The sequence below is a fragment of the Podarcis muralis genome, chromosome 3 (assembly GCF_964188315.1).
Source record: "Podarcis muralis chromosome 3, rPodMur119.hap1.1, whole genome shotgun sequence".
NCBI lineage: Eukaryota > Metazoa > Chordata > Lepidosauria > Squamata > Lacertidae > Podarcis > Podarcis muralis.
Genome location: NC_135657.1, coordinates 40,357,770 through 40,411,560, shown reverse-complemented (window position 1 = coordinate 40,411,560; position 53,791 = coordinate 40,357,770). Strand labels below are relative to the sequence as shown.

Here is a 53,791-nt window from a genome sequence, read left to right as displayed (position 1 = left end):
AAGGAGTTGGGTAATGCTGCAACTGAATAGGTGAGTGTGAGCACTGCCGGAAGAAGAAGAGTGCGGGGAGAGTGCACCACCCCTGGCAGGGTGCCATCGCCCAGCCTGCGCTGGGCACCAAGGACCCGCAGGCGGCGTGCCCCGCCCCCAGGATGCTTGCCAGCCCCGCCCTGCCTGCTCTCCGTCGCCTGGTGCCAAAGCATGAAGCTCCGCCACTGACTGTGAGCACTGCGAATATGAAAAGGGCCAAAGCAGTTTCAACTAATTCAGCAGAATTGTACATCAAAATGGGTCAGTGGGTTTTGGCTCCACAATAGGAGTGAGAAGAATAGGATATGAAATAGGACATAGTCATTAAAGAATAGAAGAGATCACTGCCGCAAAATTATTTCATAGCACATCTTCATGTTCTTCCCATTTAGTATGTTATAATTTGAGTACATGACCTGAAAGCAAAAAAGACTGAGAACATTTTTTCCCCGTGCATAAATGTATCTAGCACTTAAACATTATTTTATTCTTAACCGAAAGGCTTCAGATAATAACCTCCAAATCCAAGGTTTTAAAATTTACAATATTGGTCATATTTTAGCTTTGCGCCCAGTTTAGTTCCTGCTAAGCACTCTTCAAATTTTGCATCCATTTCCTGGCTCTGAGCTTCAGTGAACAAAGTCTTCCAGTCACCCACAGCACCTATTAAGAAACAATTAAAAATGAATCTCACTCTTTATGCCTTCCTTGTATAGAGATTCAGATATCAGATTTATGGTTTCTGAATGTTGAAACAAGTGAATGTATTGTCATCTGTCTCATCCTGCAACCCCAGGCACACTTGCTTGGGTGTAACGAAGGAAAGACATTACTAACATGCATCAGATTGGGGCTATCTGGAGATGTTAACAGCGAGTGACAGAAACAACTGAGGGGTATATAAGCAGATGCGACCAACAGTAGGTCCAATGGTCAAGGTGGCGGTTTCTGCATGCGCTGTAGAAGGAAGTGAGAGGCAGATTGGGTTTGTTGACCTGGGAAGGAAGCCCATCTAGGAGAAGGAATACTCTGATCCTAAACCTCAGCTGCCTTGTGGAATATCTTTGAGAGAAGCAAAGGCTAGGGGTGTATTAGATTGGGTGTTGGCAGTTTAATATTTCACTTTTAGGTTAGTTGCTGGCAAAGAAAGTTGGAAAGACCAGTTTCCTCACCTTGGTTAACTTTGTTACTCTTAGATAATGGACAGTTTTGTAACCATCTCCCTGCCTGGAGCTGCCGCAAGCCATCCAGCCTCTAGATTCTCTGAAAACTATTTGGTTCTGAGCTCCAACCAATGGCGTAGTGTGGATTGCTAGCACCTGGGACAAGGCAACAGCATACCCCACACATCCCTCAATATGTGGGCGGGTTTATTAAGTGAACTAGGCTCTCTTAAGCGGGCACACAAAGTTCTGGAGTTGTGGTGCTTCACTGGCAAAAGCTCAGAGGGGCTTTTTTTAGCTGCGGTGCAGAGGGATGGCCAGAGAGTGTGGGGGGGAGAGGTGTTGGGGGGGAGTGGTGACCTGCCTCTACAAGGGGTGTGAGAAGAGAAGAGAAAATTTTTAAAAAGGGGTTCCTTCCATGCCACCTTAAACACCATGCAGGTGCTGCCGCCGCCACACAGCTTCAATTCTGAGGCAGAATCAGGTTCCTGTGGCTGTAGGGGAATGGCGGAGGCGGGGGGCACACCAGGGAAGGAGGATGCTGAGTGGCTTCTCTCTCTGAGGTGCAGCTGCGGTTCAGCAGCTTCAAGAGCTCAGATGAGTGAAAAGTGGAAATGGTGGCGCTGTGGGTTAAACCACAGAGCCTAGGGCTTGCCGATCAGAAGGTCGGCGGTTCGAATCCCCATGACGGGGTGAGCTCCCATTGCTCAGTCCCTGCTCCTGCCAACCTAGCAGTTCAAAATAATAAAGTGAGATGAGCGCCGCAACCGCAGAGTCGTCCGCAACTGGACCTAATGGTCAGGAGTCCCTTTACCTTTAAGAATTTTGCACCCAGGGCAACTGCCTCTGTGGGCCCCCCCATGCTATGCCACTGGCTCCAGTTCCATCCCTGGATCTGCTTTGTTCTGTGTTCCTTGACCCAAATATTGTAATTTCCAAGCCTCACCCAAGTGCTAACATTTTTAATACTAGCAAACTTCACACTAATATTCCTGAACCGGATGCAGATTGTGGAGTGCAGTCCACTGTGCTTAGAATTTTTTTTTAACTGTTTTCAGAAGTTGTTTTAAACTGCTTTCTAATTTCTTAAGTGTACTGTTTCATTATTTGCTGCCCTTGGCTCATGGCTTTTATGCTTCTTAATCTACATAACTGGCACTTATTGGCAGGAGACAATGCAGAAAACTATGATGTCATGGCACCGGTAACTCCCACTTTTGCAGAAGCTGCTTTGTTATAAACAGCTGATTTGGCCTATTTAAAACATGGCATGTGCAAACTCTACTGTGGCGAATCTGTTTACAGTCATAATACTTAGGCATTATTTCTATCCCAGCCTACTTGGAAATAAGCCCCACTGAATTGCATCTATCCCACTGTGCAGTCCTATGCTTGTCCACCTATGCTTGTCCACCTTTCAAGTTCAATAGGATGCCCAACTCCCAGATCACTTAGACCACTATTCACAGTTTTAACTGTCTTGTTTGATTATTGACATAATAAAACATGAGCTGCCCTGGGCTCATGGTTTTTATGCTTCTTACGCTACATAGTTGGAAGCTTTTAATGTTTAATAGGTTATTGTATTTTAGTGTTTTGTGGGAAGCTGCCCAGAGTGGCTGGGGAAACCCAGCCAGATGGGCGGGGTATAAATAAATTATTATTATTATTATTATTATTATTATTATTATTATTATTATTATCATTGATAGGAGAGAATGCAGAAAACTGTGATGTCACAGCACAAGTAACTTCTACTTTTGCAGACTATTTAAAATATGACAAGTGCAAACTCTTCTGGATTAGAAGACTTCCTTGTTCTAATTATAGCAAAATGGTCTTACAGAGGCTTTATAGGGGTTCTCAATGTTTTTGAACTTTGGTTCTATATGTAGGATGGGAGTGAGGAAGAGGGAAATGGATCAAAACTATTTTCAAGATATTGACAAAATATAATGTTTAGTTGTCCCGCCCCCCCATAAACGGCACCCCTAGAGGGCGCTTGTGTTACTGGAAGAAATAGAATTCAGTGTAAAGGAGTGGCATAAAATCAATACAGCACTGCAGTACCTTTCCTGAAAAGGACAGGAGCAAACCGACCATGTGTTTCTTCAGATTTACTGCTCATTGCTTGGAAGGTAGAGTTCTCTGCCACAGACTTAATCATTTCATCAGACAGAGGTAGCTCATAAAATTCAGCTATTCGCTTCACTCCTTCGTGAAGATTCTGGAAAATAACAGTAAAGTTAGTTATGATTTCATAAATATATTTGGTACAAAGGTAGATTTCTAAGTTAGAATCTGCCCTAAGACTCAATAATTGGGCAGGCTAAACACCTAAATAAATATATTCATAAATGTATGTGCTTTAGCTATTCTAAAAAGGTGCATCTGATATTAGCAAAATAAGTGTGAAAGGAAACACTGAAACATTGTCACAGCAAAGGTACCATCATTTAATTTTCTATTTGCTTCTGTAACTTAGATTCTTGAAAAGCATTTCCCCCCCCCCCCAAATATCTGCTACGGATCTTTTCCATTTCCAATGTGTCATATATTCAATCAGCCATATTCCTTTTAATTAAAAAATAAACTTAGTTATTCAAAGTCCCAAATAAACTATAAAAAACCACAAATAAATTAAGTGCAAACCTATGAATATGTACACTTGAAAGAGTTTACACCACAAAACTTAATCACACTGGCATAGTGGTGTGCTTAGTATTTAATGAACTGCAGGACCATATTTTTAAAAAAAATTATTTTAAGACATTTAAATATCCAAACCTGCTAACAAAAGAGAAATATACACATGGAATAAAATACTCATACTTAATAGTAGCCATAACAGAAGAAAAGTGAAATCATTATCTCAGTTTCTAAGAATGCTCACTTCTTTCAGCTCTTCATATGTGATGATCATGACATTTTCTTCATCCACATGTTTGTCCCAAGCAAGGATATAGTCAAAGTAGGATTTCCAGCAAACTGAAATAAAATGCAAACAGCATATTTCAAAGCATGGGGGGGGGGTATGACATCAGTTTCTGGCAAAAGCTCCACATATCATTACAATGAGAATACAGTTGTACCTTGGTTCTCGAATGCCTTGTGACTCAAACATTTTGACTCCCGAACGCCGCAAACCCGGAAGTGAGTGTTCTGGTTTGCGAATGTTTTTTGTAAGTTGAACGTCCAACAAGGCTTCCGATTGAGTGAAAGAAGCTCCTGCAGCCAATCGGAAGCCGTGCTTTGGTTTGCGAACGTTTTCAGAAGTCGAACAGACTTCTGGAACGGATTCTGTTCGAGAACAAAGGTACAGCGCTTCATTCATTCGCTTTAACCCAACACTGGAGCTATTTTCATGACATGTAAAATCTGTACACAAATCATCAGAAATTGAAAGGAGGCCTAAATTCACTTTGGCATTTATGACTGGCCGTGAATTGGCAGGGTTTTGGACGGGCTCTTCCACAAGCGAACCTGGAGGTGCCGAGGATTAAACCTGGAACCTTCTGCATAGGAAAGAGATGCTGCCACAGAACTTCTGTAGGTGCCTGGGCCACTAAGGGAATAGAAAGAAGGGCGAGGGGAATGTCTTTTACCATATGTGGCCTGTCTGCAAGGCTTTTTAAAACTGTTGCTGCTCATATAAATGAACATAATATTCATTCTTATGATTGAACCATGCAATTGTAGAATTGGAAAGGGACACGAGGGTCATCTATACCTATTATACTAAAGGGTTGGTATAAAATATCTCAAGAAAAGGGATATTATACATGCAGAAGAGGGCAAGTGCAGCCAGAGTTTTGCTTGCTGAGGTTGTTGACTATTTTTAAGTTGTCCAGTTATTGAGACCAATGTGTGTGTATCTCTTGAAATGGACAGGTCACAAAACAAAGGTGGTTGTGACTATTTAGAATTTGCCATTTGTTAAGCTCTTAAAACAAATGATATGATTGCTGCAGAAGTCCTGATGTCATGGGGCAAATCCTGCATAAGTATGTTCAGCATTGACTAATCTGAAATTAGAAACATGGGGGGGGGGATCAGTCTGACCTCTAAAACTCCTTCAAATTAATTGGGTTCCTCCTTCGTGGTAGGCAATAGCCCTCTGTGCCACTGTAAGTTTTTTTATATAATATGAACCGCCCTAAAACCTTGTGACGAAGGGCAATATATAATCTAATAAATAATAATAACAACAACAACACAATCTCATTATCAACTGATGATGCAAGTCTGAGTAAAAGAAACATCGACTGTTTCCCTTTCATCTGAAAAGACATTGTACACAAATACTTTGTGGGAAGTTTCAGAAATACAGAAAGTGAGAACTTCTAATAAGATATACCTTCACCATTCATGAACTTTGGAAAAAAATCATCCCAAGAACCAACATCTGGAAGAATAGGGTTTTTGTTGTAAAAATGGTAATAGGATACAGCAGCATCTTTGGGATTTCGGAATAAGACCAGCATCTATTTAAAAAGAAAGAAAGAGATATTAGATTTTGTTGCTTAAAGCAAGTTATGTCATCCGGTGATATGAACTACAGTTGACTAGCAACTTGCGCAGGGGTTAGGTTCCGAGAATTGCATTTGAAGCTGAAATCTTGTGTAGCCACAACAACCCCAGAACCTCAGAACCCCAGAAATGTGTAAACACCCCAAACCTTCCAGGGCTGGAGCATCAAGCAGGCCATTGGCCCCCATGCAAGGCAGAGAGCTGTTATGCTCTCATTCTTGCTTGCTGGGCTCTGGGAGAGAGCCTCTCACACAGGTTTTAGGAGACTCCTTCAATATCTCATAGGAGCCTAATCACTTACCTTCACCTTTTTCTCAATAAAAGATTTGGGAATGTTATCATAATGGAGATGTGTAGAAATAATGCGCGGAGAAGGCTGCTTTCCCAGCTCCTGGAATGAGAATTAAAGGAATGTTGATCTGTTGTTGTCATTTCAGGATCGAGGGAAGTTGTTATTTCCTCCTTTTTATTGATTCATATAATGGGGGGGGGATTAGTACTTTGAGTTACATGATTAAAATAGAAAACAACGAAGTAAACAATGGGTTTGGAGTAGTAGTAGTAGTACTACTACAATTATACAAATCTATGATTCTAAATACTCACTCCTACCCCCAATTTACCTCATAAACTTATTAAAGTCATCTCCCCCCATCATGGAAGCACAGGAATATTAGTAGCAAGGATTCCCAGTGGAATAGCCGGGTTAGCCTTTTGCAGCAAAAATGATGACTCATCATCATCATTTATTTATACCCGGCCCATCTAGCTGGGTTTCCCCAGCCACACTGGGTGGCTCCCAACAGAATATTAAAAACACAATAAAACACCAAACATTAAAAACTTCCCTAAAAAAGTAAAGGGACACTTGACCATTAGGTCCAGTTGTGACCAACTCTGGGGTTGCAGCACTCATCTCACTTTAGTGGCCGAGGGAGCCGGCGTACAGCTTCCGGGTTATGTGGTCAGCATGACTAAGCCGCTTCTGGCGAACCAGAGCAGCGCATGGAAACGCCGTTTACCTTCCCGCCAGAGGGGTACCTATTTATCTACTTGCACTTTGACATGCTTTTGAACTGCTAGGTTGGCAGGAGCAGGGACCAAGCAACGGGAGCTCACCCCGTTGTGGGGATTTGAACCGCCAACCTTCTGATCGGCAAGTCCTAGGCTCTGTGGTTTAGACCACAGCGCCACCCACGTCCCCCCCCAAAAAAAATCTTCCCCATCACACCTTAAAAACTAACAGATTTTAGCATGAGATTCAGATACATTGTTATCCTGAGTTGCAATTATATTTACAGTATACAGGCTTGAGTGGCGTGGCTGTAAATAGCGGTGTCAGGGGGAAATGAAATGCAGAAAGTACAGATATTAGGGATAATTCACTGTTTTTGAGAAGCACCTCCATCAAGTAAATGGTTATGTCCTCTGAGGAACATAGGATGACATGCATATTCTATTTTGCTTTCCATTTGTAAATTGATTTTTAATGAAAAGAGGTATATTAAAATTTGATATAAATGAAGTGTTCAACAAATCTAACTCTATCTCTTATGTATGCTACACAATCACATGTAATAGCTGTAAAGTGTCCACCTTCTGTGTGGCACATGTAAGCACTGATCATTTGCTAGAGTAACTTGGAAATCATGCCAACCTGAAGTTTTGTGGGCGGTCCAAATTCAAGTATTGGGCAGTTTTCTAGTGGTGGTAAGTCCTTGTAACTTGGAATCACAGCTATCATGTCATTTACTATTTTGAGCATCCAGTTAGTACCTACAACATAAAAGCAATTAAGACATATATGGTTTGCTGGAGCGTAAGTTACGCAACCAAATGCAAAGTTATGATCATGTATGCCAGTCAGCTTAAATCACAGATTTTCAACCAGTGGGTTGGGACCCGCAGGTGGGTCACAAGACCACACCAAGTGTCACAACAAAGCCATAGACACCATGCAAGGTTTGTTTGTCAAATTGCAACAGAAGGTACTTCCAAATGACAGCTTATTCATTGAGGATAAAGGTGCTCACGCATGTAGGTTTTCAACGGCATCCAAAATCCCCATTTACCATTTTTGATAAGCACAATAAAACATGGACATGATAAATCCAGATTAAATGGCTGTTGCCACCATGCAAGCCCCTTGGCTGACCCTGGAGACTGCAGTCTTTTATTCCCTCTTCTTATGTGAGAGAGCTTCCTTCCCACTTGACCCCAGCCCAGCCTTCCCACAGCCTCCTCCCCACCTGCTGTTGGTAACATGCTGCCTGGCTTTGGAAGAGACTATCCTTTCCAATTCAGAGGCCTCACTGAGCCACATGGAGGTGTTGGGATTTTAGTTCCCACCAGCTGCGAAGAGGCAGCTGAATTTTTTACATCATGTGATGTGTCTGATATGCCTGAGCATGAGACAGGAAGTCTCAACCAGTTCTCTGGCAGTTCTCAGTGTAACGGGGTGGAGTTACTGAGAGTGCCTTCCGCTTCTGGACTGAAGCAGTGTCGAGTCGCAGACTCTCATGCTGTACTGCTTGGGTGAGCAGCCATGTTTTGTACAGTCAAATAAAGTAGCTGTGAGACTACGGACTGTTATCTTTCTTCTGTGATGGATTGCCAGAAGATTGTTAGTGTGTTCCTCTCAGAAAGGAGGGATTGCTTATCACCGGTCTCTCTGGACTGAAGATGGATTTTAGCCAGAGAGTGACCTCTGGAGAAAAGGCCCTGGTGTGCCTGGGAAGCTGGCAACCCTCCCGGGCGGGCATTTTTTCCAACAGGAGGATGGATCCAAGGACTTATGTGGCACACATCTCCTCTCCACATAAAAGAGGGCCTTGAGTCGCTGCTCATGGCTGTTGTGGGGTGCTCAGCCACTGAGGAAAGAGGGAATCCAGGCACCCCAAAATATATTCATCTGGGACCCATTTCAGTTCATTTTGGGTATCAAAAAAACACTGGTTTCCTTGTTCAAACTTTAATAGACGGCACTTCCACACGACAGCTTATTGTTCATTGTGGAGTCAGCTGCTCAGGTTTGTAGGTTTTGCATTCAAAATCCCCGTTTATGAAAAGCACAACAAAACATGGAAACTGTAAATCCAGGTTACATGGGGGAAATAAACATATGAATCGCATGTGATCAGATAGCAATTGGTAACCCAATCCATTCCTCTTTAATTCCATTAAAAGCTGGATACTCACCGCATTTTGGATAAGCAACAATCAGCCTATCGTCCTTTCTCGCTTCCATGGCTGCCACTGCTTCAAAGGTCTCAAGACTACAAAGGCGTTTTGGATACAGCACTCCTCTGAATGTAAACAGCAGCTCATCATTCTCCTTTGTTTGAGTTGTAGCTAAAATATTGTCTATATTTTCCACAAAACGCGGCTTTTTCTTGGCCATGCTTTACTCTTGTAGGCTGCCTCGGTCTTGTCACATTCCCTTTCAAGAGACAGACTTGGTTCTGCATAACCAGTAGTTGCACTATAAAGATATATTGGAGGACCTAGCAATTCTGAATCACAGGAACTTGTACACTATGTACCCAATTAAGCCTCTGACTTGAAACAGTCCCATTTTATGAAAATATGAATTACACAATATTGGCTGAGCTGGGTGCTTTCTCAGGGGAAAAATCACTTGGAAATGACATTGCAACACCCGAGACCCTGTAGGGAGAGAAAAGCAGCCTGAAACCATTCCATTAAGTAGCTCCTTGTCTCTTTATGTAATTATAGCAGAGTGCATCCTTTCTTCTTTTGGTATTATTTGGGAACTCTGAAACAAGCATTATAGAGCTTAAGAATGTGCTCTAGAATTTGAAAGTGTATCAAGTAAGATATGAAACAGGTTTCTGGCATTCATATATCCACTTATTGGATTCCCACAGAAAGGTTCATTTCTGATTATATGGGATGGGATGAGAATGCAGGCTCTTATTTTGTTGCCAATGGCATCCTTTGGTTCCTGAAAGAAACTTGCATGCACAAGGAGAACCCTAGCCATCCATCTGGAAGCACCCTTTGTTAACCACTCTGTGAAGTATATTGCAGGGGTGGAAAGCTATATATCCTACTAAAGAAATAACTGTTAAGTGTGCTTAGGATTACAGCCATAGTGTGCCAGTAATGCCACCCATAATTTTGTGTTAACTGTTGTTGCCTTATTGTCAGAAATGATCCATATGGAACAGGACCAATGCTTTAAGCAGCAGCAGAGCTACTTACATTAATGCAAGAGTTTTGCTCACTGTTTTGGGTTGTGCTATGCACATTGATTGTGCTGGAAAGTCAGTTTTGGAGGACAAGATCTGCACAAACACACCGGAGGGGCAGGGAGATTGTTCTGTCTGCCACGCAGAACTACTTGCATTGATGGAACAATCACCTTAGTGCAATGTTGAATTCCACCCATAGGCTCCTGTTTGTAAAAAAATTAAAATTAAAATTAATAAATAAATAACTTCTTTTTATGGATGGGGCATGGAAGATTTGGAGAAGTTAAATTAGTCTTTAATAGCTATTATTCCTTCTTAAAATGTGTTTGCCAATCCTGCAGCACTTTACTCACGTTCATAACTGATAGAATTAAAAAGGCCCAGATTTGAGGGGCATTTTACTGAACAGGGTAAATTAGACATGGCTGCTTTATTTTACTTTCTAGATAGGATAAAACTAAATGTTTGTTCAGACATTTAGGATTTCTTAATACAAAATATCTAAACCCCTTTCTCTCAGAACTTTGGTAAGTACACATAAAAAAATTCTACACTGCTTCCTACATACAGTATATATGACTCCCAGAAATATACTTGTGCTCAATGTGATTTACTCCCAGGTAAAGGAATGCCTCAGAGTAAACTCATTATTACTTACTTCTAAGTAGACACGGGATTGTAATGTATGTTCACAAACTTTTATGATGGTAACAAGTCTGCATACTTTGCAGTGTTAAAAAGCTTTTGCAAAAGGAGAAGTCTGAAGGTATATGTATCAAACTGGCGAGGCCATAACAGCATCCAGTCACTTAAAAAAACATGTTTGCTTTACAGCTAAAGTTCTCAGCGTATCAACAAGCTTTAATGTAACAGAGGATTAACAAATAGCAGGTCACTAAGATTTTCCCAATGAAACCAAACCGCCTCTGAAACTGGCCAGTTCTGCATTTTCATTGTCAGGTTAATTTTTTAAAGGTTTTGTTACCCCACCCCCACCCCTTTTAGGACAAACATTCTAATCTGCAAGTAAGTTCAGATGGAGATCTTGTATTTTAATTTGATAGCCATGTCCAAATTCACACATCTTCTTTTTTATCCTGGGTGAACAAATGTGAATTAACTACAATATCCACAATTGCTGACAATTAGACTTGCCCAGAGCTTTCCAAGCTGTGTGTTGTGATACATTAGTGTGACGTGATACATTAGTGTGTCGGTTGCAGTCTGCAGATGTGTCACACAAACGCTCCCAGGGCTGGAAAGGGATTAGTTTAACTTCTGGTTTGCTAGTAAAACTGAATTACTGTGTCACGAAATGATGCATGTCTAAAAAGTGTGCCACCAACATTAAAAGTTTGGAAAGCTTAACAGGTCCACTCAAAAATGAAGGTTCTAATAATGAGCTGTGAAGTACCGTAAATTTTAAAAAATGCATCCCAGCAAATAATTGGGTGGGGGTAGGCAAAGATGACAATAGAGCCAATTCCAGCTATAACCCTTTTCCACAGGGCAGCTGGTGGTCAAAGCCCTTATAAGAAGGATCCTGATGAATTGCTATATTTTAATGTGGTTTCATTCATGTATCTTTCTTACCTCTAAGCCGCCTTGTAAGGACTTGTAGCCTGAAAGGTGAGGTCTGAATGAGCTCTACTTTTAAGCTGCACCTTCTAGAGCCTGGCCAGACACATCCAGTTTAATGGAGGTTTTCTGCTTTGTTTCTCCACTTTTACCAGGGGTGCAAGCAAAACAGGAGCTAACAAGCATCAGCATACTGTTCAAGCCGGATCAACGAACCAGCAAGCCTGACTTAGTATGATGTGTGAACCTACCTTCTGATTATTAAAATAAATGATGATGGGCAGTCATCTAGGACTGCAATGCTAATGTTCACTTACATAGGACTAAGACCCAATGAATTCAGTACAACTGATTGGGGTGCAGGAAGCAAGAATGACTCACTTCTCTCTATTCCAGTGAGGGGTGAGTTACTGGAGCTGCTTTGCCATGGTGGTGGAGAGAGGTGAAGGGTCTGGCAAAGGAGGAGAGGACACTCCTTCACTTGCCTGCTCTCCCTCCTCTCAAGGAAATGTTAATAATATTTCCAGCCTACTTAGCAAGTCTTCTTGAGGAACTTTAACCTGTGATGAAGAGCAAGGTCTCACAAATGGAATAAAGCGCTTCACAGTAGCAAAATATTGTAGTTTTGTTTTCTCCGAAAGAATAGCACAATAAAAAGCAATGACAAAAAAATTAACGTTTTAATCAAGCCAGATACTGTACAGTGGTATGAATCTTTATATATATTTTTATATACATTTTAAAATATTCAGCGGATGAGTTCTCTGTTGAACGGCGTTTGCAGGTGTAATGAATGTCCCGGAAGACTAGTGGAACCTATAAAAGGAGAGATTTAAAACTAGAATAAATTTCATTACCCAAAATTAAATGCATTATTCATACATATTAATTATCACAATAGCAAATAAATAAACTGAAAATGGAAGAAATCATATTGAGCCACAAATTCTTAAAAACTCGCTTTCAACCTAAAAATAAGGAAGGTTCACATTTTTGTAGCATCAATTCTGCATGTGGCCAATGCCAGATATAATTTTGACATCATAAAATGTCATTTAATATATATTTCTCCAAATATACCTGAAGCGTATGTAACCCGAGGTACCACTGTATATAAATTGTTGAACTAAATTGATTGATTGATTGATTGATTGATTGGAATAAAAATAAGTACTCTGTCTCCAAAGCTATTGTGTTTCCCTTCCCTATTCAGGGTCTATCTGTGTGTCAGGGGATCTAGAAAAGCCTCCTCCTAATCCAGCCATGGTATCCCCCTTTTTTGCTGTTGCACTTGACACAAGGAGGTTTGCCAGGATGGACCTTCTCCTCTGCCCATGGGCCTCTCCTGATGATATACAGAGGGAGCAGTGTTCTATCCTTTGGGCTCTAGGTTGCCCCCACTCCAGGGACCACAGGATGATAGCCTAGCTTGTATTATTTTCAGAAGGCAATTGCTTGCCAGGCTCACGCAGTGGTATTACTGCCCCAACAAATCAATACAGTGGTACCTCGGGTTACAGACACTTCAGGTTACAGATGCTTCATGTCACAGACTCCGTTAACCCAGAAATAGTACCTCGGGTTAAGAACTTTGCTTCAGGATGAGAACAGAAATTGCACACTGGCAGCGCAGCGGCAGCGGGAGGCCCCATTAGCTAAAGTGGTACCTCAGGTTAAGAACAGTTTCAGGTTAAGAATGGACCTCCGGAATGAATTAAGTTCTTAACCCAAGGTACCACTGTACAGTGCACTTTACACTAAATATAAATTTAATTTTTGATATGGTCATTTCTGTCACTCACTAACCTTGCTTACCTAAATTCTGCCTTTGTAAAAGATTGGGAAGGCTGATCGGATGTCTTGTCACTGATGAGAGTGAAGGTGTTGGTGTGCATCGATAATGCTGCATAGTTCTTTGTCCAAATCCATCTGGCGTTTGATCTCTATTATTTTGTGTTGATACGAATGGTGACATATAAGAAGTCTCCCTATTTGGCATTCGTAAGGACAATGACCTAAAAAGTAGAAGAACAAGACAGTGTCTATATCTCATATTGAGAAAGGTAGGCCTATTGTATAATCAATTCTAGCAGGATGTACATTTTTGTTTAGCAAGAGGCATGACTTTTATTATTTATTTGCTACATTTATAGACTGTTAAACATTTAGTAAACTTTGTGTATTATGGAAACGACAAAACGAAAAAGTAATAAATTACATCTGCCTCGCAGATGTTCTAAGCTGCGACTGCGGCAAACCCAGAAGTAAACACTGGGTTTGCCGCGATTCGTGCATGTGCGGAAGCGGCTTCTGCCATCTGAGTGTGCGCACAAGTGGCTGCCACCTCTACACATGCACAAAAGCGTGCTGCCGCCGAATGCGCATGCGCACAACGGCACCTCTACTAGTGTCTGGTTTCGCCCAGCCGACGGGCCTCCGGAATGGATTATGATTGTAAGCAGAGGTTGCACTGTACTGTTAGGAGATACCCCACAAGAGAAAAAAATTACCAAGGTACATTCCGCATATTTGGTGAATGTATTCTTGGAAGTTTTATTCCGTCAGAATAAAAAAGAATGGAGATATAAAGATTAGGACTTTGTTTTCAACCAAGTAAACATTTTATTAATATTTAACACAATAAATAAAAAATTCACAAATAAAAATTTCAAGCAGGATATATTTGAAAACGGAGGCCAATTTGAATGATAACTTTTTTCTTTGGAGAAACAAAATTCCTAGATGTGAACCGCCCTGAGATCTTATGAGGAAAGGTGTTAAATAAATAAATAAATCTTCAATCCAAGTTGTTCACCGCTGCTTTGCACAGCTATTGATGCACCCACAGCCTGGCCACTCACAGATGAGTGAGTGGCGGACAGATTGGGTCTGATCCCTGGGCCAGCTTCAGGCTGGTGAAGCAACAGGGCCAATATCAGGCCCTATGCCTGCCAAGATTGACTTTGAGAGTAGTTTGGGGTCCTGGGCAGGTGACACCCTGCCCCCACCCTGCCCTTGGAACATCCCATTTTTGGGCCAACCACCAGGGTCTCTTGATGTGGATACTGTGGGCAGGCAGAAGGGAGAGGCTTGCGCTACTGGCTGGCAAAATTGAGTAGAGGAATGCCTCCACTCAATCCAACACAGTCACAGTCCTGCATAAAGGGTATGGGTTGCAGCCCAAGGTGGAAAAACACGCCCCTTGCGTTTCAAAAGTTGACTCTTACTGCTAAGTTGGTTTTAGTTACCTTACAGAGCCTGATGAACTGTTTTGAGAAGAAGTCATTCCAGACAATTGAGAACCTCTCCATGTAACACTACCTGTAAATACATTCCTGAATATATTAGAACATGAAAGAATTTAGATGGCATACTACATTATTTTGAAAGCACATATCCAGAAACGCATAAATATAATATACCTCTTGAAAAAGTGAAATGTCAATGTATCCTTTGGATTACTCGAAATTATCTATTACGTTTGAAGCCAGCAAGATGATTGACAGTCAAACTTTCAGCAACAATGTTTTTACCATTACAAATGGGCCATGGTTTTGTATAAAGTTACAAATCCAATGATAACATTAAAAAACAAACAAACATGATCTACTCCTATATTATTTTTCTATAATTTGTTTTTTTATTATCTTCCTAAATATCTATATGTTCCTCTGGACCTCGCTTATATACTGATGAATCAAATTTGTTAAAATACTTCTACATATGATGAAAATGAGAACAGTGCTTCTTCCACAACAATTAGAAATTGAAATTTACGTAGTCCAAAGCACTATATTTATTAGAAAAGTCTGAAAACTTTTCACCTGTATGAATCTTAGGTAAACTTTATACCATATATGTCAGCCTTAAGATACTAAGTATTGGGCAGACTAGCCAAGCTACCCTTTGAACAGAATGTAGGGTTGTTAGACATTTATTCTAGAGCTGGATGAACAAATTTTTGCTTGATTCTCTAAAAGGAATTGGCTCCTTCAAGTATTGAGTCTGAATTCCTGAAAACCCTCAAGGAATTTTTGAGTGTTTAAAATCTCATCTCAGCTATCTTCTACCTTGTCCCATCCTCAAGGGTACCAAGTGGTGGTAGGTGTGCATGAACAAAACCATTATCAGGGTGCAAGCTAAATTATACCTATTCCTACTCAGCTTTTAAAAATTGGTCATGATATCTTCTTACCCATATGCCCATTCTGAGGTGGGCTTATCAATGATATCCTGGTTGGTCCAGCAGCTGTTTCGGTCTAGATGTATTCAAAAAAATTGACAGTATAATATGTAAAAACATAGAAAATAAATAATTTCAGTTTTTTAAACAAACTGTTGCTGTATCATGGATATTTTTGCTTGCCAGTAATTTGATTGTTTCTTGACAAGGAGAGATAGTATTAACTTGTACTACTTAAATTCAATAAAGTGCTTTATTAACCTATTCTGTATTTACTAAAATAATCTGTTAACCACCTTCCAAGAGGCTCAAGCTATCATGCAAAAAGTAAAACAAATAAAATAAAAAATTGCAATAAAATTTTGCAAAAACAATAAACGGAATAAACAGCACTAAGCAAAACAATTAGCCAGCAGAACGGAAGACAGAATGGAATGCAAGGTTTTAAACTCTCCTGAAGAAGAGCAATTACAAAGCTCATTTCACAGTCTCAGTGTAACTCTTGTTTCTCAATGCTACTAAGGTGACAAGCCCCTTCCTGAATGTTCACAATCCAAGTGCAAATGGGATCAGGAAAAGAAGATTGGAATATGTAAGGTAATGTAAAGAGACCCACATGGAGAAAACCTATTCCACAGTGTCACCCCTAAGCACAAACCCATACGTTGCTATTGCCTAAATTGAGTATCCCCTCATATTGAAGCCACTCTCCCTGCTGACACATCACTTTATCTATCTGGGAATTAGAGTGGAAGATTCCTAATTACACCTAATTTGACAGAGAAAAGAGAAGGGCACTTACTTTCCTCACTGAAGACGGCACATAATCTGTTTCCATTGGTGAAGACCTACTGATTTGAGATTGAAAGCTGCTAAATGTTAAAATAAAACACCATTAAAGATTTTTTTAAACCACTAAGCTTGCCATGATAATGATAAGCAAACAATTCCATCAGATCACACACATATATATATTATCTGGATCCCAATGAAGCAATTTTGCAGTTGATTTTGAAAACTGCACACAAAAAATAAAACTCTCATGAGACTGTACTTGAATGTTGATGGGATTTAATACATTTCTTTTCCATTTAAGAATACATTATTTATGTTGTATCATACCAAAGTTCAATCCAATCCAATGTAATATTTTCTATAACGAATTATTTCCCAAGAAGTACACAAAACGGCTTTACCCCATACTATCAACAATTAAGTGGTCAGGCTAATAATTAAAATATTGCTTACTGTTGCACTTGCTGTTTATGTTGCATTTGTTGTGTTGCTTTCTTAAGATATCCTTCCAATTTTGTAATCTGTATAGAATAATGTATTTCAGTAATTTAACCTTCATGATTTATGTTGTCATCCACAACCCACTGCAAATGTCCGATGGTCTTTAACGAGATTGAGAGTAAGTGGCTTGCTGCTCATAGTCATAACATTCTGACTAGTAGATGAAACAAAGGGCTGGACCGGGCAATCATCTCTCTAAAACAAGAACCCACTGCACCTATCCCACCTCTTGACATGTACTGTACTGGCCCAAATATAAGCCGCACCCGCAAATAAGCCTCGCCTTTAAAATTGAAGAGGGGGGGGGGAGACAATATCTGGGCTGCTTCCAGGGGGGAGCTGTGCCACTTTGCCAGCAGCATATGGTTGCGAATATAAGCCGTGCAGGCATGATTTGGAGGGGGGGAAGTGCAGCTTATATTCAGGCCAATACGGTAATGTAATATTTATAATACAAATGTGTAAGTCAATCTGTTGCATTTTAGTAGTACAATAGAAAACTATAAATATAACTTCCCCTAACCTCCCTCCAGTATTTCAAATCAACTAGAGTTCAAGGTACCTTTGAGGAAGGCCCTTCTCTTAGTCCCGCCACCCTCACAGGCACACTTGGTGGGGATGTGGGAGAGGGCCTTCTCGGTGGCTGCTCCCAAACTTTGGAACTCCCTTCCCCAGGGAAGCTAGACTGGCTCCCTCCTTGCTGTCCTTCCGCTAGCAAGTGAAGACTATCTTGATACAACAGGCTTTGGAGAACTGTCTGCTTTTAATGAAAGGGCTGGGACCGTGCTGTTTTTATTGTAATTGTGGACACGTTTTACACAGATTTTATATATGTATATTGTTTAATCAGTGTTCAATTGCATTTTAATTATTTATTTTTCTATTTTTTTAGTAGTTCTTGTTTTTATCTGTAAGTTGTTTTGAGTCCCGTCAGGGGGGGAAAGGGGGTATAAATATATATATAAAACAATACCTTTCCTTTGTAGTTTGCTAATAACCGTCTTCTGTGTTTTTCTTGGAAATGGGCAATCTAGAAAAGAAGAAAAACAGGATTACATGTCATTCAATTACCGGTATGTTGCCATGATGAACAACTAGATGAAGAACAATAAAAAACAAGAGAAATTATATACCTAATGCTAATTATCATATCCTTTCTTTTAAAACAGGAGCACGTAGTCATACTTTTCATACTTTTCCAGAGCCAGTTCACTCTAAGGCCACTATTCTGTTCTTTCCAAGCAAGAAACTTGTTGCAGAATGACTCTTCAATGGCATCCAGCATGACGTTCCCGTGCCATTTTGCCATTGGGCCTGGTCTGGCTGTTCAAAATGCTAAAGGACAGGACCTCTCATACTTCACAATGGATCACCCAGTGAACTGCTCGCCTCAAGGCCTCCACTTGTGACAGCACTCAAGTGTCTGCTGAGAATATTGTGTGTGTGCATGCACAGCACATTAAGAACTGAGAAGAAAGTGAGCTGATTAAAAAATATTGTTTGTATTTCTTTGGAGATTATGGGTTTAAGTTGTTGGCTGTCTCACAGCTTTGCCCATCTGATAAAACAAGTTGATAGATGTCACTTTTTAATTAGAAAAGTTTGTCATAATTAAACCCTGTCTATCAAGGACAGTGGCCATTGTTTCTTTGAAGCCTTTGTACTGCAATACAAATCAAAGGCATCTGCAGGCTATAATTAGTCAGGAACTTCTTTGAGATTCAGATTCAAGGAGGAGCAAGACAAAGAGACACACCGCCATGCAGGAGGGAAATGAATCAACACAAGTCTCTATGCAGGAAAGTTACAGCATAGAACTGTAAATTTAATCAAAATACTGGATGCAGTTAAACCTAGTTTTCTTTTCTGTGCCTTTGCTCCTATTTGGGGAAGTGCCTTGTGTGTATGAAACCTTCTGTTCACTCCTTTATCCTAAGAACCATTTAAAAAATCCTTTTAGGAAACTTTTTCATGATATCTGATAATATACCACCCATGTCTAAAGGTCAAGTTCCAAACTAGTTTGAATTGTTCTTGAGGGGACACCAGAGAAATTTTAATTGCTGGATCAAATTATGAAGGCCACTTCATAATTACTGGATTATATATAATTTCAAGTTCTTATTTTAACTACATTTAATATTTTGCAACCAACCATTAATGTAAGAAATGAAATAAACTCTAAAATTATTCGGATGAGAATAACTGTGTTAATTTACAGGTAGGTAGCCATGTTGGTCTGCCGTAGTTGAAAAAAATTAAAAAAATTCATTCCAGTAGCACCTTAGAGACCAACTAAGTTGTTATTGGTATGAGCTTTCGTGTGCATGCACACTTCTTCAGATACCTTCAGATCCTAATTTTTCACTTAAAGCTAAATTAAAGTTCTCACACCTATGCTCTATACCAAAATGCAATTTTATTGCACAAAATATTACATTATAAGTAATTTCTAATAACTATATGATGTATTCTATATTCATTGGCAATACCAAATCCATTAAAGAATTTCTTCTTCTGGGTTGGTGACAATTTGATGGTGAAAATCATCTCTAGCATATTCCTGATGAAAAATCACTCCAACAGATAACAAACAACTCACTTGTGTGATTTCTTTGGAATATGTTTTGCATAATCCATCTATTTCCATAAACAGCAACTGGATATTTGAATTCACCTGCAGAGAAACATATTACACATGACCAAAAAAAATTCAAAGCATATCAATGTTTTTGAAATACAGTGGTACCTCGGGTTAAGAACTTAATTCGTTCTGGAGGTCTCTTCTTAACCTGAAACTGTTCTTAACCTGAGGCACCACTTTAGCTAATAGGGCCTGCCGCCGCGCCACAATTTCTGTTCTCATCCTGAAGCAAAGTTCTTAACCCGAGGTACTATTTCTGGGTTAGCGGAGTCTGTAACCTGAAGCGTCTGTAACCCGAGGTACCACTGTATACAAAAATAAGCTACTTTGCAAATCAAAAACAAAAACACTCAGTCTTGCATACAGCACAGAACATAAAGGGCAACCTTAAAGTGCTACCACGATACTAATACTGAATCTAGGCTCTAGGTCCCAGTGCCAGCACAACTTTGGAATTACACTAGCAAAGGTTTTACAACCAACCCTGGGTACTCCACTGTACATTTATTTTTATTTTTTGCATGTTTCTTTTGTGAACCACTAAGAGATTATTTACAGTAACTGGTATGTAAGTCATATAAATAATAAAAAATAGTTACAGAATAGTTACAGAACTAGGTAGTTGGTCTGGGATCAAAATCAAAATACACTTTTTAAAAGATTATGTTCCAGTGGAATCAACAGGACAAAATAACTAAGTTTTAAAATAACAACAAAAATATTTACGTTACTAAGCATTTGTAAATCCTCAAACATTGTAGTTGCAAGCAACTGTTTTTCTGTACCTTTTTGGAAAGGACTATTGTACGACAGGGAGCTCTGCAAATCACACACTCATCTTTTTTACCTATAAAATAAAGATCAATGCATAGTAAATGTTATTTTGATTAGCAAATGTGTGTTGTAACCTTTGATGAATTAAAAATATAAATACATTAGAGACTCCTGTTGCACCTTAAAGATAAACAAATCTATTAAGGCATAACATATATTAGTCTTTAAGGTGCTACCAGACTCTTGTTGGTTTTGCTGCTGAAAGTCACCTCACTTGCCAGCAAGACATCCTATGAGCAGAATTCTGCAGATGGGATGCTTTTGCATCACAAGTGGAGAATTCAGGATTCAAGCCAGGATGTTAAGACTGCAGTTTATAACTATTTAGCTGGGAGTAAGCACCATTGGAAGTTACTTTTGAGTAGACATGTACAGGATTGTATTTTAAGTCTAGATATTGCAATACTCCCACTGAAGTCTGCCTGACTTAAAATACGGAGAATGCTGGTGTTACACTTAAAATGTGACAGATGCACATAAATTACAAATAAAATGGTTTTAATTTATTTTGTATGTGCTAATGCTAATGCTAAAAATTGAGTGGGATAAGTAAATAATGGTTATTGATGCCCCTAAGCAAGATCTTCATGACTTTTCAGCCACAGGAAAGAAACAACAGTATGTTTCTCAGAGTACAGAGATGAGATGGAGGTTGTTAAGGCCATGCAACTCTACCCACTTATCAGATATATTTACAGTATAAAATTATTTATAGATTAACCCCTCATGCAAAATCTGAAGGTGGTATACAACAAGATTCACGATGAGATAAAATACTATTAAAAACAATACAGAACAATAATTAAAAGGACCGACTCATCTTAAAAGCTTAATACTATTGGACACAACGGACTAGCTTGTTGACACAAAACGGAGACATTTTAAGGTTAGAAGTGAGGATGCCTGAGATTGAGAGTGCCATATACCATAGTTTGCATTGCTGCAGCTACTTCAGGGCGAGTTTGTAGGACCAATTTTTATGAAGGCACCCCCCCCCCCCCCGCCAATAACTGCCAGTACCCTGTGTGCCATGAACTGCCTTGAGGATTAAAAGGTAGACTTGGATTCATACTGAGGTTCTGCCTTTAACCTATGACTTAAGGTTCCTTAACATTATATTCCTCTAGCAGCTGGGGGGGGGGGGCCTTCCATGTTTTGTTGAACTACAACTCCCATCATCCCTAGCTGTTGGCTACGCTTGCTGAGGCTGATGGGTGCTGTAGTCCAGCAACACCTGGAGGGCCAAAGGCTCAGCACACCTGTTCTGTGAGGCAAGACTCCGCCAATTCGTGTATGTTCTTGCAAAAGTAGCTATTTGTAGAATAGGGAGGCTGTAGGGAGGCTACCTTTCCGGAGGCACTGCTCACAGACAACATGGCCGCAGTTGGTCAGGCAGAACTTTTGGGCGGCTCTTTGGGGCTTCTGGAAGCAAGCATTGCAGAACACCAGGGCAGCCATGAAGGGAAGGGAGGCGAGCAGGTTTTATCTACAACCCGTCGACGGAGCCATAGCCAGGAGGACACCTGCGCTGCCCCTTAGGTCATTCAAATGAAAAAGTTTTTCCCAGCCCCTCCCGAGGCGCCCAGGAGACCCGCCTCCTCCTCCTCCTCGCGGACGAGACAGCTCGCCTGAGGTAGAAAGGAAGAGCCGCCTTCGTCCCCCGCCCCCTCCCCGCAAGAACGAGCAGCGCCGCGGCGCCCCTCCCCCACCACACCAGGTGGAGCGCTGAGTCAGGAAGGGGGCGGGGAAGAGGCAACGGTGACGCGGAAGGTTTGGCTCCTCCCTCCACTGCCGACGACGTTCGTTTGTGAAGAGAGGCCGCAGAGATACGGAGTAAAAATAATAGAGTTGCTCTGTCACTGCTGCGATAGGTCGTTTCTGGGTCCAGATAGGAGGGAACAAAGCATTTTTTTCAATGCCCACCATTACGGAACCGAGAGCTGCTACGTGTTATCCATGGAGAAATGTGATGTGGCATCCGCGCCTGAAGCAACAGGGAGGAGTAAATAAAGTTCCCCGCCCCTTCTCTTTTAACACAAGGTCACGCCGTGTGGAAAATAATCGTCGTTTATTTTATTTTATTATTGTCGTATTTTTTTATTTTTGAGTCTGCCTGTCCAAATCCGATCCCAACAGTTCTGGTCCCGGTATCGCCCTGGAGTGCAGTGTGAAAGCTGAGAGAAGCTTACAAAGTAGTCATAGCTGTCAACTTTTCCCTTTTCTTGCGAGGAATCCTATCCGGAATAAGGGAATTTCCCTTAAAAAAAGGAAAACGTTGACAGCTATGAAATTAGTAGCCTTGCTAATAATCCATTGATCCATTTGATCCATTGCCCATATTGCAGGAGGAGGGGGGAGGTCAGGCTGAGATTAAGCAACCTATGATGGACCACATTAAGGGGCTTGAGGCTGGCTTACATTTCCAGCTCAAAACGGATCCCATGCCAACACGCCCCCAAAACGCAACCCGGAAGGACCCGGAAATTGGCTGTGTGGGTTGCTCTAAACTTACAAGTCTATACGCCTGGGTCTATCTGAGAATCCCACAGGGACGGGAGTTCCGACGGGCACGTCCCGCATCCCTTTCAGAGCGGTCTCGCTTTTTCTCGGGAGTTGCCAGTTCTCGCGAGATACAAGCAAATGAATCGGTCCGCTGAGTTTGCATAGCTGGCAGGGCGGACGCGGCTGTTTCCTCCACCTGCGACTCCAGTGGGGTTGCTGCTGCTGCTGCTGCTGCTGCTATTGCTATGGGGCTGCAAGGGGTCAAGGCTGTTTTCTTCGACTTGGACAACACGCTGATCGACACCGCCGCCGCAGGCAGGAGAGCCATTGAGGAGGTACCGGTTGCACCCAGCTCCTCCCTTCTGTTCTTCCTCCGTTAAAAAAAACACAAGACAAGGAAGTGCAAGTATAATAAGCTATAAAGCTTTATTGCCAGACAGCTCCTGTTCTGAATCTGTTGTGGATTTGTGGTTTTTAAAGAAGTAAAGTACTTTGCAACGTCCATCTCCCGGACATCTCGGGCTAAGGGGACCCAGTGCTGAATCAATATTGGCCTTTAGTTAATTAAAGTATCTATGGCCTTTTAAACGGGGGGGGGGGGGGCAGAGGCGTTATTCTTTTTGTTAGTTCCTGTGTTAGGAACTGTATTTTTGTGTTTTTATATTGTAAGTCACCCTGTGATCCTCGGATGAAGGGCAGTATAGAAGTTTAATAGATAATAATAAAGAATGTGATGGTGATGGTGAATGCAGCAATGTCACACAGCCAGCATTCACTCCCAGACACGACTTCCAAGAGCACAAATTCTATTGGATTTTCTTTTACAGCTCTTTCAGTCATTACTGTTGGATGTTTCATCTGTTTCACTATGGATCTCTTTCTTGAATATTTTCAAGGAAAGGCCCTGTTGCCCCTTGTAGGGGAGGAAGCGCTGTGGGTATTTTGCATGTCCTCTCTTAGGGCATCTTTGTACCTGAACGGCTGACTTCTGAGGGCCATGTGAAGAATGCTGACAAGTTTAGGGATACCGGGGTGCTACCTTATACTGAATCTGACCATTGGTCTATCAGCTTAATCCATATTGGCTACACTGACTGGTGGATGACTCTCCAGTTGGTAGTCTCTTTCAGGCGGACTTGAAGATGCTGGGACCTTCTACATGCAAAGCACAAGCACTGAGCCACAGCCCTTAATGTATTAAGTACTCATAAGTAACAGCAAGTAGTCAGAGGATAGTTATTTGTTCTTGGCCATTGGCCAATTAATCCAGAAGAAGAGAATGTACCTTGACACTTTATGCACAGTACGATAAAGGCTTAAAAAAAATGCAGTGTGTGAGAGACAGAGTAGTTTGGAATTCACATGAAGAACTTGAAAATAGTGTCGCCCCTTGGATATGCAGCATAATTGTATTTCACAAAATATGCCATGATTTGATTTTGGCATTCTAAATCAAAATGCTTACTGGGGTTAATGTCATTTACATGGGCTCTATTATGGTAGTGGTTAAAAGGCTTTGTGTCCTTGCATAGAGAAAGCTCTAGTGTTCCAACATCCCACCTTGCAGAAATTAACTCACGTTGTAACAAAAGGAGAGCTCTTGTGTAAATGTAGAATAGAACAGCATTGCTGTTTCAGGATGTGGATTAGAGGACTGCAGGTGCAGTATCCTTTAATTTAGTTTTTGCTGCTTTGCTGAGTTCAACCAATATAAGAGGACAACTGAGAACTTTAGGTATGGGCTGTAGCAATTTCTAAATAATGTATAAGTTGTTATGGCTGAAATCCATGAATTTCTTGATGCGTGTTACACTTTAGATTACCCCTGGAATGGATGAAGCATCCAAAAGTAATGGCTGAATGAGTACTAAAAGAGTTGTGCTCTTGAAAATAGTGTCTATGAGATGAATATGGGCTGTGTGGCATTGCTGCATTCATCGTCATATTATTATTTAGTATTATCTATTAAATTTCTATACTGTCCTTCATCTGAGGATCACAGGGCAGTTTACAATATAAAAGCACAACAACAGCCGACATAATAACAAACAAAACAAATAAACACACCCAAGTTTAAAAGGCCATAGATTGTTTAATTAGCCAAAGGCCTGCGAGAAGAGGAATGTTTTTTGCCTGGCGCCTAAAGATATGTAATGAAGGTGCCTGGCAAGCCTCCCTAGGGAAATCATTCCACAAATGGGGAGCCGCTGCATGTTGCCAGACCCCTCGTGGAGGAGGCACATGAAGAAGGCCCTCAGATGATGATTGCAGGGTCTGGGTCAGTAATTATGGAGACGGTCCTTGAGGTATTGCGTTCCATGTGGCAGGTTATTGGATCCATGCTGTTGCACATTCTGGTGGAACATCTTTTAGAAATAAGCTGTTGTCCAGTACAGAGCAAACCAGTGGAATCTTCATCAAACTGATCCTGTTCTGTTTTAACTTTCACTTCATAGGTGATAAATGTCTTGCAATCAGAGCATCATTGTGATGAAAAAGAAGCTCGCCTGATTTGTGATAAAGTCCAAGCCAAACTCCTCAAAGAGTGCCACGATCCTTCTAAGATGTGTATCACTGACTTAAGGATTCAGCACTGGGAAGAAGCTATACAAGAAACAAAGGGAGGAACAGCCAACCGCAATCTAGCTACAGAATGTTATTTCCTCTGGAAAACTACCCGCCTGCAACATCTGACCTTGGCAGAAGAGACACGGGGGATGCTCAGCAACCTTAGAAAATATGTCCGTTTGCTTCTGCTGACGAATGGAGACACTCAGACACAAAGAGAAAAGATTGAAGCCTGTGCTTGCCAGCCATACTTTGATGCCATTGTTGTGGGGGGAGAGCAAAAAGAAGAGAAACCGGCATCATCTATATTTCATCACTGTTGTGAACTTCTAGGGGTTCAGCCTGAGGATTGCGTGATGGTTGGTGACTCTTTAGATACAGACATTCAAGGAGGCCTGAATGCAGGTTTTAAAGCAACAGTTTGGATAAATAAAACTGTCACGCCTCCAAAAGACACTTCCCCAGTCCCTCACTATATTATTTCTTCTGTTCTTGATCTTCCAGGACTTCTACAGAACAAAGGAGATGCTAACTTAGAAATTAACCAGTTGGCTGGTATTTGTAACGTGTGCGATAGTTCCGCTGAGGAACCTAGGACTTTAACCTGCTAGGTGCATTTTAAAGGGCATTTTTACGCGTGAATCTTGAATCAGATTGCTACTAAGTAAAATACCTACATTGGCTACAATGTACACTTGATTTCTACATTGTTACAGTAGGAGTATTTGCATGTAACACAATCAGAATGAAAAGCATCTCTGTTACATCCAGGATTGTAGAAGGCAGTATAAAGATCTGTTTTATGATTGTGGAATTAAATCCTAATTGTTCAAAACCCCATTTGGACAATCCAGCTTTGTCCTCTTATATATTCTTGTAATTCTGGGTTCTCTCGTTCATTTTTACTGTGTTTTGCAGTGATTGTTCTCAAATAAAATGGTCTCAACATCGTCAGTGAAATGGTCCCTGCCCTCGTATATATGCAGACCCATTTATCAGACATATTAAGTAATCTGCTTTTTGTGAGGTAATATATTTGCACTGACTAACGCTAGCATTTTAAAGCTGTGTGGTGATGACATCCCTATGTGATGTAATCCAAGAGGACGTGCCTTCCTTGGTTTGCTCAAACTTCCTCAGATGTCTGGCTCTCTGGAGTTCAGCTTATTCCACCTTACGATGACAATTTTGTGTGGCATCTATGTCAGTGCTGCTTTACAAAGAACATAGGTGCGGCAGCTCACTGCCACAAGGGGCTTGCAGTCTAAAAGAAGCACAGGGTGGCCTCAGAGGAAGGGAGTACTAGGACGCATGGGTAAGGCAGGGGTAGAGTATAGTATTACTTCACTTACACATACTTCTGCTTAGTTATAATAGTGTGTTGTAGCATTGATTGCTTTGGGACTATCCTATGCTTCAGAAAATAATGTAAAGTGGGACAGGGGAATGTGGGCCCTTCACATTTTGGACTCCAATTCCCACCAGTCCTAGCCAGCATGGCTATCAGGTCAGAGATGATGAGAATTCAATGCAATACTATCTTGAGCGTTCTCGAAGCTACAAACATGAGTCTGACCAAACTGCGGGAGGCAGTGGAAGACAGGAGTGCCTGGTGTGCTCTGGTCCATGGGGTCACAAAGAGTCGGACACGACTAAACGACTAAACAACAACAACTATCTTGAGGGCCACAAGCATAAAGAGTAAGGGACTAAAGCTGGGATAGATGATTCCAGGTGACTTAGCAAGCTTCCATACATATGGAGTATAAAGCAAGGCAAGGCCATATGTTTTTCAGCTATAAGAAATGTGTTTCATTAGCTTTGTCCAAGAAGAGCTAAAGGATACAAACCTAGTGATGGCAGTCAAATGGTGCATTATACTGTTTAAATCCAGGGAATGCAGCACAGAAGTGGGTAAAGCCATGGGGAAAGGATTTCAGGTGGGGTAAAGGGAAGAGAACACACATCTTGCAATGGCATAAACCATGAGGAATATCCATATGGCTCTCCATATTCCACAAATGTGTGGATTACTTGCATATGGGTACAGCAGCACACCTGCTGAGGGTTCTCTGGATTGAAGTCAGATCCAACCAAATTCTTTGGCAGGGTGAAGTGGCTTCCCTCAAGAGTCAACAGCTGGGAAGCTACTTCAAGACAGACAATTATTTAGTTTATTGTTACATCTTTTGTATCACCATGGATGAGTGATATTTAGATTTGCTTCCCTCAGACTGTTTCTTGATGAGGGCATGGGCTTATCGACAAATAATTTATTCCACAGAATCCTTCAAGGACCGTGCTGTTCTTTCTTTTGAGAAAAGGAGGTGGAAAATCTGGGGCCGCCCAACTTTGTTGGACTAGTAGCTCCAGGCAACATGGCTGATGGGCAAGGTTGTGGGGAACTGCACTTCAAGAACATCTGGAGGACCACAGGTTCCCTAGCCTAGAAAAAGAATGACATCAGCCTTCATTCAAATCTGATTTACAAGTGACTGCCAGGATAGATTACTGTCAAGTAATCTAGTTGCCCTGAGGTACCAAGACTGCAGGAAGCAATGGGAGACAGAAATTTCTCAGAATAATTGCTAGATATTCCACTCTTCCTCATGTCACCAATAACCCATTAATCCTAAGCAATGCTATTTTTTAGAAAAAGAGGTGCTGGATGAACACCTGCCTTGTTTTCTTAGAATGGCAATAGCACCCACCTGAGAGGTGCCGGAACTAGAGTCCCAATGAGTTCCAGCTGGGGGGGGGGGATTCCTGATCCTAACCATACTGAATAACCCATTAGTCCTACCCATACTGCGTCAGCTCAATTGAACACTGTGCTTTAATTCTTAGTGAGCGTGCTGATGATCGTGCCACAACGTATCTGATAGATTTGTTTTTACAGTACAGTGGTACCTCGGGTTACATACGCTTCAGGGTACATACGCTTCAGGTTATAGACTCCACTAACCCAGAAATAGTGCTTCAGGTTAAGAACTTTGCTTCAGGATAAGAACAGAAATCGGGCTCCGGCAGCGCAGCGGCAGCAGGAGGCTCCATTAGCTAAAGTGGTCTTCAGGTTAAGAACAGTTTCAGGTTAAGAACGGACCTCTGGAATGAATTAAGTACTTAACCCAAGGTACCACTGTATTTGTATACTGCTTTGCAACCACAATGGTTCTAGGAGGTTGCAGACAGGACAGGTTCAAGGAAGATGCAATCATACCTGCCATTCTGTAGGTGAGGGGTAGGAAACCGTAGGCCTTCAGGTGTTGCTTGACCATGGTTCCCATTATCCCTGTTCATTTGCCATGCTGGTTGGGGCTGATGGGAGGTGGAGTCCAACAAGATCTGAAGGGCCAGAGTTGCCCCACTCCTGCTGTAGGTGGAGACTGTGACTTTGGTTGACAACCGCAGTTGAGGGTTCCCATGGTTCTGTTCTGGTTCCCTCTTCTAATAAGGAAAAGAAAGGATCCAATCAGGTTTAGAAGAACCTGAAGCTGTTCCATTATTGGATACTGCAATTCTCACTGTGTCGCTGCCGAGTTGTGCTTCTTTCCTGCAGAATCCTGCGTGCAGCTTATCACCTTTCAATGCAATCAGTAGCTGAGCGTTCAAAATTTAAATGACATGAAAAAGGCAAGCACTCTTCCACCCCACCATCAACAAATTTAAATCTATTCCACATTCCATTATGGTGCATCTATACACATGGCAAGGTATCGGGGCTGCATGCATGTATCTAACCCCACTATGAACTGCATACAGCATCATACATGGGCACCTAGTCAGTTGTGTGTCCTTAATTGTCATGTTCCTTTTATTCCCATTTTAGGTGGTGGTAGATGACAGCAGGGCTTGCATGTGCAGCTGCATGTGTACACAACCCATAGGCTTGGTATGTGGAAGGCACAGGAGAGGCACACAAGGGTGATGCCGATGCCCCTCTGTGCATATGAAATCACTTGTGAGTATTTGAGGTTGCCTGTATGTGCATCATAACCCATGGCATGGAAAGTCCAGAAAGGATACCCATTCAAAACTCTGATAATACAGAACACATCACTAGGATGTCTGTCTGTCTGTTTATTTAAACTTTTACTTTGCATGAGCATTACTCTTTAAAAAGTATTTGGAGTGAGTGTTCTCCCCCTCCCCCAAAAAGTTCTAGTATTTAACTTCTCATCCTTTCTAAATTAACTATTATGGTACCTTAATTATTGTTCCCTTATGCCTCTAACATGACTTCTTTTTCATGATTATATATATAGGCTTTCTTGCCAGGGTTTGGGATTTGGAGCGATTGCCACAAACATGTTGCAAGCTTTTGTTTTTCAAACTGTTGATGTTTTTCACTGTCTTTTTGCGGGCATTTTACTGAGAAGGGTCCTGAATATTCTCTTTTTTGCTTTCAGTATGAAAATGCATCAACAACAGAAGTGACGAGCTTCTTTCCTGCCTGCAACTGGATGAAACAACCATACTGTTTGCTTCTATTCTAAGCTTAAATCTCAGTTACTTTGAAAGTATCTGATTTGTCTATATCTGAGTCACAGATGCATTTTCTAATGCATTTGTACATTGTTTAAAACCTTTCAATAATTCTGTTAACCATTTCTTGCGAAAATCTTTTTGTTTGTAATAAAGCAGCAAAACTATTCTGTATCCAGTTTTTTATTTATGCCAGCATTTAAAATTAGGGTGAACTATTTAAAAAAAATCTGGGTGGTATTCAACTGAGTTTTACTCAAGTTAGACCCACTGAAATTAAGGGACCTAACTTAGTCATGTCCAAGTGAAACTTAATTAAATACTGCACTCTCTGTCAAACCAAACTTTCTCTGAATGATTCTCTGCCACCACCAAAACCCCAGCATGTCAGATTGTCTTTTGGCTGTGAATCAATTTCAGCTTTCCATGTAGCATACACTTACCAGGTCCTGCCATTAGGTAGTGTGTGGCAGCCACCTGGCATAGCAGCTGCTGGTAGGGGGCAGAGAGTGGCAGAGAGGTATTCAGGGGCAGAGTTGTGTGTATCATGTAGCCCATCTGCACTCCCTAAATTAATATCCTTCCTTCAGGTGCATTAAAGGGTGCTTTCCTGTTGTGGGTGTTGAAGTAAGATTGAACTGCCAGTCTACTGGGCTTCTGTATAAATGGAAGAACATTTTGTTTCTTTGCCACAGGCGGTAAAATATCCATGGCAGGCTCCAGATTTGCTTAGGTTATGAAATATATTTCTCATTCCATTGATACTAACAACACAGTACACCTTGCTCTTTCTTTCATGGTTCCCTTCAAATGTTTTGAACTAGTGGACTGCTGGCAAATTTCCAGTAGACCACCTAACTTGAATCCTTGTATAGTATTCTGGTCCCTGATTTCATCTCATAAGATATTTGTGTTCTTAAGTGTTCTTAAGCCTTCAGCATACTCAGGCTTACTTAACATAGTTTAATTATGATGTCCACCCCATCTCAGTGTTGCCCCAAACCTTTCCCCCTTTAATTGTGTTTTTTTCTGATTTTGGCTGTTTTGGACTTTCCAAGGATTGGAAAGAATTGGATATGGAGTGGGGTAAAAAGGTAAAGGTAAAGGTACCCCTGCCCGTACGGGCCAGTCTTGACAGACTCTGGGGTTGTGCGCCCATCTCACTCAAGAGGCCGGGGGCCAGCGCTGTCCGGAGACACTTCCGGGTCACGTGGCCAGCGTGACAAAGCTGCATCTGGCGAGCCAGCGCAGCACACAGAACGCCGTTTACCTTCCCGCTGGTAAGCGGTCCCTATTTATCTACTTGTACCCGGGGGTGCTTTCGAACTGCTAGGTTGGCAGGCGCTGGGACCGAGCAGCAGGAGCGCACCCCGCCGCGGGGATTCGAACCGCCGACCTTTCGATCGACAAGCCCTAGGCGCTGAGGCTTTTACCCACAGCGCCACCCGCGTCCCTGCATGGAGTGGGGTAGGGGTGGCTAAAAACCAGACCTATGTGATAAGGCATAATGTTATTGGACACGATTCACTGCAATCCTATGTAAACTTTTCTGTAATCCTCAGGTGAAGGATGGTATTGAAATTTACTAAACAAGTAAAATGCATGTTTGCTCACTGTGCTCAATGGGACTTGTTCCAGGAAAAGTGTGTGTAAAGATGCAACCTTCACACTTAATTGGAAGACTGCCTTTTAATATTTTTTCTGCTCTGGGATATATCAACTATAAAATATCCAAAAGGATAAAATATCCTTTTGGGATTCAGCATACCCGCTACTGTAACATGCTTCAGTAATTCCCAAATGTTCAGGTAACTTAATTTTTTACCGGAGGCGGATGCATGCAGATTTTAGATGCAGAGCTTCATTAATCGTGATTTTTATTGCAATGGAGATAATATACAGCAGGTGGCGTATACAGACTTCTGCAGGCTTCTTGTTCTTTGGTGGTAGTAGTGACGAGCCTTTCTCTTTTGTGGGATTTATCAGGCCCATATCTAAAGCAGCCAAATGGAGTTAGGACTGAAGAGGAATATTCTACATTCAGATATACTTCTGGGGACCCAGTACAAGTGCCAAACAGTAGAGATTGTGCATCACTGTCATGTTCTGCTTATGGATTTCCAGAAACATGTGTGATTAGTTGGTCGCTGTGGGACCTATTTGCAAAGCACATGACAGACAAAACCATTTGCATCCCTTCTATCCTGGAGTCCACAGTTGTCGCAGAATTGTCCCATGGGAACCTCATGCTACCACAGTTGCTTGGCTGAATTTGTTTTTGTGGCCCGAAGATGTGGATAAAGTTATTGCAAGAAGCTCTAGAACCTTGTTTTGCTTGCTGGGTTAATGTATGCCTGAAAGAAAAGATGGTTCCACCAAGGCCCTTGAAAAAGGCCACTATAAGACCTTCAGTGAAAAAGCTGTAACTAGATTTATTTAACCAAGCTAAGTTCAAATATTCTCTTCACATGCAATGTGGTAGGGTGGGTTGTAATGGGTCAGGTCCAGATTGTCTTGAAGGGAACTGATAAACTGGACACTAACTTTGGCCAGATTTGGGACCAGGAACCACCTTGGTTCTGCTGGCTGAAAAACTTTAGTCAGGAAGCAGATAAGGAGAGTGTGTCCTGTCAATTTCTTCAGGCTTCTCAGCAACTTTTAATACCATTAATCCTTTTGGCTAAGCTAGAAATGTCAGCAAAGTCACTAAAATAATGCATGTGGAGTCAAGAGAGAAACATCCTGATAACACTTTACTGAGCAAAACTGAACAGAAACAGAGTAATTTTGTCTTTCTTACTTCAGGTCTCATACATAGCAGGGAGACATTCAACCAAACATGCAGAGGAAAACTCTTTCAAAACTATATAGCCAGTCAGGGCATGTGCTACTTCAGCAAAGATCATACCACTCTGCCTGGTTGGCTAAGAACACCTCCACTCATCCCCCTCTTGGCTAGTTGACTTATACACACAAACAGAATTAAGTTGCACATGGAATGATCTCTGCTGTTTCACTTCCAACAGGATAGGAATGTGGTGGTTCTGATCCAAGCTGTTTTCAGAAGATGGTTGCATTCCACAAGAACTGTCTTTTCAGGTGCTGTGAGGTACCATCTTGTCCCTATGCTCATTCCATGCAGGGAGTGGTTGTGTAAGTTCAGTGCCATCGCTGAAGGTGCCTGTGCAATGCTTTCCCCCAGTAAGGTGGTGGAGAATCCGAATCAGCACCAGCACCAGTTCTGATGGAAATTACCGTATTTTTTGCTCTATAAGACTCACTTTTTCCGTCCTAAAAAGTAAGTGCGTCTTATGGAGCGAATGCAGGCTGCGCAGCTATCCCAGAAGCCAGAACAGCAAGAGCGATTGCTGCTTTCACTGCGCAGCGATCCCTCTTGCTGTTCTGGCTTCTGAGATTCAGAATATTTTTTTCTTGTTTTCCTCCTCCAAAAACTAGGTGCGTCTTGTGGTCTGGTGCATCTTATATAGCGAAAAATACAATAAATGGGAGAGAAAGAGACAGAATTCATATCCTGACTAGAGACCTCAGCTTGCGATGTAGTCACAACTGTGAGACGAACCATTGTTTGCAATGCTTACTCGGTCTAAGCTTTCATTCAAATAGTTTTACAACATAATCAGATCGATGCATTGTAGCCCATGTACTCATTCAGCTTCTCTCACGGTCTCACTATATAGGCACCAGAACCTCATATAAACAATGAGATATTCAGTGTTTTTCTCACATACTGTATTTCATTAGGGTGTGAAGAACCCCAGTCAATTCATTTCTTTGTATGTTGTGTAAAGACCTTATGTAATTGCAAGGTAGAAGGCTGTTCTACATGCCATTTGGTGGCACTTTGTACACAGATAGATATTTTTTTTGTCTGAAACCGTGCCAAGCTCTGCTTTAATCTTTCTGAGCACATTTTAGTTTGAAGAACAGCCAACCACACCCATCTTGACAGACCTAAATAATGTGTTCCTTTAACAAAAGGGAAAACCAAAATTAAGCTATCTTTTCTGAGATGTTGTTTCCGGCATATGAAGTAAATGATGTATTTGACATAATTTTTAATCCTTCAAGGGATATATTAAGAGCCAAGTATCAGTGGGACTTTAAAGTAGGTTCTTTCTAGTAAAGCTAGATGGGGGGAAACGCTTCATTCCGCATGTTCATATTAAATAACCCACATTCCTGACTCTGAAACAATCTGCAAAACATCAACCAAAAGATCCCAAATGACTTTTATAGTCTGCCTGCTCAGAATAGCTGGTATAGCAAATTTGGAAATCCACGTGCCCAAAACAAATGGTTTATTTGCCTCATGCAATTAGGTGATAGGCTGTCTTAACTTAGGGCTGTGTTGTTACTGCATTCTTTTTTCCTTCTTTTTTTAAGGGTGTGGGAGAAAGTTTGCATAACTAACAGCGCAAGCCTAACCATCTCTACAAAGAAGTAAGTCCTACTGAATTCAATAGGATTTACTAACCTCAGAGTATGTCTAGGATTACAGCCTAGGGCGACATGTAATCCCATATCCACTTCCCTATAAGTAGGGATGGGGAAGAAATTTGATTCCATTAACAATTAAAGGCAAATATACCTAATCTACACTTTCTGAAACAAATATATGAAGTGAAAAACACAAATCCTTCGAAATTCATCCTTCTGCAATGAACTAATAACTTGGAAGGATTCAATCCATAAAGGATTAATAACTTGGAAGGATGTGATGCAAACACAGCCTTGCTGGTGCACTCTCACCCCAAAAAATGCAAGAAGAAGTGTGGGTTTATTTATGATGTGTCTCTCTGGGAGAAGTGAGATTGGCATCCTTAACTTCTCTCAAGGGCAAGTGCTGGAAAGGAGAAACACTTTCCTCTCTTTCGGACTTTGGTACTCTTCATTTGGGCTACAATCCAGCAAATCACTTCAGTCCGTCTAAAAACCCACAGCGTGCTCAGCGCAAACAGTTATCACATGGCCATATCCTGTGGCTTTCAGCTGCTGAAATGATAAGGAAGCCACTTTATTTGCCAACAACTCATGCGTGCAAGAACTTAATAAGAATGCATTTCTGCTCTACAAGTCCAATGTGTTGACACAGGGGAACAAAAACAAAACAAAACAAGAAACCCGCTTCCAGTCTGCCAAACCACATATGTTGGCAGCTTACAGCCTAAGAGATAACAAAAGCCTATTCAAAAGACTTGGCAGTTTCTGGCAGGCTACTACACCTTGAGTTTATCACGCCAGTCACGCTATGCTGGCTATGCTGGCTTAGCTTAGTATAGCATCACCTTTCAGAACTCGGGCCCTGATTTTTGTCTTTCACATCTCTGAAACTTCAAAAGTTTGGGGAAAATATGACAGCAGACTGTGACCATTAATGTAGGGATGAATTCTTTTCGAAGCTTATTATGTATTCTTTAGCAAGGCATCGTTCACACATTGCATAGGTTGGGATGCTGTACTCTGCTGATATTTACTGGGGACTTGTTGAAGAACTGTGCCCTTAATGTTTAGTTTTCCATTTGGGCCATTTTTTTCAGGATATGAGGGCAATGGTTTCACAATGCTGTTGCCATCACAACTAGTAGTCATTGATAGTCTTATCCTCTGTGAATTTCTCTAGCTGCCAAAGGCAGATATATTGGCCCCTACTCCAATTGCATCGTGCTATTTGTTCTCATTTTTACAATTAAGTAGTCTTGTGTGGTTTAAAAATAGCTATTTATATGCCACAAGAAACTTAGTTTAAAAAACAAGAAAGGGTGTGTTTTTGCCTTTAGAGTATAACTCATTTATAACTTTACCTGTGTGGCAGTTCATGCATTAATGAGTTCATTATATTTATGCACCTTTGCATTGGAACATACTTCAAAATCAAAATGGAATTTGTCTCTAGGCTCAAAAGGTGTTGCTTAAATAGTATATTAAAAGTTGGTTTAACACCACAAGACTGTGGTTAACATTTTATAAGTATACCCTAGCAGCAGGCAGATATTATAGAGCAAACATAGTATGTTGCACTGATAATGAGGCAGATGTTTCTCTCAAACAAACATTATGAATCTATTTAACCCATATCCTACTGATGAAGACAAACTCATCTGCTTGGATTTCCTTAGGAAGTACAGTGGTACCTTGGGTTACAAACACCTCAGGTTACAAAGACTCCACTAACCCGGAAGTAGTACCTCGAGTTAAGAACTTTAACGCAGGATGAGAACAGGAATTACGCACTGGCAGCGCAGCGGCAGCAGGAGGCCCCATTAGCTAAAGCGGTACCTCAAGTTAAGAATGGTTTCAGGTTAAGAACGGACCTCCAGAACAAATTAAGTTCGTAACCAGAGGTACCATTGTATCATGAATGGAAGTTACAAAGAAGGATCATCGCAGATTGTGGGTATTGTTTTAGAAACGTTATACCAAAGCAATTTTTCAAAAGCAAGGGAGGACTCAAAATATTTTAGCAAAGAGTCAGAATGATATTGGAGGTTGGAGAGAAAGTGTTGGACTAGGATGAAGAGACCCGGGTTCAAATCCTCATTCAGCCATGAAACTTACAGGGTGACTTGGGCCTCAGTCTCAACTTCCTCACAGGGCTGGTGTGAGGATAAAATGTGAGTAGGGGAGAACCACATATGCTGCCTTCATATGCTTGGATGAAAGACATTGCCCTGTGGAACGCCCTCCCATCAGATGTCAAGGAGATAAACAACTGCATGACTTTTAGAAGACATCTGAAGGCAGCCCTGTATAGGGAAGTTTTTAATGTATGTCTTACTGTGTTTTTATATTTTGTTGGAAGCCCTTAGAGTGACTGGGATAACCCTGTCAGATGGGCAGAGTACAGATAATAAAATTGTTGTTGTTCTTGTTGTTGTTAATAATAATAATAATATTGTTAACAACAACAATGAAGTACTTACAACCAGCGCTATTTTTCTAGAAGAAGAGATGCCGGAACTCACCATGAACTCACCTTATGTTCTTAGAATGGCAATAACACACACCTGAGAGGTGCCGGAACTGAATTCCAGTAAGTTCTGACTAAAAAAAAAAGCCCTGCTTACAACTAATATACAACTTTGCAAAGAAAAGAAAAGAAAAGGTCAGTTGTTTAGCTTTTAAAGTATGGATTCAGATTCTGCCATTTTTTTCGCTTTTCAGTGCCTCTGGTAATCCCTGCTGTGACATGGGCAGGGGGCGTAGGTTCCACTACAAAGCCCCTGCCTCTAGATGTCATAAGGATTGTTGCCCAGCTTGTACACTGAATCCAGACTTCAGTTTATTTTGCGCAAAATAACCTGAAGTCCCATCACCTACTATACAAAGCCATGAATGGGATGGGTTTTACCCAATGCAAATAGCAGGCACAGAGTTCCCAATCTGAATTCAGACCATAGTGAAGAACAGGGGTTAAAGCCCAACTACCTCAAATAGTTGGCTCCCAGTTCAGATCATGTCCCCTACACTGGTGATTTGTATAAAAACAAAACCCTGGAATTAGCCATGATCCTTGGATTCCAGCAACTGCTAGAAGATTCTAAATTGTGGTGCAGAGTCTATGGCAGAATCATTCACACACAGCTCCGAGCCACACATGGAATTATACAGTATCATGTAAAAAAACAAGAAACTTCCATTCAACTAGAGTCTGCAGCTGAACAGCACCAGAAATATGCTTGAATTGCACTTTCTTAAACCACCTTCACTCAAGGAATTTATTTGACTTTCTGCTTTCCTTCAGGGGGAAAAATTAATACCCAAACAATAAGAGTAGTCTGTCTCTTTGCTCGATTTCTAACTAGCCGTGAAAAACATGGGTCCAGGTTGAAGTTTTGGCTTTTTGTGTGTGTGCAGATGTGCAATTAGTTCTGGGTTTCAAGCAACACTGACTGAGCTTCAGATCCTGATGTTTAATTTTATGGCTTTGAAGTGGAACATGCAGATACAACTGGGTGGTTCATCGGAACAGCATGGATCTAGATCCAGACGATACCCCCTTGTTTCTCCTCAGAAAAATGTATTGGTCATGAAATTATCTGAACCAAACCAACAAAGCAAGAGTTTCTGTAAAATTGCTCAAAACCAAAGCAGATTTTGGCCCTGCGGACTATGCAGGTGACTAGGCCATTTACCCCTTTAACTATCACCAGCTTCCAACTCAAAAAGGTATTGTGTATTAAATCAGATGGACAGTATTAAATTAAATCTTGTGCTAGCTAGGGTTGGGGGAGGGGAACCCAGAACAGATTTAGTGTGCAGGGGCAGGAGAGGAGAACACCCCAAAGAACAAGACTGCTACCTCAAGGATCACAACCAAGACCGGGGCCAGTATATAGTTTCAATGTCAACACAGGGGAAGCAGAAGTCAAAGAAACTGTACTTAAAATTCCTCTGTATTTAAAAAAAAAAATGATTTGCAGCCTAGCAGAAGGTTGGGTTGAGGAAAACTGTGCGAGATCAAAAGCGACCAAAAATAGTATATAATCTCCAGTAGGTGTGTCAGGCCTTTCTGGATTATGGCCAATGTGTTTAGAATTGGGGTGTAAAACATTGTTACTTACTTGGCAGCCTTAAGGATAGCTTAAAAAGAACAAGTAGTAAACTGGAGACTGAGCACAATTATCTCTTACCTGACCAACTTGTGCAACTACCCAAGCTTTTGAGTTTCACAAAATTTCCAGCACACACATGACGTCTGTGAAACTTGGTGGTTTCACAGCAGCATAAGTTGGTCTAAAACAAGGCACCCAGCTGTGTCTGCCTGCCAGCAGAATGGACTTCCGTGAGTGTCTCAAACTGGCTTCAGAGAGGAGACGATCCTGAGCAGAATGGGGGGCATGTGTGGGGCTGCTGAAGCAGGAGAGGAAAAGGAAGTCCCATTGAGCAAGTGGACTTCTGTTTGCAAGATGTTGGCTATCACACATAAGAACATAAGGAGATCCCTGCTGGAACAGACCAAAGGCCTATCTAGTCCAGCATCCTGTTCTCATGGTAGGCACACAGATGATTAAGAACAGAGGCCCTCAGGCAGAATCTGAATTCACGAGCACTCTCCCCCTTATAATTACAGCAAGTGGTATACCTCTGATAGTGGAGGTATCTTGTAGCACAGCCATGGTGGCTAGTAGACATCAATAGCCTCATCCTCCATGAATTCAATGCCATTTCAGTTGGTGCTCATCACTACCTCTTGTGAGAGTGATTTTCATAGTTTAACTAAGGTAAAAGGTAAAGGACCCCTGGACGGTTAAGTCCAGTCAAAGGCGACTCTGGGGTTGTGGCGCTCATCTCGCTTTCAGGCTGAGGAAGCCAGTGTTTGTCCACAGACAGTTTTCTGGGTCATGTGGCCAGCATGACTAAACCGCTACTGGCGCATGGAAGACTGTGATGAGTGCCAGAACGCACAGAAATGCTGTTTACCTTCCTGCCGCTATGCGTAGTTTAACTATACTCTCCAGCATTCAGTTTTATTGGATGGTGCAGGTTCTAATATTACGAGAGAGGGAGAAAAACTGCTCCCTATCCACTTCATGCACCTCTATCATGCCTCCCCTTACCCACTTTCCCCCTAAACTTAAAAGCCCCTAAAAACATTCGTTTACTGTTTCCTTTTTGTTTTAATGACTTTCATTGGACTGATGTTATTGTGCTGCTGTGATCTCTGCTTTTATTAAGCTGGATGCTGTTTTCATCTTATCACTGTTTGATTTTATTGTGTGTTTGATTTTATGTGTGTTTTTTAATTATGATTTTTTAAAAATAATGCTGCAATTTATGCATATTATTGTAAGCTGACTTGTAAGAAAGTTTTTTTTCTAAAATGCAGAATATAAAAATATTCAGTTAAGCATAAGTAAATGTGGATTTAAAAAATGAGGATTGATGAAATATTAATTAATTTTGACAAACTTTCAACTTAATAGGCAGGGGTAGGGGAAAAGACGTTTCCAGAATGACCAGTACCTGATATATTTGCCTCTTTTGTGAGAGCCGTAATTCATCAAGGCCTTTTATGCAAAGAACAAATCCACTACTGAATACTAGAACTGCCGATCTTCATTATCCAGCAAAAGCGGAAACAAAGACTGCAGAACAGCAGAGCAGAAGCTCAGCTGTCTCCAAAGAAAATTTGACCCACAGCCTTGGATGTGGGTGACTAGCAGCGAATGAAGAAAAGTCAAGCTCCAGTAACTTTTAATGACAGATCTTGTTAGGGTTAAAAAAACAGCACTGCCCTCATGCTGTGATTAAATGTGAACAGGAACTCATCATCTCAACCATTCCAGGTTGCAGCATTGTGAACAGGCTTGTTTCCATCTAAATTAATCATTCTAAGCTACTCAGCAACAGGGGCCTGGGTACACAAAGCAGCGTGAGACAGAAAACTCACTGCAGGCTGCCAAATTGTAGCATAATAAATTATTGCTGCTTTGCCATTTTCGCCTGCCTGCCGAATCAAGCCTGCTCTGTCCAGTTCCCCTTTTGCTCCAAAGAACAGGATCCAAACTGGGTCAAGCCAGGAAATGATATGCCTCTATAATTTATTTATTTTATTAGTTTTCCAATATACTCCCAATAATAACCAAATTATAACAATTCCCAAATTATACAATTATGAAAATGTCAATCAACTTCCAATTAATACATTTTAGTTAAAGCAGCTCCCTACCTGATGGTTTTTGGGTGCATTTCTGATCTTGTATCACTGAGTTCCATAATCTTAATTAAGGTCATTTACATTTCAGTTATAATAATAATCCCTTAGTCAACAGCTACATAATGATTTCCATTCATGATGTTGCAATATATAAATTTATAAAGCTTCAAGTGAGGAACTCAAACAATTATTTTTATTCTGCTCTGTGTGTAAAAACTGTTATATTCATGGAGATTCTTCCTGTCCATATATGGTGTTGCCTCTTTCACTTCCTAGCTGTTGTTTTCTCCCATCATGGCTTGGGGCGGAACTGAAACTTGAAGTTTCTCAGATGTCTTATTTCTCCATCCCTTGCTTCAATGTCTCCAAACAAGTGACAGTCTGCTATAAACCATTCTTTCTCACTAGTAAAACATGTTGCAGATCTTCACCATTTTCCCCTCAGCTTAGGAAAAGATAGGCAGTTTTTGAATGTGTTGAAGATTTAATACTCCTTTCTAACTCCCAGAATCTCTGCAGCGTTCTTATCACAACCCCCAAATTCTTTTCCTTCCAGCAAGAGATTTATGGCCCAATTAAACTTCATCTTAGATTACACTCTGTCAGTAGCACACAAAAATCTCAGTCTCTTTTTCCTTGTCTGTTGTTTTCAAACGTAGGTGAGGAAATTACTCTGTCTTTCCAACAGTCATACATGATCTTCCCCTCCTCCTCCTTTCTTCATTTCAGATCACACAGTTTCCATTTTTGCTTGTTAATATCAATATTACTCCAATGTCCCTTCCTCACTAGTAAATATATTTTTATCCTATATTCCGGAGGGGGTTGCCAAATCATAAATATATAAAAGAAACTTGGAATAAACAAACCGTGGGCTTCCTCCTCCCCAAATAACTTTCACGCCAAAGAAAATATTATCTCAATTCAAACCTTTGATCCATGTAGCTGGTATATTTGGCAGTATATTGTTTCAACCCTTTCCCATCACATGCCAGTTTTTTAAAGCCAGTTAAGGATCCAATTAAATGGAGAACCTCTGCTTCTTAATGGTGGTATAGGAGGGTTTTTGCCAGGCAAAGTGCTTTAGTACTCTGTGCCTCTCTGCCTCCCACATTCCATGCCAAAGCGAGAGCCAGGAACCAAGATGAACTGCGAGTGAAGCCCATCCCCCCCATCCCTGGGGGGAAGTTGCAAGGATGATTTACTCTCTCTCATCCCTGTTTTTCATTCACCGATGATCCCCTGCTGTTGTGGGGGCTGCTTCCATTAAGGCAGGTGGGACCGGAAGCCCGGAAAGGATATGCCTCAAACTGGCAAACGCACTACAAACAAAACATTCCTCCACTAACTCAAATACTTAAAAAGCCAGTGTGACCCAATATATACTAACTTGGTGGGAGGCCGGAGTTCACATCCCAGTTCACTCCAGGATTCATCACGTGGTCTTAGAAAAACCTTTATCTTGCTGGTGTAGGGCTGTACACTTCAGCTGTACAGCTGAATAATAATGATGACTTTCCTCCTTCCAAAGGCTATTGTGAGGGTGAGGGTGAGGGTGATAGGAATGGCAAAGTGCTTTGCACACAGAGAGACAATTCATACATTAGGCAGACAACATGTTAACCACTGGCGCAGGGGAGAGGTGGGCTTCCATGATTGCAGCAGTAATATTTGGTTGGCTGGACCATGAGGTCCAATATGTCACTGTCTTAGAAAGTAATCACTGACTGCTGCAGTGTAGAGCTTTTGACTTGCACACAGCAGGAGTGTTCGGCTGGGTCTCATCAACTTGACCTTCATTCTCTCACCTGGACATATAAAGGCAGTTTCCCACCCTTGCGGTTTCCCAAAGTTTAGACATTTCTCTCCATGTTGGCCCTAAATTAACCTAAATTCCAAGCACATTAGACATTGAAAGCATTGTGCAAATCTTTGCCTTTGGGTTTGGAGTTGATTAGTCTAGAGAGAAAGCAAGTTCTGAAGCTGTTGAGGAGCCACCAAAAATAAGTTCTGGTATCTTGTTTATGCTGACGATATCTTTTGAATACAAAGCACTACCCAAAGGTCATTCTCAGTTGTGTGGTAGTGAACTTAGTGCAATATTGTTGAAGCAAGTCTGTTATATATTGATAAATGTAAACTCTTCAATTATTATTTGCTGATGTTCAATTTTACTGTTTACTATTAGATTTTAGTGGATTATTGAACATTGCCTTATTTGATATAAGTTGTTTATTTTAAAGTTATTGTGACTTTTTTATTTTGGATCAGATGGTTACTAGTAATGTTTGCTATTTTATTATGTTTTTATATGTATTGGAAGCTGCCCAGAGTGGCGGGATAGAAATAAATAATGATGATGATGATGATGATGATGATGATGGAGTCAACAACAAAGGGTTGACTCTAGAGCTAATAAATCAATTTAATTAATTTAACCAGTATGTTAATCACCTAAAGGCATAATCCTATACACACTTGCCTGTGAGTAAGTCCTCTTGAACTCAGTGAGATTTGCTTCTAACACAGGATTGTACCATTAAGTATTTAATCAACCTAAATTAGTCAAATTAACTGCAGATTAAAATTTGTCTCTATAGGAGAATGCCTTAAACGAAGTCAGAACAACGGTCACTTTAGTACAACATTGTCTATAATACTTTTGGGGAACATTGCTACGTGGAGATGCTAGGAATTGAACCTGTAACCTTCTGGGTACAAAGCAGGTTTTCTGCCACTGAATTACAGCCCTTCCCCTTAATCTTTGGTGCCATGACTGAGCAACATACCATTGTGTAGCCCACATAGTATGCTAGTTCCTTCCTACATGTTAAAGACAGCTTTTCTATCCAGTTTGTAATTTGAATTAGGTAATATTTCAGGACAGAAAGACTGTGGGTTTCCTTCCAACTATATGAACTATGCAAATGAAGTGCTCAGTCGGCATATTTTATTTATTTATTTTTCAAACTTCAGTGGCCGCCTGTGAAATGGCCTCCCTTCAGATGTCAAAGAAATAAATAATTATACAACTTCCCATAGACATTTGAAAATAAAACCAATTAGCAGCTCAGATTATAACCTGAAGCATAAGTTAGAAAACTTTCTTTAAAAGTGACGAGCTGTACAAAAGATTATTAAAAGGTCAGGGTCATTAAAAGGTTTTCACTTGCTACCTAAAAGACCATAGAGAAAGTGTTAGGCTCTTAATGTTCTGCTAGCTATATGTGGAAGAAGAAGACAGTTTTCCAGGTAACCTGGTCTCAAGTCCTTAAGGGTTTTGAAGGTTAAAGCAAGCACTTCAAATTGGTCTCAGAAACATCACTGACATTGATTTTTATCCCATTTTTACCCTGGTATGTTACTGTAATGCTCACTGGAAGACATCGTGAAGCTGAGGCTCCAACACTTTGGCCACCTCATGAGAAGAGGTGATGCTGGGAAAGATGGAGGGCACAAGGAGAAGGGGACGACAGAGGACGAGATGGTTGGACAGTGTTCTCAAAGCTACAAACATGAGTCTGACCAAACTGCGGGAGGCAGTGGAAGACAGAAGTGCCTGGCGTGCTCTGGTCCATGGGGTCACGAAGAGTCGGACACGACTAAACGACTAAACAACAACAACAACAACAACTTACTGTAATGATGTCTATTCCCAATTCCCAAAATGATCAAAGAGAAAACATTAAAGAGACTCTTTCCTTCTACAATGAGCAGTTAATTTCATTTAGCAATTTGTAAATTATTTCACATTTTAAGGGAAATTATTCTAGTCCAAAAATATTCTTCAAAAGACTGATATTATTAGTATGTTGGCAATATGTACATTTAAATTTAACTGATGAATCGAAATCAGATTATTAATTAAAACACAATACAAAACTTCTAACTTGCTACATTTTGCTACTTAAAAATCAATCAATCAAAGTTTTCATTATTTTTGCTATGTTGTCAGGAAGCAAGTTAGCACTGTTTCATAAAACAGCTCACTCTGGATGAAACTGACAAGTTTCTGAATATAACTCAGGACCAGCTTTTAGAAACCCACTCCTTTCAATAGATGGATAAGCACAAACCTTTTAATTCACATTTACACTTCTATAAAAGGCTATATTGCATATAAAATATGTCGCTCAAATTATATAATCAGGCAATATGTCTGTTGCCCGATTATATAATCCAGGCAACTGATTATATCCAGGGTTGTGGCACCTGAAACTTTTGTAAGATGGCTATCCGGCAGAATTTTTAAAAAATCAACATGGAAAGACCCATTCAAACATTCAAACTCAACAAACATGGTACAAAAGTGTGATTTCCTAAAATTCTCTGACATTATGGTTTATTGTTAAGGTTGCATTCTTCATACAGCTTACTTCAGTGTAGGGATGAAAATAATTTTTTCTTCTCTCAGTTTCTCATTTCTCCACATTTTGCAGCAAATTCGAAAAAAAACAAATCCTCATGAAAATTCATCAGCATTTTAGTGTGACTATTTCCTAATTAACTTTTTTAAAAAAACTGATGCACACATTTTCGGCAAGCAATTTCCCTGGATATCATGCAGTTTTGTATGTTATTTTCACTAACATCCATTTCTATGCACACTTTCTCCCAATATATGCATTTTTGTAAACATCACAAAATTTAGGTAAGTGTGAATTTTAAAGGATAGCCGTTTTGGTTCTCATACTGTTTCAGAACTTGCAAATTTAAAAAATTCGGCTTTTAATGCATACTGAATAAAATTCATCCTTTATCAGTGACTAAACATGTTCATATGTGTACAAAATCTGATCAATAATAATGGTTTTGAATGCCATTAAAATTGTATCATTGCAAAGACATCTCTCACAAATATCCCATCATTTCAACTCCTACAATCTCCCCCTTATGATAATACTACACTACCCACAAGTCTTCACAGTACACCACAAACCTTGAGACCAATAACAAAAAGTATCAGTGTTAAATGTTTAATGGTTTAATTTTCACACACACCCATAACTAATACTTCATCTAAGGTTCAACAAACAGTTGCTATCATACCACAGGTTTCAAAATTATTTTAAATTGAGAAGAAGGCCCACATTTATCGTCTTGGATGGTGTTTTAATTACTGAGTCCATCCCACATCCCAGTGGCTGGCCTTTTGTTATTAAAAAAAGAGAAAAGAAATGGCTTAATTGTTTTCTGAAGCCCTCATGGAACCCATACATATAAAGCGCTTTTCTTTGGACTTTCAAGACCTACATTTGGAGTTGGCTCGCTACCAGCGCACTCAAGCAGATAGTCACGTAGGTAGCAGCGAGGCCAACGTTGATGAAGTAATCACAGTTGACTGTCTCACTTGCGCTATCCCACAAACATGTCTGCAAACAAAACAAAAAAGAAACTGGGTGAGCGTATTGGTTTTGATTCTGAATTCATTCAGATTGGCCATAGCTGCTTTGGAAAGCAGAGAGACACCTTCACGGACTGTTGCCTACGCCTCGGCACAGCTTTGCAAGAGTCTGTTAGACAAAAACAGAGTCTGATCCAGATACCTTAATAAGCATCCCATCTGTGAGGCCATTGGGATATTTCAAACGACTTTCAACTCTCATTAGTTTAGAAGTTTCCACAGCTATGTCCTTATATTTTGTAACTTCTACAGCCAAACCTCATGGGAAAGTCTCTGAACTGGGTGTGACACTTTTACCCATGGGTCAGCCTTCAGTAATGAGGCCCCAATTGATGGGTCTTTTGCACTTTTCGGCAGTATATGTTTGTAATAACCTTTTGCATTGTGATTTCCCCCTTTTATCCTTGTAATACTCTGGCTTCTGCCATGCAAATCTCATTATTTCTAATAGGCTGCAATTAGGGTCTTCAGGCTGGTGTTCACAGACATTCAGAACTGTTCCAGCTTCAGTGGTTGCCCCCGCCATCGCCACCCCACCCCCCATAGTTATGAAATGCATACACTTGATAAAGATTATTTCTATTACATTTTCAGTTCCTAAATTTTCAATCCCTTTAAAACTTTCTTCAAACCATCTCTAACCAATGAACTTTGTTCACAATTGATTCATGCATAGCCATTTATACAGAGAAGCATATTGACTTAAGAAATTGTGGTTAATTTTTCATTATATGGTGAAATGTTTAATGGTATTTTGCACAAGTTGGATAAATAAAGTTACTTTCCTGTTAGATAGCCCTGAGCAAAACCACATGAAGTAAGTGAATATTTTTAAGAGACAAATAAAGCAATGGTATAAAAGTGATTTATGGTAGTGCATTCCTAGATGTGTCTGCTCAAAACAACTGGCAATCTAGTCTCAGTTCTTGGATCATCTATGGGCAAGGTATGGGGACGATCCAGTCCTTAAAAATATTATTCATTTGATTGGGAAACAACTAATGTGGGTGGCCAACTATATAATAGAAATCATGGAATCCTGAGAGATGAAACTTGCATTATTCAAACTGAGTAATTGTGACATGGCAGGCTGATTTTAAAAATGGAACGGATGTAGAAAGGATTGCTCAAATTAATTAGATAACTGGGGGCTGTGCTCTAACGAAACCAAGCATCAAAATCTGGGGAAGAAAGGAAAGATTACTAGCAAGCTACTCTCAGGCTGTATGCATTGATAACAAGAAAGATAGCAATGTTGTCATTAAAAACTGAAAAGATAAAAGAAAGGCAAATAAAAAAATGGGGGTTTCTCAGAATCCATTTAAAATGCCTCTGAGATATCACAATGTAATTTCAGAAGGATAATTAGAAGTATGTTTGAACAAGAAAGAGAGAAAGAAAGAGAGAGAGAAAGAGAGAGAGAAAGAAAGAAAGAAAGAAAGAAAGAAAGAAAGAAAGAAAGAAAGAAAAGAAAGATTCCACAAGTGTTTAGTTTATTTGCCTCTTGTTTTTTTAGATTTGGAAGTGTTAATTCAGAGCAGCCTAGTATAATATAACACATTATATTAAAGTGATAGTTGCACCCTGCTTCCATAATCTAAGTATCTTATAAAGATGGAGTTCCTTTATTTCCCTCATGGAAATGTGCAAGCTGTACATTTGGCAACGCAAATTTGCCCATCAGGGAGATGTGCAAATTAATTTTTCATGCAGTACCAAGTTTTATGGAGAAAGCATGTCTCGGTTATAATGTGCATGTCTTAATAGTATTGGATTGAGCCCAAGCACCCAATTCTAAACTCCAAATTTTATTGGCCACTAATAAAACAGACCCAAGAAAATTCCTAAACATTGGTCCCAATCATTCCATTAACATTTTAAGTTATTTCCCCAAGAGTTTGTTATCTTTCCTCCATGGTCTTCTTCATCTAGTCCACCTGTACACTAAAGCTTTGAATACTGCTTCTTTGAACTGCTAAATTCGGGGGGGGGGGGGAATGAAAAGTGGTATTATATAAAGTCTCCTGATATCAGGGTTTGCTTCTTTTTAATCACCTGAGTTTGCGATTTGGACATTTCTTCTGGCAAAATGTGTCTGGGAAACCACCATAAGTCCTTGCTTGCTGAAGTCACACATCATAATTAATTATTTCCTCTTTTAATTAGGTCTGCACCATACAATAATTTACTGACAAACAGCTGAACTCATGAATGGATTGCACTGAAAAGTATTGCATTTGAGATGGTGTGGTACAAATACAGAACGTCATGACGGCTGTGGTGTCTGATCTATGATGGCAGTTTCATTCATACATGCCATGGGTAGGCAAACTAAGGCCCAGGGGCTAGATCTGGCCCAATCGCCTTCTAAATGCGGCCCGTGGATGGTCCAGGAATCAGAGTGTTGTTACATGAATAGAATGTGCCCTTTTATTTGAAATGCATCTCTGGGTTATTTGTGGGGCATAGGAATTCGTTCATTTTATTTTTTCAAAATATAGTCCAGCCCCCAACAAGGTCTGAGGGACAGTGGACCGGCTCCCAGCTGAAAAAGTTTGCTGACCCCTGATTACATGCTATCACTTCATGTTGCAGACACTGGGAAAAGAATATGCATGTAGGAACTAACTGAAAGTGGTTAGATTTCTTTTTTAAGTTTTAATTACACAAATGCATAGCAAATTAAAAAAATCCCAGTTTATGATCAGTGATATTCATGTGCCCGTTTTGACACATTTTCTTTTAGGCTGTAATCCTAGGCACATTTACTTGAGAGTAAATCCAGTTAAACTCAATTTAGCTTACTTCTGCAGAGTAAACAAGCCTAGGAAACCCAGCCTGGTGGGCGGGGTACAAATAAATTATTATTATTATTAGATTGTACTATTAATGTTGTATCTATGATATTCACTCTGCCAGTGCCATTTTATTTTAAAGAGAACGATCTGACTATATAGAGTTAATCTGAGCACTTTTAACATTCAATTTTGAAGCGTTTGCATCTTATCTGAACACACATCCAGAAGCCTTTGAATACTGATTATATTTTTAGATTGCAAATAATATAGAAGCTATTAAATGCTATTAGTCTGATCCCACTCACATCTTGGCTTGCTCAAGATTTCACATTAAACCCATTAAACCCAGTTAAGCAATATTTCAAGCAGGGAGAGGTGGGGGAACTGGAAGGCAAAAGTAAGGACTGAATGTCAGTGTCATGGGAAACAAGAAACATTCCAGCTTCCCCATGTCTAAAAAAAAGGCCTCTTTCCCTCATATAACACCGGTATCTGCCATTATTCATTATTTATGTGAGCAGATCAGGAAGCCAAATTTCTCAACACTCTTTGTACAAAGATATAGATCTATGGATATAAAGTTCTTTGTCTCTTTCACCAAAATTCTGCCAGATGCCTGAGCTTACCCCAAATCCCAGCCAGTTTCTTTGTACAGTCTGTTCAGCACCAGTTGAAACGCCCCCCTTCTGCGGCCTCCTGCCTTTCTCATTGAATCATTCATCATCCTGTTTCTCAGAACTGCTTCTGTGTGAATGGCTGAGAATGCAGCCTCTCAGGAAGAGGGGTCTCAAAAAAATTCTACTCAACCTCTGGGTGCCGAGGGGGGGGGAGAGAGAGAGAGAAAGAGAGAGAAAGAAAGAAAGAAAGAAAGAAAGAAAGAAAGAAAGAAAGAGAAAGAAAGAAAGAAAGAAAGAAGAATTCCCTCAATTATCTATCCCCTTTCTTTTATATTAAAAATATTATTTTACTCTATCTTCAATATATAATTTATTTTGCTTAGCATCTTTAAAATCTTCCAGTGAGGTGGGGAGTGGGAAATGGAGACACAGTTCACAGATTCCTATTAACAAGAAGGGGGTGATCCTCTTCAAATAGTGAGGTTAGGTCTACATCTGCACCTTTAAATGCTCCGAACTGCTCTACCACATGTTGTAACTGTGATGGTGATTAATGCTTTCCCTACAGATATACATAAGATGTACTGCGCAGCAATGATCTACATATGACCCTGAAAGCGTGTCAAAATGTGCACTGGTGACATGCATGGCAGTGACATGGTCATCATGTGCTCATTGGTTTACTCTGCCCCTCTTTGACCTAAAAAAACAACAACTAGGTTCCTTAGAAAGTAACTCAATAAACTACAAAAACAGTTATGCAAGTGGAAAGCTAGCAAGGCTCTGAGATTGTTTTGCGCTGTCTGTCACATGCCTATTGGACAGAAGTTGTGGGTGTATCTTTGGTGCAATGAGTTCCTGGCTTTCCGGGAACGAGTTTGTTCTCTTGAGGCCAAGGGCTCAGGGAATGTTATAGCTGTGTCCCAGTCCCAACATGATAGCTCCCAGACAATAATCTATGCATCTCATTAGACTTAACTACAGCTAGCATTGTACACTTATGGCATACGTTTTCATTGGGTAGAGTCCACTTCATGAGGTGCGTGAAAAATGTTTTGGTCTGTAATGTGCCCAAATACAGATTTAAGATGTACGTTTTCAAGGAGGAGGTTCCACTTCATCAAAAGATATGGCAACTGACAAGTGAATTGCCACAGAAGCTAACATTGGATACCACCCAAAGCTTTCTGGTGAGCAGGAGACTCCACCTACTAATTGAGAAAATTTTCAAGCACTTGTGGAAACTTTTTATGTGTCAGCTTAATGGACCTTAAACTAGATGTTGCAGTTGTGAATATCTTGGTTTTAAAGCCAGTAACCAAGCGGCTGAGCTGAATGGAATGTTTGCATTCATACTTTTGTTCCATTGTTTAAACAGGATAAATGGATTTCAGTTTTGCCAAATATTTTACACTGTATAAATCACTCTAAGCCATGGAAGATTTTGCTGAAAGAATTAATTTCTGCATGACAACACTTGTCAACACTTTCCCATTGATTTTTTTTTTAAAAAAAAAGAAGGCACTTAAGACTGCTCTTGTGGGAGAGGCTATGATGTAGTTTATGAAGTGAAGAGAAACTGAGCTTCCTACAAACTGTGTGGGTAAGATGGTTTAAGAGAGGTCTCCTCCACTTCCCTACCTGCTTATCTATCCATATGACAGTAGGTTGCTACCTTGACAGTAGGTTGCTATCTATCATCTATCTATCATCTATCATCTATCTATCTATCTATCTATCTATCTATCTATCTATCTATCATCTATCTATCTATTATCTATCTATCTATCTATCTATCTATCTATCTATCTATCTATCATCTATCATCTATCATCTATCTATCTATCATCTATCTATCTATCTATCTATCATCTATCTATCTATCTATCTATCTATCTATCTATCATCTATCTATCTATCTATCTATCTATCTATCTATCATCTATCTATCTATCATCTATCTATATCTATCTATCTATCTATCTATCTATCTATCTATCTATCTATCTATCATCTATCTATCTATCATCACCTATCTCTATATCTATCTATCTATCTATCTATCTATCTATCTATCTATCTATCTATCTCTATCTATCTATCTATCTCTATCTATCTATCTATCTATCTATCTATCTATCATCTATCTATCTATATCTATCTATCTATCATCTATCTATCTATCATCTAATGGGATGCGGGTGGCGCTGTGGGTAAAAGCCTCAGTGCCTAGGGCTTGCCGATCGAAAGGTCGGCGGTTCGAATCCCCGCGGCGGGGTGCGCTCCCGTTGCTCGGTCCCAGTGCCTGCCAACCTAGCAGTTCGAAAGCACCCCCGGGTGCAAGTAGATAAATAGGGACCGCTTACTAGTGGGAAGGTAAACGGCGTTTCCGTGTGCGGCTCTGGCTCGCCAGAGCAGCGATGTCACGCTGGCCACGTGACCCGGAAGTGTCTCCGGACAGCGCTGGCCCCCGGCCTCTTGAGTGAGATGGGCGCACAACCCTAGTGTCTGTCAAGACTGGCCCGTACGGGCAGGGGTACCTTTACCTTTTATCTATCATCTATCTATCTATCATCTATCTATATCTATCTATCTATCATCTATCTATCTATCTATCTATCATCTATCTATCTATCTATCTATCTATCTATCTATCTATCTATCTATCATCTATCTATCTCTATCTATCTATCATCTATCATCATCTATCATCTATCTATCTATCTATCTATCTATCTATCTATCTATCTATCTATCTATATCTATCATCTATCATCTATCTGTGGTTTCTTTGTCATTCTGGTTACTTTTCAAATAACCTCTTAACTTACTTCATTCTGATTTGTTCACATGCTAAGAGGGTGAACAAGAGGTTGAAAAGGATTGAAAAACAATAATCAACTGTAAGGCCAGACACTTGCTCATCTTAATTCACTTCTCTTTTGCCTTGAGACAGGGAATCATAACACAACAGGAAGATTGCTATCTCTGATGCCTTAAAGTAAGTCACATTTTCATAAAGACACACATAGTGATTTGCAAAAATATCTGAGGCAGTGGGGCATATAGCGCCTTTGTTTCCCCCAAATCTGCTCCTGAGGGTTGGGAGACCTTCCTGAGCATATTTAAGGATGTGTCAGAGACTGCAAGGGGAAAGCAAGGAAGAGGAAGTCTTATTGTGCGCATGCAATATTGGGTTTTATTTATTTATGTAAGAAATATATGCCCTTCTTTTCAGTTTTCATCTCAAAGCAGCTTACAGAAAAAATACAGCACACAACAGACAAGATTTAAAAGGTAGAATAAAACATGAGAACAACATTCACAATGCAAAGGCCACCTGAAATAAAACCGAAATTTAGCAAGGATGATGCCTGCCTCATTTCTAATGGGAAGGGACAGGAGATGACCAGGGGTGTGGTCTGTGTGCAAGCAGGCCTGCAGAAAAGGAGGAGGAGGCATGGACATTGGAATGAAGATGAAAGAGGGTGCAAAGAAAGCCTGCAGAGTAGACGAGAGAAATACCTTCATAAATAAGGTTGCAAAGGGGGAAAGGGAGCTTAGTAGTTGCATGGGGTGGGAAGGAAAAGCAGTGGCAAGCAGTGAGCAGAGGTGCAGCCCCAAGTAAACAATAATAATAATAATTTGAATAGGCACCAGCATGTATAGTCAATGGCTTCACGCTAGAGAACAGAAATCACAGATTTTAAAGATATTTGTACCAAAAGCTGAATCAAAAACAGATTTCTGCCACTTTCAGGCTTTATTTTCGGTTGTGTAAAACAACTGAAAAATTCAGTTAAATGATCATGTCCAGGCTATTAATAAAGGAATATTTATAAAGAATCATTACGTCAAATCAAACGGATATTCAGCTTCATCAGTTCAATCAATCGGAACCAAATCACAGCTACAGTAGTTCTGGAGGGAAGGGAAGAAAGAAACCCACAGGTGTGGGCTAAAGTCAATAACTTCGCCTGAACCACTGTGCCAGAGCTTCATAAATCTCATAACATGGAATATAACCAGAAGGAGGTATGCTATTATGGTATAGATATTTTATAGTGGAATGCCACGTGTGTCTATTCAGAATGAAGTATGCCCCACTGTATTCAATGGGTTTCATTCCAAGGTGTCTGTGTGAGATTGTGGCCAGGAGCAGAGAGTGTGGTGGGGACCTGCAGCTCACCTGACCTCCAGTTGCTTGTGTCACTGCTGCTTACTGGGAGGCAGAGGGGTGGGACAAGGCAGTGACAAATGCACCAGT

The 53,791-nt window shown here is 40.6% G+C and overlaps 3 protein-coding genes across 8 annotated transcripts; 1 reads left to right on the top strand and 2 right to left on the bottom strand.

Moving 5' to 3' along the window:
- Nucleotides 1-207: 207 nt before the first annotated feature.
- Nucleotides 208-9,354, bottom strand: LOC114594492 (sulfotransferase 6B1-like). Its single transcript, XM_028724257.2, has 7 exons — nucleotides 8,922-9,354; nucleotides 7,381-7,499; nucleotides 6,025-6,114; nucleotides 5,551-5,677; nucleotides 4,087-4,181; nucleotides 3,264-3,420; nucleotides 208-693 (listed from the first exon to the last, which is right to left on the bottom strand). Exons 1-7 carry the CDS (start codon nucleotides 9,121-9,123, stop codon nucleotides 563-565), a joined length of 921 nt encoding a protein of 306 aa, XP_028580090.2. The 5' UTR covers nucleotides 9,124-9,354; the 3' UTR covers nucleotides 208-562.
- Nucleotides 9,355-12,176: 2,822 nt separating this feature from the next.
- Nucleotides 12,177-49,660, bottom strand: RNF212 (ring finger protein 212). Of its 6 annotated transcripts, XM_077925698.1 has the most exons (12): nucleotides 49,534-49,660; nucleotides 45,959-46,077; nucleotides 28,763-28,989; nucleotides 20,424-20,485; nucleotides 19,597-19,671; nucleotides 17,968-18,024; nucleotides 16,947-17,014; nucleotides 16,501-16,570; nucleotides 15,711-15,774; nucleotides 14,764-14,836; nucleotides 13,322-13,530; nucleotides 12,177-12,331 (listed from the first exon to the last, which is right to left on the bottom strand). In XM_077925698.1, the coding sequence occupies exons 3-12, from the start codon at nucleotides 28,827-28,829 to the stop codon at nucleotides 12,264-12,266; spliced, it is 813 nt and encodes a 270-aa protein (XP_077781824.1). In that variant the 5' UTR covers nucleotides 28,830-28,989; nucleotides 45,959-46,077; nucleotides 49,534-49,660; the 3' UTR covers nucleotides 12,177-12,263. The 6 variants fall into 6 exon arrangements, with proteins under 6 accessions (XP_077781824.1, XP_028580086.2, XP_028580087.2 ...); XM_028724253.2 differs by lacking the exons at nucleotides 28,763-28,989; nucleotides 45,959-46,077; nucleotides 49,534-49,660 and adding an exon at nucleotides 21,819-22,263 and having other exon boundaries at nucleotides 16,501-16,549; XM_028724254.2 differs by lacking the exons at nucleotides 28,763-28,989; nucleotides 45,959-46,077; nucleotides 49,534-49,660 and adding an exon at nucleotides 21,819-22,263 and having other exon boundaries at nucleotides 16,501-16,546.
- NANP (N-acetylneuraminic acid phosphatase) lies at nucleotides 22,984-26,496 on the top strand. The gene is made up of 2 exons (XM_028724262.2): nucleotides 22,984-23,309; nucleotides 25,431-26,496. Exons 1-2 carry the CDS (start codon nucleotides 23,220-23,222, stop codon nucleotides 26,151-26,153), a joined length of 813 nt encoding a protein of 270 aa, XP_028580095.2. The 5' UTR covers nucleotides 22,984-23,219; the 3' UTR covers nucleotides 26,154-26,496.
- Nucleotides 49,661-53,791: the final 4,131 nt, after the last annotated feature.

Excerpts from the sequence above, each read along its gene's own strand:
- RNF212 (XM_028724249.2), bottom strand. The coding sequence starts at position 21,930 with ATGGCTGCCCTGGTGTTCTGCAATGCTTGCTTCCAGAAGCCCCAAAGA. Across the intron at positions 18,025-19,596 it reads ATTCCAAAGAAATCACACAA|ATTGCCCATTTCCAAGAAAA; the intron begins GTGAGTTGTTTG and ends CTTCTTTTCTAG. Across the intron at positions 13,531-14,763 it reads AGTTCATCAGGCTCTGTAAG|GTCATTGTCCTTACGAATGC; the intron begins GTAACTAAAACC and ends TCTACTTTTTAG.
- LOC114594492 (XM_028724257.2), bottom strand. The coding sequence starts at position 9,123 with ATGGCCAAGAAAAAGCCGCGTTTTGTGGAAAATATAGACAATATTTTA. Across the intron at positions 6,115-7,380 it reads GACCGCCCACAAAACTTCAG|GAGCTGGGAAAGCAGCCTTC; the intron begins GTTGGCATGATT and ends TTCTCATTCCAG. Across the intron at positions 694-3,263 it reads TCCTGTCCTTTTCAGGAAAG|GTGCTGTGGGTGACTGGAAG; the intron begins GTACTGCAGTGC and ends GTTTCTTAATAG.
- NANP (XM_028724262.2), top strand. The coding sequence starts at position 23,220 with ATGGGGCTGCAAGGGGTCAAGGCTGTTTTCTTCGACTTGGACAACACG. Across the intron at positions 23,310-25,430 it reads GCAGGAGAGCCATTGAGGAG|GTGATAAATGTCTTGCAATC; the intron begins GTACCGGTTGCA and ends TTCACTTCATAG.